Consider the following 71155-nt stretch of genomic DNA (forward strand, 5'->3'; position numbering starts at 1 on the left):
CGCTTAAAAGATTCGTGGTCGTGCCGATTTTGTCTTATAAGACATATATGCGTTGCACCGCGCAGCTCTACGCCCGGCATTGCGCTAGGCCCATGTCGGGATAAAATAATCGATCTGTTGTGTTGCTGCTCCTGCTCCTGCTGCTGCGACTACAAGTCGCACTGTTAACAAACAAGTCTTTTATAACGGTGCGAACCACAGCATCTTCCGTCGCATTATTGGATCACTGGGCAGTGGGCGCGATGGACGCGAAAAACCGAAAGGAAGGTGGAAACGGTGGAGACTAAGCATACGATATATATCGCATTTAATTACTTTAGGACAACTGCCTAACAAGACAATACCAGAACCGTGCCACGCTTGCCCAAACAGTCTTGCCCAATGTAACGTGCAAACGTGGAAGCAGTTTTTCTTCCGTGTGTCTTCGCTTTGTTTGTTCCAGCCTAGGACTTTGGCGTTGGTACCAGGGAAGGTAACCGAAACAAAAAGCATGCGACGTCTTGTTTAACAACTTAATAAAGCGAATGCGTGATTTGGCGTGTGTTTTCCCAAAAAAAAAAAATACGAGCAGCGGAACATCCACACTGACAAAGGCGTTGCAGCAGCACCAAGGGAGAAGAACAATGCTGCAGCTTCTTTGCTGTGTGTGGGTTCACCCGCCTGTTTCAAGGTGTGCGCACAGGGGAAAAAGGTGCATAATATGTGTGACCAGAGTGGGACGGACGGTCAATCCTGGGTACGGGGGCAGTGCTGTGGTGCATTCTTGTGGTGCGATCATTAAAATTGTTCCGTTTGTTTATCTTGCGTTCAGCATTCAATGTTTGGGGTTTTTGGAGGACTGTTTTTACACGGGAGGGACAACCCTGTGGGGACCTGCCGGAGGTTTATCCGATTTAAACGTGGCTTACCAGTCCAGGTCGGCGATACAATTTGAAGATATTTCTCGCGCATTGGCATTACCCGCATCCGGAATCTGGAATCGCACGCCGGCGATCTAGATTTTTATGGTTGCGGTGTGGTTATTTCTGCCAAGAGATTTCAGTATATGGCAAACCATAGGCCGCGGGGGTTTTTTTGTTGTAGTTGTTGCAGGGCCATGTCCATCGTGAGTTATCCCGCTTATCGGGCGCTTGGTATCTTGTGCGCTACATCGGTGCTTCCGAATTCCGATGGTTACTTTCGATTGTTTAAATTAGCAGGAAAATGGAGACAATGACATATTTTTTTTTTGGTTTTGAGAAAGGACAATTTAAACTAGAAGCTATGCGTGTACAATGTCCTTTTAGAATGCAGAGAATGTATTGAAGCTTCACTAATGAATAGATCATTTCGATCGCAGTGGTGCTCTATCGTGGGTGCTTGTGTTTTGTGCATCTAAACGGCAACTAGTTGTGTATTGTGAATCAAAACGGCAAATGTTGAGTAAGCCAATTCAACACAGAGGACAGAGGACAGAGGAAGCAGTGTTCCCTTGGAATTGTTCCTGGTGTTTTACAGAAAGTTTTTGTGTATCTCTGATGCTTTTGTTGAAGAGTTTTCTAAGCTTAAAATTTTATTAAAAATTGTCCTATGTCACTGAAATCCTTTGAAACTCTCTCTGTCATCTCTTCGATATTCAGCTTCTTTTTGACAAACTTCTTACCTAATGAAAACTACCCTGCAGTAGTTATGCAGGGATAGCACAAAAAAGAGAACAATTCCTGCAAAGATAACTATCGTGGATTCACGTCTAATTGCACTATTCCCAATATCCTTGAAATGCTGAGTTTATGACACGTTGTAGTGACCTACTGCACGCTGTATCATCTCTGTCCGTGATCAGTCGATCGGATCGAGTAATCTATTGGAGTTCTTTTCCTCAGACTTTCTGGTAGACATCATAGAACTGAAGGTGGCAATTGATTGTTGTCTTCATTTCTAATGTTTTACTACCCGCGACTCAGTTACACTAACTGACACTTATTATCTCAAGGTTATCGTAGTCTTTATGACATTTATTTTCAAAATTGTACAAAACACACCTAGGTATGCGTGAGGTTTCTAATTCCATACGGTGTTTAATGGTCATTCAAAGTATTGTGACAAAAACAGTTAAGAATGTTATTAATTCCTCAGTCTTAATAGGGATTGCCCTCGGAGTATTGGAATTTGGACAAGAGTTTGAACAAACATAGAATGGAACATCCTTTCCCGAAAAATAAGAGAAGAAGAAGACTATTCAAATTTCTGTATCTTCTCTTATGTGAGGCACTACAACTTCAAGGGAGGTCTAACTGTCCTTGGAATTACTTTTCTCTTTATTTAAGATTGTCAATCCTGCGTACGGAGATACGGATCGTATCGGATTTAATATCAGGTCCTTTCGTGTAGAGACCGGCTATATACATCGCTGAGCCACTCCTCAGACCTATTAGAATTAAACTCCAACACAGAATACTAAGTCACAACGAACACTTTAGCATGGTGATAACTCTGATGAACCTTGTCCAAGAATCTTTTTGATTATTTCTACTACAGAAGTTGTTAATATAGTCATCTTGACCTCAATTTTTGGCAGTATACCACAACACATTAAGGACCATGGCAATTATTATTGTAAAATCTATAAATCTCCGCTCTGGCTATGTAACATCAATGCAATAATCCTTGTTTTCCGGTTGCGTATAGGTTGAAATCCAAAACCCAACGGGGGCTGAGATAATTATGACACATGTGTCACAGTAAATGATACATGCAGTAGTGCACTGCCGTACCATGTCCAACCACAAAATGCCACTAATTTAGTCAAACCATATTCTACTGCTGCTGAGGGGCCGGGGGGGGGAGGTCACCATCGACCACTACCATGCGACCATGGACGTTGGTCAGTAGAATATAGCAAACACACACACACACATAAAATCCAAACAGCCAAAAAGGGCATAGTGGGCATACAAAACCGCAAGCGTTAATCGTATCGGAAAACCGCAAGAACGTAAAATGGTGTAGCCGTCGAGAGTGGCCGAGATATGTGTATGTATATTTTATGGTGAATTTTATTTACACACTCACGGCATCTCGGCAGCAGTGTCGGTTGCGTGGAGTGCAGATATTCGCATGCAGATAGCAATCTCCAGCTCCATTTATCTCCTACACGCTCTGGAACATTTTTTTTTGTTTTGTTTGTTGCCGTTGTTTCTCTCCGTTTCTTCTATTGTTTATGTTCGATTTACACGCCGTTGTTCTGCATTTGTTCTCTGTGTGTTTTTTTATTTGTTTTTTATTTGCTGTGAAGATGAAGATGCCTTTTCGGGATTGTCGATTGTTGCTGACGTGTTTAAGTGAAGGAAATAGAGGCGAAAAAAAAATCCGAAGCAACTTCAACTCGGTTTCGATGCCCGTTTAGTGGCATTTGCAAGTGCTCAAATCGTGGCGGGTAACGGACCGAAACCGGCTCTGTGTGGCTCTGTGTGTAATGCAATAAGTGTGTTTAACACGCGTGCTAAAGTCTCACCACAAAAGCCTAACTAATAACACGCCTGACGGGTAATGCCGGCACTTGATCGAAAGTCGAAACATGATAGTTTTGATCTGTCTCGGCACAGCAAGGCGAGACGCGGCGGACACTCGCCTTCGTGCGAGGGAGCTCCGTTTAAAGTCGAAGATAGCCCGATTTGACAATGTGTGGTTTGACAATTGCTAAGGTGAGAAATGTCGATTAAGGTTAGGAGGGTGTTTTTTTTTGTTGTTTAACCCAGTGCAATGGGCAGCAGACGGATATCAGTTTTCTTTTCATTTTCCACCCCAACCCACACGGACCACGTGTCAATCCGGGCGGATCCCCGGCGGATTGGTTGGGGTTACTGTTTTTAGCACCGTTTGTATTGTTGCTGTTTGCACATACATTGTGCAAGTATCACGGTCAGCCGGTAATCATCGACCGGGAATTCGGGGCACTCTCGGGGCAAACAACAATTCGAACCCCTTTTTGATTTGCTTCGCTTCGGTAAACGGTTTCGACACACGACGTTCCCCTAGTGGAACGATTTGAATATTTGCTGTAAAAACAGCAGCAAACGAGCTGCTCCGGACTACTAGCCCGGAAAAAGGGTGGACGTTTTTGCAAGACGTGAGAACGAAAGGTGCCAAAGGATATTTTGTGGGAGAAGGGAAAAGACACATTTGAAAAATGAAAACAAGAAAAACACCCAGCGCAAGCAGTGGTAGCGGTTGCAGTCACCGGATCCTGGAATATGTCATACAGTCGTTTAAAACGAGGGGTTTTTTTGCTGAATGGAAATAGCATATGCATGACCTTGTTTTGTTTCCATTATTGCTTCCCAACACGACGTCGCGCCTGCCAAACGCCCACCCCCGCATTAACGCATGTTACCGCGGGCTCGCACACGAGGGTTAATGCTGGCGTTTTTTCGTTGTGCCGCGAGGGCCGCTATCAAATCCAAACAGTTGGTTTTTTGTTGATGCGTATGCCTTCCTTCAGCTTGCCTGATTTTCGCCTGACGCTTTTATGCTCTCGAAGTCCGCTTCCTGCTGGCAGTGCCTTTTTGAACTTGAACCGAACGTTCGATAACGGGCGTGAAAGTTCAGGATTTTGGTTGGTTCGGTTGGTGGTGTGATTCCTTTTCTAACTGTCCACAGCAGCGACAGCAACATTAGCCTTGTGCGCGCAAGCAGTGTCGGGGGCCAGTGTCGACGAGTACGAGTACGTCGTTGTAAGTGCCATCCGAACGTCGGTTACGTTACGTACGGGGGGAAAAAAGGGGTTCGTATCATTCGCCAGACCTGGCGCTTTTCGGAGACCGGAGAAAAGTACAAAAGGTTTTAATTAAATACTCATTGGTTATTGTTACAAGTCGACAAGACTACTTTTTAAATCCCCATTTATGCAAATGTAGTTTGTATGACTTTTGTGTCGTGTTTTCTTTCTCCACCCTCACCAAGGGTGGAGAGGGGGAGGAGAAATGGAACGGGGAAATGGTAACAGCATGATGATGGACATCCGTAAGGATCGACTTTTTGGTGGCGACACCGCAACAAAAGAGAACTACGACACCGACAAACAACGTCGTCCTGCTGGTCGGTTAGTGGACCAGTGGACAGTGGTCAGCATTTTTTGAGGGGTGGGGTGGTGAAAGGCGTGAAAATTGTCATTAGGGAGAAAATACGGTGAGGCAAGAATTACACCAGACTGATAGGGGTGATAAAAGTGTAGTGAAAAGATCAAAGCAAATCACGCCTGCAAAAACTGGATTTGGTGGATGGGTGGCATGAAAAATATCAAATGCAGATCATTATTGTTTCCCCTTGTGGATGATTGTTTCGTCTGTTTTTTTTTGTGTGACAAAATGGGTTATTTAAGAGAAGTTAGTTTTAGTTTCGGTTTTTAATTATCGGTGCCGTGAATTGCTTTCAACAAAAGAATACTTCAGGCAGGCAAGATGACATTAACGCGCAACCCTCTAAGTCGATGGTTTCTGGAGGGAAATTCGGAACGTTTCACCAAACTATCGCACCGTAATAAGACCGAACTACCTTCTCCATATGTGATAAGAAAGGATAGTGCGACCGTTGCTGTGTAATAAAATCAAATAAAAGGATCACCGGATAGATAGTGCGCGACAAGGCGTCCTTCGTTCCGCACCGGAACGGAACACACAATATGTGGATGTACAAGTAAAAGTATGTGTGTGTGTGGGTGTGGGTGGGTGTATGTGTGCGAGAATAAATTAAAATCTCTGCTCGAGATCTTATTAAAGATTCAATCTTACTTTTAGTTACACACTGGGAAACCAACAAAGTGTAAAATATTGTTTGGAATTATTATTACTTCCCAGGGACGATTATTTTCTTGAATGCTCTTTGCCTCGACACGCTACATGCAAATGGAAACTTCAGATTTGTGTGTAATAAAAACATGAAACAAAAGGGCACACACCCTTTCCTTTATTAGGTATTCAAATAATTTATATCCTCGCCTTGCCTTGCCTTATGCCTTGCCTTGTCTCGACCAAATCTTGCCACCCCGAAAAACTCGTTGGCGTAGCAAAGGCCCCGAAGACCCAGGCCGACATTTCACGGCGCAAGAAAGTTGCGAAAGGATTATTTCACGATTTTCGGGCTGCTCAAGAAGTTTCACCCAAAAAAAGGAAGAGAACATTTTAAGCACCGAGCGTAGGTTGTGAGAAGGAGTGTAGGAGGTCACCCCTTTAAGCAGGGCGGGGTTTTTGCGGAAAAGTCGGGACTTTTCCGGTCAGAAAGGGTAAAGCAGTGCCGAAAAAGGAAGTTCGTACGCATTCATTGCGCAAAGCATTTGGACGGGAATGGGGCGTGGGAGGAGGAGGAGGAGGAGGGGGAATGGAAAGGATACACACCCCGAGGGTTGGGGGTGTTGGAAATAGAAATAATATTTTCTAACGAAAATTTAACCTGTTGATGTGTTTGGCAGGCCAGCAATAAGAGCAACTATAATACAATCAGGCAAAACGGCAAACGCTGTGTTAGATCGGAAGCTACTTGGGTGGAATTAAGAGCAACAGGCTTACCGACTACCTACGTACGTGCAGGCATAAGACGAATCTCCCGAAGGTGGTTGTTGCTTGCGGGATGTTTTAAGCAAGTCCAAACTCCAGGACTCTTTAGGATTTTGACTAATTTTTCTGTCCTTAATGCTGTGCCGGAGCAGGAACGGAGATTACCCGTTCTCCCCCATCTTGGTTTCTTGTGCCCGGGATGAAATATAAGTTAAAACCGAGTTTTGTGGGATGTTTTCCACCCTTCCTTCTGCTCACCTGTGTGTACTATTTGCTTGGCAAGAATAGAGGACGAATTTCCTTGTTCGATCCACAAATCTTCCGTACGGTTAAAGGTACGGTTCGGTACGGTTCGGTAAATTCCTTACTTGCATTTTGGAACAGTTAAAACGAATGAATTATTAATTGTTGAGCTACAGGTTTTCTGTGTCACTCACACAAAAAACGGGGGAAGCATTCGGGGTTTTGGGGGCTTTGATTCCGCTAGCTTATTTATCATAATGTCCAATGCAAAATGCATTCAAATGTAGCGCAAACGGTAGATGTAATCATACTTCACCGGATGCCGAATGAATGAACCGGAGGGACAGGTTTGAATTCTTTACCATTGCCACATTCATGATGCGATGCAAACAGCGAAACAGCATCTCTTTGTGCGAAAGCAAACAAAACTGCAGCAGCAGGAGGTTTGCTGATCAAATAGTGCTTTTTCCTACATCCCCAATTAGAATTGCTGTCTGCGTGGCACCCTTAATAGAGGCAGACTTCGAGTCGCACTCGTTTTGCGGGATGCAAATTGTACCTTTTCAAGAAATTCTATTTGCTTTGCTGTGCAAACGGTGCGCAGCTACTCGCCAACAAAACCCGGCCACCACAAATGTCTGACCAAAATGTGATATTACGTACAGATATGTGAAACGACTGAGAGGGCTGGGCTGGCACATGATTTGTTTACCCCGAACTGCAGTCTCGGAGGAATTCAATTCAGAAGTTTACTTTTTATCAAACGGCCGATTACGGTTAGTAAATACACAGTTTACAGTACAGAGTTGTCGAGTGCTTTTTAGTCATTTACTGACGCTGAACTGTTTCCATTTTGAAGCGGTGTTGATGGGTGCCTTGACCATTGTTGTACATCGTAGGGTTTAATAAGTGCTTAATATAGAAAAAAACGCTCAGAAATCCACAGTAAAACGATGATGATGGTCGGGTAGTGCGATACAGGAAATATTGATTTTCCTACCGAAGAAATCTTCCGCCGCCGTCAGTTAGACAAGACGCCGCGTCGCTTGGGCCTCGTTCCGTGTGCTTGTGGTGGAGTTTGGCGCAAAAGTATTATATTGAAAACAAAACCAAAAAAAGCAACAAAAAAAAATTATCTTCGTTGGAGGTATTGTGTGTAGGATGCTGGACATGACGGTAAGTTTGGTTGCGATAAAACAAAACCTACCAACCAACAAAAAAAAAAGTAGAAAAAAAACCGAAACACAAAACTGGTGGGGCAGTAAGTAAAACGAAGGGATCGGAAATTTAATCTAACATTATTGGTAAAGAAAGGAAAACAAAAAAAAGCTTAAGAGCCACATTGAGTTTCAAGGCATAAAGTGACACAACACATAGATCGAAAAGAGGAGTAAAAAAATAAAGCACAAAAATCATTGATGCGGGCTTCCCGAGTTTAGTGTGTGGTTTGGTGAGTTATTAAATGACAGGTAGCAATCGAGCTGTATATATTTTTTTTTTCCTCTTCCCTTGTCTCCGGTGTTGTGCTGTGGACAATATTCTTAACAGGCAAAAACTTAGTTATGATTTGCCACCAATAAGCAGTAATAAGAGCGGGCTGCAGATTAATTTTCATTTCGCCTTTTTTTTTGTTTTTCAGTACGAACGACCAATCCCGTGATTGGCTCTTGTGGTAATTTATCGTGACAGTACGAGCGCCGAAAGATGCACGGTGGTCCTTTGGGGAGGGTTTTTTTTCTGGTTGTTCTGGGGAGTTTTGCAAATGAACATAAATGTGGGTATTTATAAATATACTGTTCGTTTTTTTGTTTCTCTCATCGATATTTCCGTACGGTCTAATATTCTTTGGCAGGCAAATTTGAATATCGGTTTTCATTCGGATGAAATTTTAAGAGTGATATTCGATATTCTTCAAACCGTTCGTGATGTTGAGCGAATCCCAGCCGTGGATGCGGTAACCTTGCGCAGGGGGCCTAATGGGTAAGAACTTCCTGCGTTGCAACTCCAAAACAAGGGTGTAGCCGAGTTTTATGATCCTTTCTTCTGCTATCTACTTTCTTTTGGGCCTTTTGGTCTCAATATTCGAGGGACAGATACGGCTGTTGCTTATTAGCAAGATTTAATGTATCGCCATATCATTATTGTGTTAAGAAGAGTGTTGTGTAAGCACTTGAATCGTTTACATTTTTTGAGGGGGGTTTTTTGGTGAATATATCCCATTGACAAAACCCGCACTTTTTGTGCTTATCAATTTCTAGTGTGTTGTGGAGATATCTACCCAGATGGTGCTTAATTATACGGGGCGAAAGACTTTACAGCTCTTAGCTGAATTTTGTAGAAATGTGTTGAAAATTTGAAGACCCGTAGTTAGGTCCACCATGGAGTATTGAGTTCCATTGTGTGGAGTCCTCAATATGACAATTGGATCTTTCTTGGATTTTGAGATGATCGGAAGGAAGTTCTCCGAAGCTCCCATAACGTTGGGTGAAGAGACAATATAAAGTCCAGATATTGTTTCCAAAACCGAATCACACGATAATATTGATGCACCAATATTGAGTCTGGAAAAGTTTAACTTTTTCATACCTCGTCAGAATTCCAGGATGCGTCCTACGATATATATTTTTAACTATTTAAACTTCAAAAATCTAACTTTTGAGTTGAAGAATCAGTGGTAGTTACAGTTAATGAAGATTTAAGCTTCTAAACATTTAAACACTAAAAGAAATACAGAACTCTTAGAAATATAAGTTTATCTTAGTCCCAACTAAGTCGTAGTGGAAGTCATTTGACAATAAACGAGTGCAACGTGACTAATATTTAGTTATGTGAATCCTTCCCTAAGTTGGACAGAATACGAAATTTCATATCCAAAGTTTTAGCTGAAAACAAGAGCATGAAGACCAGTTTTCGAGTGTAATAAAGCTTGGAACCATATGTGCACCATAGCGATGAGTTATTGAACTAATAAACTAGTACGTACGGGCAACCATTACCGGACAACGGCCCCTTCAGACAACTCCCGTGTTTTGAGCAGGATGTTCGGCTAAAAGTAACAAGGGCAGATTAGAAGATTTTAGGAAATAGGTTTCTTTGTGCTGGTTTTGTCGCATCCCCTTCGCCTCCCCCCCATTGCTCAAGGATGCAAAAGCGGATTGTAATAAGAAGAATTTAATTTGCATTTAACCATCGGATGCAGGTGGGCCGAGTCTTCCGAGTCCGATGAGGATTGTCTCTATTGTTCGGAAGGTCAAGAAGGATAAATCGGTGCACGGTTGGTCGGTGTTTTGAAGGGAAGATGAGAAGAGGGTAAGCAAAATCGACTGTAGATAGCAGTAGAAACAAAAAGAACTTAACCATAAGATTTAAGGAGTGAATGGAACATAGTATACAGAGCCAGCAGTATACTAAACCACGGTACGGGCTGGTTTTTACTCGGGTCGGGTTTTTCTGCGCATGGTCGTTGAGAAACGGGCGTGTTTCCGTGCGGGATCGTGTCCATGTATATGCATACCATGGGTCGTCCTTAGCCGTGTCCTAGCCGTGGCCCCACACGCAACCATCCAGCTATATTATGTTCATGCACATCCATAGCCCGGTTCCCCGTGGGTTCCGAAAACGTTTCCCAGTTTCCCAGCGCTCCAACATCGGCGCTGTGGTCTGACAGTACGCAAATTACCGCATTCTCGTGCGGTGGTGGCAGAAGCGAAAAACTGTGTAAAGATTTCACGGCAGCCAAGGCTTCAGTTTTCTTCAACCTTGTTCCCGACACTGATCGCCTTTACGCGAGGCGTGTGCACGCATAGAATCGATAAGCGGCACCGGGACAATTCGGACGCTTCTTCGCCACACATCAGCAGAAGTAGCAGGCGGCGGCAAACATTGGGAAGCAATGTCTCAGCGCCTTCGGTTTGGAAGTCTTCATAAAAACGCCAAACAACAAAAAAAAACGGGCCAAATAAGCCACCCAGAGATAGAGGGTGATAAACGATTGAATTTCGACGGCATCGAACGAAATATTTCCCCCACTTGGTTTCGGTGTTCTGGCGAGCACCAGAAGGGTAGGCCCAGGCAGGAAAAAAACACACACTGATCCTTTATTATTGCGCTTTTATTGCATTCATCGTTTCTCCTGGTTGTGTCAGAGATAATAAAGTGACGTGAGTGTAGGATGATAAAAGCATGAAATATATGTGCCGATATGGAGTAGTTCCTGTAATAACCTGTACGCCGTTTGATTAGCGTTTGAGCACTCCTGGGGGGGGGGGGGGAGGGCTTCGAATCGTCGAGATTATGAAACCGATTCGAACTGATTCGTTCGTTGCACTTCATCATAAATTGGACACGATAACGGACGCGATGATATTTTGGGAAGCAATCGATGTAACGTTTTTGGCACCATCGATAACGTCCTTCCACTGATTGTACGTACCTATGTACGTGCGACAACAACTTATTTTTTCCCCGTAAGCAATTTTCCTCACTAAGCTCTTTGCAAAGCTGGCCCACGGTGTTTGTTGCTTAACGACTTTTAGTTTGTCCTTCATGATGGTTAGCCGGTCACGGATCACGGCGGCAAGAGTTCGCCAATACTGCCACAATTGGATAGATCCACAAGTAAGCGACTTTTACGCTGGCAGCATGTTAATCAGACGGCTTTGGCCATAACTTCTTTCCTTTTTTCTTCCTACGAACCAAACAACTCTCGTCAACAACTTGTCAATCGGATGTTGAGTTCAGCGCTGGGTTCTGTAAAAGGGAAATGGTGCGTGGTTTTTTGGTTGCCCGGAAAACTCGATTCTTATGAATAGGAAGTAAAAACGGCTTATCATGCTTCTGTGTGTTTTGTGTGTGTGTGTGTGTTTAATTTTTTACTTGCATGGAATTTCAAAGGATTTTTGGAGCAGTTTTGCGCAACAAACCGGGAAGGGTGTACCTCTGGACGGTCGGAACACACGGGTCTGAGAAGATATCAATTTCTAGAATCTGTCCGATCGGTTAGATTCATTTCTCGGGCAAACGGAAGCGGGAAAGGCTTCGTCATTGTATAGACAATTAAATTTGAACAGAGATTTCGGTTCGAAATTGAATTACATTGCATTCCGGACCACGGGGGTTTTGTTGGAGATGGTGAGGGATAGGCCAATTTTAAAATGCTTCGTTCGTTTCTATTCCTGCTGCTGCTGCTGCGGTGATATAAAAGACACAACCATTACCTCTATCCGTATGAAGTGAAATGATAAAAATGGCTTTGATAAGGCATGTATGTGCAATAAAAAATAATAAATAGTCATCGTTTCCTTTTGTTGTTGCTTGTGTGGCCGTGCCGTACACAAGCAGGTCGTCCCCGAGAACTTGCCAGGATTTAGGGATGGTTTTGCGTAACGGGTTTTCGGGGGGGGGGGTAAAAGATGCGGTGGCCGGCCGTGAAAGGATAATGTGAAAAGGATAAGTTCCATCATTACGGTGGTGACATACGAAAAGCGATATTAAATTTATATCTGGGCAGGGAGTAGTAGTTGGTAAGGAAAAATCAACCCATCAAAAAGTAAAAGAAGAAAAAAAAACATCCAAAACCACCCGAGGAATCCATCGAAAGAAAATATCACATAGAAAATATGAATATTGCAACATTTTCAAGTCGATGGTTGATAAATATCGCGACACACAATAACACAAAAAAAACAAGTAAAACCGTATCGAGGGACATCCACAAGACCGTGACAAAAACCGGTAGGTGATTGGAAAAAGAAAAACGATTGGGAAAATCGTTCGCGCGCGCACCCTTTTCTATTATTTTTCAACTCAACCAAAGAATGACATTTCACATTTTTTGGCTTTTATAGCCTTCGGTGCCCGGTTTTCGCTTTATGGAAAAGTCGGGCAATATTGACAAAAGGCCATACTTTTGAAATAACATTTATCACACGGCGCTCAATGATGTTGCAAATGTAGCAGGATATCAAATACAGATATCCTGTTACAGTTTTGATCATCATGCATGCGACTGTTACCATGTTTCGGTGCGGTAATATTGTGTGCAACTGTTCCGTACACCCGGGAGGTTTTTTTTTTGTTGCCCGTTGTAACTTTGTTATCTTATTTTACGCAAAAGCTGATGATAGCTTGGGGAATGATTAGATTAGTGAGAAATTTTCCCTGATAGATCATAATTAGATTTACGCTTAAAATACTGTCCTGGGAGTTGCCAGCAAATCACGGGGAAGAATGAAATGACTTTTCAGTTTTGTATTAAACGGTTATGCAGATTCAATGGAACGCACATTTTTACATAATGTAGCTGTAAATATAAGGAATTATAAATATATTTACTTATTAGAAAGAATAATAAGGATCTTTAAATTTAGGTATCAAACAGTATAATCTGAGGACGGACACATGAATAAATATTCTTTACAAAACAATGAAGGTTCAAAATAATGAAGTTGTTTCCAACGGTTTTGAATGTATGTTTGAGTGTTTTGCTTAACTTCTATTAATTCTCCAACACATCAAATAAAAGGTATATTTAAAACAATAAAAAAAACTTGTCGTAATTAATACCGAAATGATCCGAAATTCTTCTCCCAAAACACCCGAAGAGTTGTGGTTTCTAATCTAATCTGTAAATAATCCTTTAAAGCAAGGGATAAGAGTCTGATTGTGTGGCAAAATAAATCTAATGTAGGGTAGGCCAGTGTGTGATATTATAGACGTTCATGGTCGTTAGAATTTGGAATTTGGTTTAGTGATCGTGATGTACCTCTCCGTACGACATTTGAAGTAAGGATTACGTGGGAAAACAATTCTAATCGCCTTTCCCATGTCTAATTCAACCACGAACAATCTAGTGCCTTGTTCTTCAAAACAAGGCTTCTCTGCCTTGGTGTCGGACACATCGATAGCACCATCTCGATCTGGATATAACTCGTCTCCTCTTTTCATATATACGCAAAGAGACGATACTGGGTCGTACGGGGTATCATTCTCATCACATGACCACGTTACCAGAGTCACAATATTGTCTTTAAATCATCTTAAAAACACCTTAATTTAATCATTCAACTCTTACACGATGAAAAATCGTTCTGAGTATCTTCTTTTCGAATATTTTTGACAGGTTTAGGTCAGCTTTAGCCAGAGTCCATGTCTCAGATATTCAGCTCCGATCATCACGTCAAATGCAATTTTGAATGGAGAGACGTTCTCAAACTATAAAATGATCGACTGACTGTCAACACCTTTACACTTCCTTTGACATTAATGTGCTTTTCCTCAGTAAATAATTCTGAACTAGGGGATTTAGATAGGCGATGTTTTAGACGGGTTTAAAAGCGTGATCGCCTATCTGTACATCATCCTTGCGTAATTTGCGACAATCAATTTGCGTAATCTGCGACAAATGTTCTCAATTGCAGTAAATACTGCAGATTATTTATATGTAAATTTAGTTTTTGACATTGTAAATATCCTAAATTAAACATAAGACACCTATAAAGAGTAGCACAGAGTTGAGCTTGATAAATAGTATGAGATATACAATTTGTTACAAGAAACTGTGGATAGTAGAATAGTTTTTGATCAATAGTGAGCGAAATCATATAAACATAATTAAACAATATGCTTGAAAGCCACACCTTCGATGATCGGAGTTCAGATTTATCTCAAAACAGCAACAAAAAAAGAAAGTTACAAAAAATGTATGTCAATCTGATGCAGTTCAGGTTGTGATGGAACAATTTCTACTTCAAGCAAAAAAAAAAGACAGCAAAATTTGATCGATCGTTACAGCATAAACGATCGATCGATTGGTTGAAGCATTCCCATTCACGACGCTTCGTTGTGAGGTAATTACGGATACTTTTGTAATTTTGACATTTTGCGAAGTGAAATTGTTTGCTGCGGCACACACCGTATGATAATAATGGGAGGGTTGTATATAGATATGCATGTATATATACACATACAGAAGTTTAATGAACAGCATATTGACTGGAGATAAGGAACAAATAGAGATCTCGCACCCGCTAGTGCGATCGCCCCCTCCCGGTGTGGGGGGGAGGTAGGGAAACAAACCCGTTTCGTTGGTGCCATTTTGTAACGTTTTTGGTAAGTGGAAAAACAAAGCCAAATGGAACAAAAATTTGATTCGAATAATAATGCAAAATAAACATTTAATATGCATACATTTGATGCAAATAACAATCAATTCGCTTTGGCAGTGTGTGGTAAAAAGCTGGCTAAAACATTCCATTCGAATCGAGGGGCGTGTCTACGGTGCGAACAGCATAATAGCATAAAAACCAGCATAGCCCATGCTCGGGTACATACCACTTCATTCGTATTTGCTTCGCCGTCACTTCGTGCAGCTGTCGTACTCATTTCCACTGCTAGGCGGTGATGCCGATACGCGGGTTTGTTGCTTGCTCGCTTCCACTAATGGGGCTGGGCGGTTTTGTACGCGTGGTACGACCACGTTCGATCGCTCTTTCGCTCGTGCGCTCTCGCTCTCGCTCAACCGAAGCGCCGCACTCCGTACGACTGGGTGTGCGCGCGTGTGTGTGCGTGCGAAGCATTCGGCAAAGGAAATGCTCTGTACATATGTAATGTAAGCGAAATACAGATGAGAAGTTGAAGTTGAATTGAAATGAAAATACAGTTGAAATGAAAATACAACCCACCTATTTTTGTTTCATTTCAATGTTGTACGATTAAGTGATTCGTTCTTTAATATATATTTTTAAACTGTTATTTATTATTCGTGTGACTGCGGCGACGGGGATTCGTGTGTATCTCTCGGTCGTGCTCAGTGCCCCAGCAACATAGCAATCCGATTTAGACACTCGTAACGAGAGCGCGTTTTGCCGTTTGTTGTGTGATTCTCGGGAAATAAAATCTTGTGTCTGCAGATGGAAATCTGCGGCTGCCGGCTCCGCTGGTCGGTGTAATTTTTGCTGCTGCTGCTGGTGCTGCTGCCCCGGCTATCCGTACGCGTACAAGTCCGAAGAATTGGAGAAGAGGCAGAGAGTGAAAAAGAAAATCCAACATCCAAACGGGAATCGGCAAGATCCGTCCGCCTTGCATAAGTGGCCAACGGGCAAAGCAATTCGCCTTGGCGGGTGCCGTCGATCACTTGTACCACGTACACGTTCGTTCGTTTGTGCGTTCGTTTAGGTCGTGCGTTAGTTGGTTTGGTTGGGACAAGGATTACTGTCGTGTGGCCGCGCGTTGATTAGTTACCGTGTGTGAATCGGTGCTTCGGTTGCAGGTACTTTCCTGTGTGCGACGGTATCTTGAACTTGTGGCGGCTAGGTGTCACTGCTATTTTGCTAAACGAACGGAGCCCAATTCTCGGTGCATCTTTTCGGTGCTTTTGCGATGTTAGTCATTGCCCGACTGCTTGGTGTGATAGAATTGCAGCATAATTCCGCGTGTGTGCACGCGACGTAAGGCGACCAGTCGGTAAAATGATGCTCCAAAATTCCGTGTATTATTGGGTGTATTTCTGACGCTTTTTGATAACAGTGCTGTTTGGTGATTGCAAGTGAGATTTTTGGTTTCGGAAGCGAAAGAAAAAAAGAATTAAAAAGTGTTGGTGTTTGTGCGTGCGTGCGTGTGTGCGTGCGTGATCGTTTGTGTGATAGTTGTGTACGATCGTTGCGCGATCGATCGAACGAGTAGTGTGATGGATTCCGCAATGGATACTGCGTCAACGGCAAGTGATCACAGTATCGCTTCGTCGAACGATTCCCGCGGACGGCACATTTCGTCCCCGATACAGCACAACCACAATGGCAGCAGCAGCCATCAGCATCCGCTAGACAAAACGCGTACACCGACACCCGTGAGCCCGGTGCACAACAGTCACAGTGGTGGCAGCAATAATGGGCCGCTGAGCAACCATCACAGTGGCCGCCAACTTTCGTCTAGTCCGCTGAGCGTCAGTGCCCAGGCCCAGATGATGGGTCACATGGCGCACCCGTTGAGCCCGCCGCACGTTTCCACGCCGTCCAGCATGGCCGGCATGGTCGGGATGCCACCGCGGATGGCCCAAAATCTGTCCCATCTGCCACCGCACGGGCTCGGTCTGCTGAACTCGTTCATGCATCACGCTAGTCCACTAGATCTGATGGCCGCGGCGCACCATCATGTGCCGCCGCGATCGTACAACAGTCCACCGCCGATATCCAGTTCTGATCCCACGGCGAACGAGTGCAAGCTTGTCGACTACCGGGGCCAGAAGGTAGCTGCCTTCATGATACAGGGTGAAACGATGCTATGTCTTCCGCAGGCGTTCGAGCTGTTTCTGAAACATCTCGTCGGCGGTCTGCACACCGTCTATACCAAGCTGAAACGGTTGGACATTGTGCCGCTCGTCTGCAACGTGGAGCAGGTACGAATACTGCGCGGTCTCGGCGCTATCCAGCCCGGTGTCAACCGCTGCAAGCTGCTGTCCTGCAAGGACTTTGACGTCCTGTACCGGGACTGCACCACGGCAAGGTGAGTGTTAACGCTGGCCCCACAACGCTAGTCCGTCTCACTATATTATGCACACGTACATGTATAAGCTACATGTGATAAGCGTATAGATAGCATGTCATAAGTATACGTTTAGTGGTCGATTTCAGTTGTTGTTGTGTTTTTTTTTTGAGTAGACAGACAGAAGTTTAGTGATCGCAAAATAGCAGCTAGCAGTGAATATTCGCTTTCGTGAAGCAATAGATTTACGTTGTTGAAAGTGTCAAAAAAATCCCAAAATAAAAGATGATCTCAAATAATAATAGCCATCTGCATGAAGTTCAAGTATGAGTCAATGTCGTAGATGTTTGCAAAAGTTTGATGTTTATAATTTTACTTTTTTTTATTGTGCATGTTAGACGTGAAGCTTCAAGGATTTTTTTTTCGGGTGGGAGAAATGTTTAGAACTATTAGAGAAAATCGCCTTCAATCATTATACAATTTGGTGATGTATTCATTCGGGATCGTTAATAAGTTGTGGGATTTTGGCTTAATCGAAGCTTTAGTGGGATGGACTGAGAGCCTTGTGCTTAGACGTTCCGGCAAAACTTTAGAAGTTCGAATCACTTTTGAAAATAGTTTCAAAAGCAAGGACTTGGATACGTTCCACAAATAAAATGTCTAATAAAGACATCAACACATATTCGACACTTAATTCCTGGTGAGTTATTCCAAAAAAGATGATGAAGAAGTTTACTCGAATATTTCTCATTGAAATCCTGGAGGATATTCGAGTTTTCTGAATGCTATTTCTCATATATCAAAAAGAGAAAAACGCGTCAATTGTCTCCTAAATTTGTGTATTATAAATCTCAAAAGCTTAATATGAATACCTCTATGAATCGCTTATTTCCCTTACCAAACTTTCTACAGTTCCAATTTTGCTATTCAATTTTAATAACGATTTGAATATTGAATAAAAAAATCTACAACAATATTGAGTTCAAGAAAAAAAACTAGAAACCCTTTTTAAGAGGAACAAATTAGATGAAAAAAATGCAACATTCAACGTTTTCAATTACATATCCTCGATGGCATCTGCCAAGCATGGAATATAGAAAGAACCAAACAAAAAAAAAAAAACAAAAAAACGAATTCGTAACTATTACTCCACGGAAGGTGAAACTCATTCAAGCGCAAAATCTTCTATCTTTTAATCCCTTGTTTGTGCACCGTAGGAAACCATCGGAACCAGTTGCTTCCCACCAGGGGAATCGCACCGCTTTGGTGGGCTCAGAGGCCGGGGTTGCGTGCGGCCGATGCAAAAAAGGGGGAAACATTTTGTTGCCCGCTGCACACCGTTTTCGGGAAACGGATTGAAAAACCTCAAAATAGTTTTGCGGTCTCGGCGGTGAGAGATCCGATGGTGAGAAGTGAGACTATAAACAGTGGCATGTTATTGCTGTTGTTGTTGTTGCTTTCTGTAATCATTCTTGTGACTGCAACAAACTCTTACATTCAACACAATCAACTAAAATCATCTTTCACCGACGGGTTTTTCATAAGCTTGGTTGTGGAGTTTTCACTAAAGGGTTAGCTTTTTTTAAAGTTTTACTCTCTGCTAGCTGATCTCGTTTTATCGGACATGTCAGTATCGAATCAGTTGTCCGGTGGTAAACCGTTGAAATCGTTGGTAATTGTGACGAAAATGACGACAACGTAAGGATCACCATCAACGCCTCTAGCGGATCGGAATTGTTGGTAACAGGAGGGAAGCAAACCGATTGATCACAATTGATCACATTCAGCAGGAGAAAATGAAAACAGAGTCGTGATCGATGCCGTGTATCGATGGCCGAGGAAAATAGGGAAAAGAAGCCGTGTTCCCTTTGGCTAGCTAGTAGCTCCCATTCTTTGTCCCGGGCTTGGCTTCGAGTGGCTTCGACTGTAGTAATTTTATTAAATCCTATCTTACAGCGGTAACTGATATCGAAATGTAAAGGTACAACCGTTGGTACCGGTCGGTAATACGATGGCTAGGCAGGAAATGGAGTTTTATTGCTGCTGTGATGTGTGGTGGCAAATAAGCTAAACGTGTGTGTGGAGCTGCCTGGCTTCGCGAGAAATGGGAGATCTCGTGCAGGAAGGAGCAGTGAACCGGAGCTGCAGCTGAAGGGTGATGGCCGTGGCGGGCAAGTGCTGTAGTAACGTACGAATCTTGCAAAGTTGCAAGATGCGATGCTAGACGTCTTTGGTAGAGAGTTCCATACCTCTCTCCTAGCATACATTGTGTAATTATCCTTAACCTGCGCTAAGAAACACAGAAGATATGATTGATGGATTTTCGTTTGAATCGACACGGTAATGAACGATCAGGGAAGAGGCTCGGGTTGAGCCGGTGGAGCGGGAGCTCACCATTCCTAAATTACGACTACTGTCAGTCGTAAATCCTGGACACAAAACCGGGCAGGAGGTGAGTGGGTGGGAACCATACACAGTAAACTTGTGTTCTCGAGCAATAACAGTGCTGATTGAAATCTTCGCTTCAAATTTAGGCATTAGTTCCAGTTAATTTAAAAGGTTCGGATTGTAATTAAACCGAGTCACTACCGTACATCGGCGCTCGCGAAGGGCACACCAAGCGCGGCCAAAGAAATGGTAATCAGTGATTTTGAGCACACCAGAGATGCTGCCACCACAGACACACACACACGGTCCCCTCACCAAGAAGGTTGTTTTTTTTTGTGTTTTTGTTTTGTTTTGTTTTGCCGCACACACACACCTATTCTGCCGCGCTTTCGCGATCCTGGCCTTTTGCTGGCTGCATCGGAATGCCTTATTTTAATGATCCTAAGTTCGACGAATCGTAATGGATATTTGTGGCGTCGATGGATAGTTAATTGCCGCCTTGTCGTTAAGGAACGGTGCCGCGTCTTTGTGCGTAAAGTGTGATACATTGTGTTTTTTTTTTCTCTTCTCCGTTTTTTTTGGGGGATACCGAGATTTGAATACCGTGACCGTTACGGGGTTGAAGAAAGTAGAGGGGGCGAATAGGTTAAACGGGGAAGTGATCTGTGCGTTTGTGTGTGTCTGTTTAAAAAATGCTCAATGTTGTTTCATTGAGGAAAACACGGTGCATAAACCATGGCAAGCAAATAAATCAACACAAAGCATAATATTTTGTTTACAACGGTGAGGTGTAAAGTGTCTTAAAAATAAACGCTAGAGTTGAATGAAGGTTGTACAAGTGCTTATTAGCACGTCTATATAGCTTGTTTGCAGTGGAATGTCGATAATTCGGGTATTTAATTATCCCGGATAATCGGAAATCGGAACAGTTCCCAAAGGTTATTTGACATACACTGAAGATTTTCTGAGCTACAACCTCCCACAGAAGGAAAGCTTCTTTAAGATGAAAATTTATGGACAGTTCCTGAAGGAAAAATTAATTAATTAATTCAAAATTAATTTTGAATATATTATATATTTCCTTAAGATAACAAGCCTCCTGTAAGATGTAATCCTCCAAGCTGCATATGATATTTATAGACCAATACGCTGTCGGAATTCCATTGATGATTTTCATTGAGAACTCGCCTTGTCCGCGTTAAAAGAGCACAACTGAAGACTATTGGCCAACAAATATTATTTAGATTCGGAAAATCATTACAGTTCTCTAAGCTGGAAGCTCCTCTAAGTTGATAGTTCCCTTCCAATTTACATGGAAACTTCACTATATTCACTGCAAAACCGATAACAGCAACAAATGAGGAATTCAAAGGTGTATTCCCTCAAGTCTAAAAGCAATTTACAGATTTGTTTTGCTGCAATAAACCTCAAGTAAAAAAAAACTCTAGCTATCATAATTTAAACACTAATATTTATTATCAAAATGAGCTTATAACTATTATCCGTGTTTCCCGATTATCCGGTCTAGTACCATATCTAAATTGTCTGTAGTACCATATTTTACAGCTCTTTATAATGCACACAATATCTATAATATTTATGCAAAACAAAATGATTTAGTTGAAAATTAAAATCAGATAATAAAAATGGTAAAAACCATGCGGTAATCACTATAAAGAATGGTACTTAAAATTAATCAAGTACCCTGCACACGGGCTTTTGTCGAAACAGTTTGCTTAACATGCAGCCAGATCTAGTCGATGACCGTGAACCTTATCGTAGACCGAGTCCTATTAGAATACGGTCGCTGCCGTTGGTAATGAACCACAGCCAACATGATAAGGTGCTATTTCGTATCCGCAATATGTTTCTGGTGTTTCGCTCTGCTCAATTGGCATCCATTTGGTCTATTTGATGCAGATGTTGGCATGCCAGACATGATTGGTGTATGTGAGTGTATGTTTCCATTTATTATATTATCTCAATTAATCTTGGACGTAATTTCAGCAGCATATTTAAGTCGGGAAAGGTTATGAAAATGGTTCCTTAACAAGGGTTTGGCACGAAGCAGCAAACCTGTAACATATCTGCACAGCAAGAAAAAAACATGTTAGCTCCATGTACCAACGAAGAAGAAATTTAACGCTAATTGTTCTGTTGTGTGCAAAATGTGAATTTTACCCCCGTTTTTTTTCCCGTACGTACGATATATATATTTAATGCCTTTTCTTCATGCTAACACCTTCCGCCCGTCGTTACACGTTGCGCTTGACGTGTTCCATTTTCAATTCGTTGCATAATTGGTCAAATAATGTATTCCTAAAATCCGGACTTTTGAGTGGTGTGGACGCGTCCGTTTGAAATATAGAACTATTACGCAGGGAATGGAAACCCATGTACTATTACACACCGAACCACAGCACAAGTGGAAGACATTTTTATTTATGATGCACTGAGATATTCCCATTCGGATTGGAGCAAGGGTAGAGGGAAAAGGTTGAAATTTATTTCAATTGATATGAATTAAATTACTTGTAATAAGTCAAAAACTTGGCATACGTAGACATGTGGCGCATGTAATATTTTTTGGAACGCAGGTCAACAATATCTTTGCATGCGAAATAGAAAATCTTTCAACGACTTTAACTTCATTACAACAATATTTATTATTAATTATTACGGCATTTAGCCGTATAGTCTGCCTCAAAATGCTGAAAAGTACAATAATCACAAGGCATTTCCTCCTTGTACTTTGCCTTATCCCGGGCATACTCGGTTCATTACAACAATAAATAAAAAATATAAGTTTCCCAAAACAAATATAAAAAAGGAAGAAATGTCTCCAAAACGATTACAATTCGCTAACCCCGTGCCTACATGCTTAGCAATTGTCGCGTTTGCGAACGCGACAATCGTAGCACAGTTTTCCCAAAAAAATTTGCGACTTTCGGCGCGACTTCAAGGTTGTTTAAGTTTTCTCGTGCAAGGTTTGTTTATGTTTTCAATCTGGCCGGTAGCGGGAAATTAATTTCAAATTAAATTAAATTAATTTAAACAAAGAAAATTATAATAAATAGTAAATTTATTGTTTTGATGAAGTTGATGAGAAAGGCAAGTTTTTTAAGCCCAGTGACGATGTTTTAAAACAAAGGACCATCAAGAAAGCTCGTGGCAGGATGCTGCTGACTCCTGTGATACAAATAACGGCTGTTGCTAACAGTACCGCAGATTTGTCCGTTTTGTTTTCTTATGTGTTTAACGCTAGAAAATCTTGTTATATTTTTTCCGGTAGCCAGAAAGAATTGTAACAAGATAAATAGGTGAACGAAGATGTGTTTGCCCACCGCGTCATACACCGGGCAAAATAGAATTGGGATAGGCAGCTTCGAGTAGCATAAAGGTAAAAATCATCGAATACGGGTAATCAAACGTGTATGGCTTTTTTCTCATTTCATGACCGTCGCCGTACCCTCAATATACAGGTATTCATAACCACGATTCCAACACAGCTTCCAAACTACCATCAATATACAGGTATTCGTAACCACGATTCCAACACAGCTTCCAAAAGGAATGGAACACTGTGCTGTGGACTATCTAATATTTTTTAACTCTATTTTTTTTTACTCGAATATTTTTTCTAATTAATTAATTTAATTAATTATTAATTTATTATTAAATAATTTATCTTGTTCAAGCAAGTTCAACATACAAGTAATAAATTCATAAACAATGCAGCCATGCATTTGTACACAATATGGGATTTTTGTTTTGAATACATAGCACTCGATTTGTTAATTTAATTTACAATATTTAATAACACTCAAAATATTTAATTTTTTAATTTGTATTAGTTTACCTTGGTATTGCCATGTTTACCTTGTTATTACAGAAAACTGTCATGGCGTCAAGTCGCGCTTCGAATCGCGATTTTTCGCTGAAAATACACGTATAGCGACTTTTCACAATTTTTTTTATATGGAGTTTCGCAAAATTTTTCTGAATCGCGTTCGCAAACGCGACAATTGCTAAGCGTTTAGAGCTGGGGTAACAGACAATAAACAATTGAGGCCCAAAACAATAAACAATAGCAGTATAACACATTAAGTGATACGTGATGTTTGATTGTGTGTTTAGCTAGTGGAACTCTCAGAGAATTCATGTCCTGATTTGAAGTGTTGCACCCTCCACCACAATCGTAATGAGGGACATATAGGAAAAGATAGTTTTACCCGGAATCGGTCCGATTTCCCCGCAGAGTGCGCGGGAAAGCATTAGAAGCTAATTCTATTACGCTACGGAAGGGTGACGATGATATTGGCCAAGCAAACGAACCGAAAATATGCTGCCGTTAAGCAAAGGGGCAGGCAGGCGAAGAAAGCATTTTGCCCGAAAAAAAGGGGGGAAGAAGGAAAAAATCACGGTCTCGTGCCGTGAATGGTACGGACCTGACAAAGAATCGTTTAACATTAACGGAGCAGTCATCATTGTTGTTGTCGTCGTCGTTCGCATCCCTCCGGAGGTTCGCTTTTCCGGTTGTGTTTTATTGCGAATTGACTGTTGAACAACAACAGTTTGTCCATAACCTGTTTCTGTGTCGTTTTGTCTGGTACCCCCCTTTTTTTGCTGGTTTTTTTCACTCTCTCTCTTCCCGGGTGACGACCAAAAAGGGCACCAGAAGGTGTTACATGATAGCGGGGGATGAAGGAAAAAAAAAGAAAGGGATGAAAGCAGTAGAAAGGACACGGGGGGAAAGCTGCCGAAAACGAGAAGCAAAAAGGACGTCACGAAGGAGGACGCAAATGCTGGGCGCGGAAGAATCCATTTGTGTGTGTGTAATCGGATCTCGGCAGATAAGAAGAAATATCGCGGTAGAGGCTACTGAGTTCTGGCGCTTCACTGCTATGCAACCGCAAATTGTGGCCGCAAAACCAGTACCGGGGTGTGGGGTGAGGGTTTAGCCAGGTTTTGCGGTTTTTACACCTTATGCAACTTCCACTGCCTAATGCAGTGTGGAATGGCGGGATTTTGGAGGTGTCCGATGGTAGTTAAAACATTGCCTGTTCGTTTTTAGGTTTGGGGCCTGGGACCTGCTATACATATATATGCATTTATGATTCTAATATTTGGCTACCAAACATGCCAGACATAAGGTGCGTGCGTGCACGTAACAGCTCGTATTCATCGTTTGTTTTATTGTAGTGTTGTCGTACTCGATCGTCTATAATTTGATCGAGTCTGAGACTGAGAGTGTGGCGGTGTGTTGCGTGCTATCATGCTACACTATTGAATACTATTGAGCTGTTCCTACTTACTAACAATAATGATATACATATATGTGTGTGTGATTGTGTTTCGTTTGTGATTGTATCTCAGTGTGATTGTTTTAGGAATGTTTTTTTTTGTTCTTTTGTTTTGTTTTTGTGTTTCTCTTTCTCTCTCTCTCTCTCTTTCCAATTGTTTTTTTTATAAAAAAAAACAATTCCCACCTTCGTATCTAGTTTGTCTGTTTTTTCTAACCTGCACTCAATGAATGGATGATTTCTCTCTTTTTTTTAATTTCAGATGCTTGTCGATAAAGCCACCTGAGAGGTATGCCTTCCAAAAAAAAAACAAAAATGTGCCATTTAATTAATTATAGTTTGTAGCCGAGTTACAAAACAAAAGCTAGCCCAGACGAGAATGGTTTCGTATAGTAAAATTTGCCAAATAAAAATAGTAATATTATCACACTGATCGTTTAAGAATTTGCGACGGTTTTTTTTTCGGTTTTTTGGTGGAACAGGTGCTCTTTTATTCTTTCTTCTATTTGATGAATTTTACGAGGCGTACCACCAATGCTCATTGCTATCATTAATTGGTACAAAGGAAAGAAGAGGATAAGGCACGCGACGCAATGTGAATAAAAGAGTTTACACCTTAATACTCGTCTTTCGAAAGAGTTGGAAGCTTGTTCGTAAATGAATCATCCATTCCGTGGCGAGCGGTTTGACCTCGTCCCAGGATATCCATCTGGTGGCTTCCAAAACATCGTACAATCTTGAGGCAAATCATCGAAACGTACGACGGAAGCTGTCATTATTTGAATATGGAAGGAACGTGTTTTAATTCTTATACACACCCCAGCCTACCCCAAACCCGAATGAAAGTTACCGGCAAATATCCGGTATTCCGAACGAACTTCGGCATTCGGAACGGAAGTCGAAGGATTTGTGCCACAAAAAAAAGAAAAAGAAAACAGTCCGCAAACACATACGAGGGGTAGGATCTAATGGAAAATTTATGGTTGAAAATTAATTTGTAGAAAATATAATTATTATTTTACTTTACCTCTATTATAAATCACAGAGGTATTGCTTGCCTGCCCGGTATCTTGGGGGTATTGCAATACGATAAGTTACAAATGGTTTCTTACGTACCGCGCGGTTTAATGCTGCCTATGGATGAGACGTTTCTTCCAGTTTTCAAACCACCAGAAGAAGCCGGAGAATCCGGCACCGGGGCAATCGCATACTAAAAATAAAGATAATAAAATGCATAAATCAATTTTCAACCTACAATTACAAGTACTTGCTATATTCCCCTTGCCATCGCGCTTCCCCCGTCCCAGCCTTTTCACAACCAAGTTTCCATCTGGTTTGTTTTCCTCCCCCCCTCCCGGCCTTGCCTTGTCCATTCTTTTGTTTTGTGTTTCGAAATCATAAATCGTCAGTAGTGGTATTTTAGCAAAGTTGTTAATGCACGTTTCACGAATGCTCACGCAGGATACGCAACAGTATAGGAGCGTCTTTTCCCGTTTTTTTTTAAATTGAAACTTATCATCCTCGACATTTGGGCAGCAAACAGTAAACTCCCGTATTAAATTGTTTTGGGAACGTACTCGTAATCCTTAAATACGAAGGTGAAACAATTTCCAGAACAGATAGGTATAGGAACAGCTATTGGTTTTAAGGACGACCATTTTTCTTGCTCATTGTTATCACACAACCTATAGGCTTTGTACGAAAGAGCAAGAGTTTTGCTTTGCTGTACAGCAATTACTTTAGGAAAGCAGTTTTTTTCGGTTTTTTTTGCAACAACAGGCTAGCGTATTTTGTTTTGCGTATTACACAACATACTTTCAAACTGAGTTCTAATATTATACTAACCATCTCCCAGTCTTAACTCCAGTAACTCTCTGCTATCGCACAGTTCCAGGCCCGGCAGACCGCCGAAGCGAGGCCCTGTAGGACTTTCCATGCCAACGTCGCACATGCAGCATCATCCCCAGCTGAAGAAGCATAGGCTAGACAATGGAGAGTTTGTGTACGAGAATGGACACCTCAGTGGTAAGATAGAGCATTTTATCTTGACATTTTTCTGCATACTAACTACTAAAGATTTCAATATATCTTTTTTGGTGTAAGCTGTTTACAAAAATTAAAAAGTATATTTCACTGACAATTGATCTATTTTTTAAATTTCATACGTCTTTAGTAAAGTCGAATACGATATTTCATTATCAAGACATGATCCTTTTACTTTTATTCTTTTTTTTTGCTTCCGTTCTTGGGTATATTTTATCCTTGTTTTGTCCTTTTATTGTGTTCTTGCTAGTTGAACATTTGAATCTAACAACAATTATTGAATCAAAACTAATCTTCTTTAACATAAAGCATTTAGTAAGACAATTTATGCTTTATATTTTAACTGGAAACATTCTGTATTGATTAAAAATTGATAATGCCGGGACATAAGATAGACAATAAGTAATATATCAACAATTTGAACCATTTCGATATTACTGAGATGAAATTTAATTTAAATATCTAAATCATTTTAAAGACGTAAGAGTTCATATAATTTTTCTTCTAAATTCATACGAATTGCACATAAGAGCAATGAAACTTAATCATATCCTCAGAATCGACCAATCAATAGTGAAGGAAAATCAATTTTTTTCTTGCAGATTGACTAAAAGAGGTAATAAAAAAAAGTTTCAGTACATTCAGGACGGTCGTTACTTATTTTTGTTGCTGCAAAAATTATAACCTACGCAAAATCGCCGAATCACAATAAACCTATTTAAAATGGTTGAAAATGGTGTTTCGTTTTTCGGCTTTAGATGTAGACAACATAACTTGTATCTGGTACGATGGTATTTTGCTAATAACCATCCATTATTCGCTGGAGTTTCATCAGTCGATTATAATAAGGTTGCCATAGCATTAACTGGTCGGAGTAATCTTAGACAGACGGCCAGTCAACTATATCACGTGACATATGCGCGGTGCTTGCTAAACGCCTCTCAAAAACCCTGCAATACGCATATTTTATTCATGCTTGGCATACTTATAATTTGCATAATCAAAAAATGTGTCTATGTATCGCATTTTTGTGCACCGTTTCTTGCAACTTTGCAACAGCAACCACAACCACAAGACGAAAAAAAAACCAGAGAGAGTGAGCAACAACAAAAAAAATTGTGAACGAATCGCTAATAATTGTTCAGACCGCTATATATGTTGGCGCTTGGCGAGCGTGCAACATATCACCTATTATTTTAGCCGATGAAAAATATTTATGTTAATAGATTTACGCTTTGCTACGGCGGTCCGAGACAGACGCATTCCAGCCGAGACTCATACGGATCGGATACTCCACTCGATGGCCGATCCTTAGCTAAGGGAGTGGAAGAAAACAACCAGCGACTCGACAAAACATTAGCAAGCTCGGAGCTCGGAGAGACAGAGAGACTTTATAGCATAGAGCGCACCATCACACAATGTGCACAACGACGAGCGATAACGGCAACAACAGAAATCCTTCGATTGCAGATGCAGCAGGAGAAAAGGAATACATAATAATAAATAACAGCTGGAAACGTTTAAAATGATTATACATGAAAAGCTCCATCATCAAAAATTCGAAGCGCGAGGAGACATGACCAAAAAGGGGGGAAAGGGGTGTGCTCGTGTGTCCGCGCTTGAAGAAGATCGGCGGAGCGAATGATGGACAACAAGGGTCGATCGATAAGTGAAAGAATTTGGCCGATTCGCGAACAATTTTGTTGGGGAATAGTTTGAAATCGAAATATCCATTTCTCAGGTTTATTCGAGTGCGCGTGATTGATGAGTAGATTCAAACGACAAATGGCATTTTGACAGTAAAGTTTCATCAGAAATCTTTCGTTTTGTTGTATAATTCGTATCTGCCATAGATTTGCCCCGGTTGGATAAATCACCGCTGCTCGCGAATGGCTATAATGCACCACCGACGCACCTGAACCATATACCGTTCATGCAGATGAACCCACACCCGTCGGCCGGTGGCCATCCGCTGATGAGTCCCGGCGTCAACCCGCACGGCATGCAGCGACCGGACGGATCGATCATCAAAGGGCAAAACATCCCGGGCATGGAGGCGATTGCAAGGTGTGTTGTGTCGTGTATATCCTCGAAAGCCCATGAACCCAGTCAGTTGCTCATTCGCAGGTCGCATCACACGGGCATTTGGGAAAATTGCAGAGCTGCCTACGAGGATATTGTGAAGCATCTGGAAAGGTGAGTACAAAGCGCATAGCAAGAGTTCTTGTGGAGAAGGGTTGGAATTAGCCGTAAAGGAAAAGGGCAGGTTAAAGGGGGCGTCAGAAGTTTGGAGAGACGGTAATTGAAGCGGGGATCAATTCGCGCTGGATCGCGTGGTTGAAAATAAACAATGTTAATGTTTTCACTCCAATGCCAGTTGTCTTTCGTGTACAAATCGATCGTGGAATGAGTTGAAGATGAAGATAGAGCAAGAAGGAGATAGTTGGTGTAGTTTTAATTTATGTTTCTACATATGTGGTTTGTCTTTTTCTTGTTCAATTTCATAAAACAACAAAAAAAACTCTCTCGTCTTCGTTCGCTTCGTTGCGGTTCGTGTGGATGTGGTGTGGCGTTTAGACTACGGGAAGAACGGGGCGATGACAGGACACCAAACGTTGACCACAAACCGCGAGATCTGAGCTCACAGGGTAGCGGTAAGTGAGAACTTTCCTGCAGAAGATCACCACGAAGGTGACGAATGTCTAGGAGTTATAGCAACTTCACCTCTACTTCACAGGTCCTCCACTGACAGACTCCCCGAATGGTCAGAGTCCGGCACTGAACCTCTCCAAGTCAGGCATCGGCGATCATGGTGGCGCTAGCGGTGGTGGAGGAGTTGGTGGCGGAGGTGGCGGCGGTGGTGGTGGTGGCGGTGGTGGTGGCAGTAGCAGCAGACCCCAAAGTGAACGAAGCAACCCGATCTCACCGGAACCGTCCGTCCACGAAGAGGATGAGAATATGAGTGAGGCGAACATATCCGATACGGAAGAACCGAACGATAAGGATGAAGGTAGGTCGCAATCGTACCGTAGCCGTGGCCGGGTGTGTTCCACGAATTTTAACGCACTTTCCCCCCACCATGTGTACGCGCAAATGCTCGTGCTCGTCGACCTTGCAATTCAACACACGCACAGACATTAGCGACTGTGAGCGGGATCTGCATTCGCCGGTGCCTGCGGTACTGCCGATACCGGCCGAGATCGAGGCACACCGGCAGCAAGCGCTGAATTATTCCAGCTTGGCGGCTAGCGTTGCTGTTGGCGCTGTACCAACCGGTCAGGACCCGAACATATCATCGACCGAGACGCTACTGCGGAACATCCAAGGGCTGCTAAAGGTGGCTGCCGATAATGCCAGACAGCAGGAGCGACAGACGTCCTACGAAAAAGGTAATTTTTGTCAAAATTCGAATTAAACGCACACACAGACACACGAGCACACGAGCTCCAGGAACTGAGACTGAGACCTGCCAATAACGAATGCGACAAGTGATCCATCCATCTTTACTCATCTCGATCGATTGGTTCGAGTCCGAAAACCCAGAGCGGAGCACTGGGAACGGAGGACGAACCTTGGAAGATTGAAGATAAATCTGAACAGAGCGCTTTAGTGCGTTTCTGGACAAATGGATTCCACTGTTCTGTTACTGCCGTGTTCCGGCGAATTCCCGACGTTTTTTTTTTTTTGGGAGTAGACCTTTGGGGTGTTGTGGAGTCTTAATATTCAAAATAATACTACCACAGACGGGGATCCGTCCGTATGTGTGTTTGCGCTTTTTTGCCCTTCTTCGATCCAATCGATCAACAATTCATGCGCCGTTCCCTTAATATGAATGTATATAAACGATTTCACTTTATAGGTCCATAATTAAAGATAATTGTTATCGATTTTGCGCCTTTGCGTAGTGTTTTTTTTCCTGGTCTGAGGGAGGCTCGTTTATTTAGGGTGAGGGTCTAAGGATCTTTTGTCGTGGTTTTTTTTTTGGCTTGATCGAGTACGCTCCCGGGGTAAGGAAAAATTCTCTACTCACTCAAAATACGGGAGATCGACTGCCTTCACATGTTTGATTTCAATTCCACTTTCTGTGTTTATTATACTCTCCGTGTTTGTGTGGGTTTTCTTTCTTTCTTTCCTTTCTGTATCATCTCCTGATACGGGATAGATGATGAATTCCTTTTGCGAGAGTTGTGTGCGGTGTGAGCATAAGTGGTCGTTCTTTTTTTGTTTTTTGGAAATACATCAATTTATTATTTTTATTCCTTTTTTTTCGTTCCTGAGGTTGAAATCTTGGAATCCTGCAAAATGCATTTCGCGCTCGTTTAATTCTCGGGAACGGAGGAGGTGAGGGATGGAATGGAAAACAGAGAAGCCAATTCTGATTCACTAATAATGATCTTTGTCAGTTGTTTTATCGTAAAAAGCAATGTTTATGCGAATTAACCTATCATTTTCTCCTTGCAGCAGCGTACATTTTTCGATTATGCTTTGCGGTTAATTTTCAACCCCAAAAAAAAAAATATAACTTTTGAGGAGGTTTATTTTTTCGGTTTTTAGTTCTCTCCCTGTCCGATGATCGATATGATTCCGATTAGTAAGAATTTGATTTAGAAAACATATTCCATCCAGGAATGGTGAGACACAGGCACCAAGGAAACGATGGACCAATCGATCAGATCGATCAACTGTGGCCTTGTTCTGGGTTGAGGAAAATGTTACCAAGCTCAAGCTTCGCTTCTCAACCATTGCCAGGAGACAGTTATGATGAGTTTTAATTATAATTAAATATTTTGGGTGTATATTCTCTACCTTATCTTTACATGCTTATCGGTGTGATGGTTCCCTGCAGCCGAGCTAAAGATGGACGTGATCAGAGAGCGCGAGGTGAAGGATTCGTTCGAGCGTCAGTTGGCCGATGAAAAGCGATTACGAGGTAGGACATACAGCCCGTGAAATCGCGGGAATGCATAAATGGTGTGTCCTGGGGTATGGCGCGTACGTTCGGTGTTGATGCTTATGATCCCGTTTGCATTTACCGACTGCAGTCTCCGCAGCGGCCGATTATTTCGGTTTTGCGTTGCGATTTTTTTTTGTTGTTAAAGTGGCTTTAATTGTTTCGCCGAAATTTGGGAAACTTTGTGGATGCGAACTTTCGATTTTTGGTTCTTTGTTTTTTTTTTGTTGTTTGGAATTGAGCTGAAGGGTTGTTTCCTTATCTCTGTTTTGATGTTGTTTTTTTTGGTGTGTTTTCTGAAATGATTGATGAAATTCGTCAACGATTTAGTATCATAAATCACACAATTTAGTCTTTCTGGCTTTTGGGAAAAAAAGATTTATTCAAATTGATGTAACGTTTACTTGGTTCCTTGCTTGGGGAAAAGATAATATTTTAACCATGGTTTTTTTTTTGGGTGACTTCTTCCTTCCAGCACTGTACCAAAAGCGATTCAAAAAGGAGCGTCGGCTGCGCATCCAGATACAGGAGCGGCTAGACGGTGAACGGAAGCGGCGCGTACAGCTAGAGGACATCATCAAGGCATCCGGTGCACCGGCCGAAGCGTTGCGAATCATTGCGGGTAAGGTGAAGGCCCGCATTTGGAAATTGAAACGGGGATTATGCTTGAGCACACGCTGTTGCAATTGACCCTCATTTCCACACTGTTTTTTTTTTCTTTTTTGTTGGTTCTTTCCTTTGGTGACATGTGATACCGCGGTGTGTGATGTATGGATGTTCTCTTCTCCCTTTTTTTTGTTGGTTTGATGATTTGTTTTGATGCACAGAAAACATAAGTAGCGATCAACAGCAGCGCGAGAAGGAGTCCCGCGATACGGAACGCGAGAAGGACCGGGACAAGGACCGGGAACGGGACCGCCGGGAACAACGTGATAAAGGACAGGAACGTGAACGAGAGCATCTACTTCAGCAAACCGTATCGTCGGCGGCTTCATCATCATCCGAACGTAATCGGGTCGACCGGAGCACTATCGAGGAATCGTTGCGTGCCGATAGACATCGGGTCGAGGCGGAACGTGAACGGCGCGCATCCTCATCCGAACGCTACTCGAAGGAGGAAAGTCCCGCACCGAACCTTTCGTCATCGTCACGCCCGAGCCAGGAAGTGTCACCATCCCAGCCACCGCTCAGCGAAGGTAAATCGTGGAACTATTCCGGCCTCGACATCATGGCAACGGGGGCCTTCTGGCAGAATTATTCCGGTGAGTAATGGGTGTTGGGGTGTGCGGGAGGAGGGTTAGAAACGATCTGGTAAAAAACGGTTTTGAATTATATGCCGACAAAACCGTTACCGATGGGGGGCGACATTCGATATGCAAATGGTTCATGCATTCATAAAATTTCGCTCAAATTGCATTATCAGCGCTATTGAAAATCGTCCAACCGTGCAATTGGTGTTTGCGAAGCAAAAGGCTCACACTGCTTTACGAGCGGCAACTAAAGCAAATAGCAAAAGTGGCCCTTAAGATGAAAACACACACCCAGAGAGAGAGAGAACAGAAGGGACTGAACCAAAAACAAAAAACGAGAAACGAAGTACCGAAGACTCTTTCGTCCTCTCGTTCTTCCTCTCTATATCTCTCTGCTTCGATACAAATGATGACAATAATGATGTCAATCGTAACGCCCGTAACGAAGTTAGATCCATTTTCATAATCATTTTGCAATTTTACATCAATCTATTTATTTTATTTCTTTTACATTTCCTCTCGCCCTGCACAAAAGGGGGAACAGAAACACAGAAGAAGAAAAAAAAACTCCATCTTTGCGTACTAATCGGTTTTTGTTTTTTTTTGGAGGAAGCGAAATTGTGTACATCCACTTTCACCGCTTCGTTTCGCTTTTGGGGCATCTCACGGGGCTTCTTCCGCTTGGTTCCGGTAAAGTTACACTGGAAAAGTAGCGCGCATTATGCCTTTCAGCTCCCGGCGAAAAATGTGGCCGTTTTACGGCCATTCCTACCATCAGGTCAGGTTAGCATAACCGAGTGTAGCACTTTTCTGTCGATGAAAAATTTAAATATATATTAAAAGTAAAACAAAAGCAAATTGGTCCGGGTTCGCTGTTTTGTTGAATTGCTGTCTCTCTTTCTTTCTCCGCAGGTTAACTGTTGTACATGCAAAACCATAAATGTTTTTTTGTTGTTACTACTTTCTGCTGATAACTCCACAATTTTGGTAATGCGTCTTTGTGACTTTTCTTTTGTTGTTTCGCAAAACGCTAAGGTACTTCATGGCGCGCTGTAGCTTTCTTTTCCTTCTTTGCTCGTGTACTTGTCATGTACGCACATTCTCCTGGTTTCATTATGCGTGTGTATTTATATATATTTTTTCTTTCCTCTTGTCTACTTCCCGTTGAATGTATTTGTATTAAATGTTTTTCATAAACATAATCCAATTTATTCATTTTTTTTGTTCTTTCGACTTCTTCTTCTACTTGTTCTTTGTACACTTTATGCTCCCTTTGCTCATTCATTCGGTGTGCGTGTGCGCGCGTGTGTGTGTGAATCAGCAGAAACCCGCGTTATGTTATTATATTCAGATAATGGTTATGGTTGACGATGACGGAACAAACTGCGGCATGGGGCAAGGGATCAAAATCCTTGGTAAAGAGGGTGTGGGAGGAAGGGCGGGCAATTGGCAAGAGAGAAGGGAAAAATGGTTCGCTTTCGGCAGGAAAATAATTTCTGTGTACCATGGTACACAGAAAAATCGAGGGGACGGTTTTTTTTTCTTACTTTTGCACAAAACCGGTGTTGAGCCGAGGAAGTGAAAAGCTGGCTGTGAGTACGCAGCAAATTCATGCATTTCTAAGTACAACCGTTCTCTAATGCCGATGGTGATGGTGTATCCTTTTTTATTTTCCGTGGATAAGTTACCAAAAAAAAATATCCGTAAAATCACATGCAGCGCCTGCCGCAAGGCTTAGAGAGGCCCCAGAGTGCCAGAGTGCGGAAAACAACCGTGAAGTAAGAAAGAAAAAATCCCAAGATATGATATCTATGACTGTACAGCTTCAGCTACGGTAAGGTGAAATGGTGAAAGAAAAGTAAACTTCTTTTTACGTTTTTTTTTTTCACTCGATGCCAAACAAACCGACCTTTGCTGGGCTGATCTCTTTGGGCCCAGGGTGTTGACGGTGTTGAGAAGTAGCTGCCGTACAAAGCACTTTTGGTTGGTGGGACTATATGGATATGGGGGCAAGTGAGACATCATTGGGAAGACGAAAGAAAAAAAAAACCGTTGATTCAATTTCACGCTACGCTACGGAGATGATCCATTTAGTTCGGGTGCAATTCCGCGAGAGTCAGCGAAAATGGTTTTGATACACACTTTTAGCCCTGTTGATTGTACAGGTGTCCCCGAAACTTTTGCCTTTGTCGTGAATATTCCCTTTTCTTTGTGGGTGGGGAGGTATTTCCTTATTGTGGGAGAGCAATTGTTGAAGAATTCTTTATTATCCAACACAGTACATGCGCTAGTGTATCTTTTTCGTTGCCTCGAGTGACGAAAGTGGCACAATTCCCGGGCTTTACGGTTTATGTTTTCCTGTTTCTTTTTGTTGGCATTTTTAATTTCTTAATACTTAGCCACGGGATATGGGCTTTTGTTTTTTGTTTTGTTTTGTTTGAAGGTACTGTGTGTCATACATTTTTGTGTGACCATGGTTTAGGGGAAGGTGCGTTGAAGTTGCGCTAGGGGAGCTATCATCTGGTACAGTGCCCCGGAGTAGCTTAGTTCGGGATTTACAACAGGATTTTCTGCACAGTGTCGTAATGCTTGGGCCACCCTTCTTCGGTGACATTCACCAAACCCAACCCGGGGCAAATCAGTTTAATTCTCCAGGCGATAATCGTAGCAGAAGCGTTTTAGGAAATGAAGCGATACATTCCTTCATACTGCTGCACTGGGAACCTTCAAGGCATTGTGGTCTTTTGTTTGTTTGTTAAAGAAATGACTGCGGTTTATGGAATGGAGCAACAAAAAACGAATGGGCTCCCCCCCAAAAGATGCAAAAGCCAAAAAACTAATTTCATAAAAAAATATCGTTTGGCTGCTTTTGAGGTGTTAAGGGTGCGTGTTTGCATATTCGTTTTCCTCGGAAATCGCGAAATGGCATGACTTTTATTTTTCTGTCAAGGCTTTGATTTGATGTGTAAAAATACATATGGGAGTGTGTATGTGGTTGTTTGTAATAATTTTCTTAATTCTTCACTCCCGCTTCTTACAGAATCCCTCGCCCAAGAGCTGGAACTCGAGCGGAAGGCACGCCAGCAGGCAACGGAAGGCGATGTGAAAGGGCCGCTACAGGATCGTTCGAATTATTACAAAAACTCCGTACTATATACCAGTGCCACATAGTTCAAATTAATGCTAATCTTTATCAACCCCACATTTGCAACACCACTATCGTACTGGTAAACACCGCGTAACACATGTGCAATTATATTAAATCAGCAAGATCTTCAAGCATCTCACCATCATAAACCAGCCGTGATATGACAAAATTCATTATCGGACACCACTAGAGAGAGAGAGAGAGAGAGAGGCACCCAGCAGAACCCGAAACGTGGCGAAGGAAAGCAGCAGTTAGTTGCAGCAGCAGGTTGCAGCACCATGTCACAACTAAACGTGTATACATTATATGCAGGTGCATGCCATGGGAGCACCAAAAGGGCGATCAACAAAAAAAAAAAGAAAAGAGCAGCAATCGAGTGATAGACAGTGTATTAAATAATTAACGAACGATTCACATTCTCTATAACGCAAGAAAAAAAAACTTGATAAGCTTTCGCGCAGACAAGAAACGCCTGACATGATCGAGCGTTATTTTTTTTCCTCTTCCGAATCGAATAAAGTCACAGCTTAGAATGTGAGGCTATGACTTTCTTGGTAAGGTGAATCAGTAGATGAAACACACACATAACATTCAAGCTACTTCATGCGATCTCAAACTCGACTGCATGTTGCACTTGCTCTTGACACACAGGGTTGACACAGGCTCGCTCACTAATAACATTTTCTAATAACGCACACTAACGACACAACATTACCGACATTGGCGACGTAGTATAAGTTCGTCCGGAGAAGAATAAAAAAAAAATGGTAGTTAAAACACCCTCTCATTACAGGATCGTCTCATACGGTGTAAGTGTAACATAATGTAGGGAGTTATATGCGCAGTGCCGGTTTTTATAGCAAACAAATTAGAACTATCGGAAAGGAAAGCAAAGAATTCCGAATTTACGAACGTAAAGTCATTAAACAAACAATCACCCTTAAAAGTAAATAAAAGAAAGAAAAAAATGCTTTGTACAAGAACTATTGGACATAAAAAAACACACACCACACACAAACTTATTAAAGTATTTCACTAATTTTCGCATCAACATCATGTATTTCTGACTTGTGGTCTGACTAGAAAACACCCCGACTGGTAGTGGACAACGTTTTGCATTAGGCAACCTAAAACATCGATTCCAAACATCCAGGTCGATTTGACAAAAAAAACTTGGAACGATGAAGGTGACAAACATAAGAAAAAACAAAAAAACAAAAATGGAAGGTAAACGAAAGTGATTAACCGTCTGTATTTGTGTTAAACTTTAAGGAACAAATCGAGAAGTAAAACAAAAAAACCTGTGTGTGTGTGTAGCTCACATTCGAGTTGTATAAAAAAAGCAACAAACAAACAAACAAACAAAAAAAAAAACGCTGTAATTGTTCTGCAAAACGGCAAGATTTTTCTTGGTTTTACTGTTTCTGCATTTAACCATCTTCCCCGGGCGGGGGGCGGGTGCTAGGTGAAGCTGGAGCCGTTTTTGTTTTGTGTTTTTAAACGACGATTTTAATTATTTATTATCTCGATAGTTTTATTTATGGGTTCTAATGCCATCGATTCCTTTGATTGGTTTTGCGTGACCTGCTGGCGTAAAATGACTGTTAGATTGTTGGCAAACGAATGATTTTGCTTCTAAATTATTAGACAAGCTTATTGTTAAGAGGTCTGGACTACATAACTGTATATCAATACACAAACATATGAACTGTGCTATGTGCTACAAAAAAACACAAAATAAACCTTATATTAACTAGCATCGGAAGGTGTGTGTTTAATGCTTAATGTGTTATTTATCATTATCGAGCTTCAAACAACTATGTATATTACTTACAGGTTGCAGAACTAGAACTCATGTCCCATTAGGAGGAATAAAAGCAAAGGGAAGTTTTTTGGTTGAAGAGCCTGAACCTGTAGCAGATTACGTACACAGCCTTGGACCAAGTGATTTGGATTTTATGGCTTGTACATCGCAGTATGATTTACGAACTGATCAGTTGTTTGATCGATAGTTTTGTAGAGCCTTTCGTTATGGTATATTAAACAGCTTCTGGCGGGCATCATCCCCAGAGTACTGTCAGGCTGTCTACACATGAATCCGCGGACGCCGCGGTCCGCGGAAAACACGTATAACTTGTATACCAGTTGGGTCCACTCGGCTGTCAAATTCCGCGGTGGGCTGTCAAACCTACTGCCGCGCCTGCTGTTCCGCAGTTTTGTTGATGTTCAACAAAACTGTGTTTCCGCGGTGCCGCGGTAGGTTTGACAGCCCACCGCGGAATTTGACAGCCAAGCGGACCCAACTGGTATACAAGTTATACGTGTTTTCCGCGGACCGCGGCGTCCGCGGATTCATGTGTAGACAGCCTCAGATTTCAATATAAGCGAACCTTTGGGTACATCCGAAGACTCCCTGCTGCGCCATGCTGTAACACTTGGTAAGGGTGACTGCTGTATGAGGCTCATGGCGCTACTTCTGCAGCTGATCGAGCTAATGATACCTTCCCAACTGTCGCAACGTTTATCCCGCATAATGCCGTATTTTCCCGGGTATTAGATTAGTTATAATCCACCCTAACGGTTTAAATCTTTGAGGTAATCTAAGATATGCTGGATGTCGACGCTGACACTGTCGATTCGCCTTATGACTTTCTAGTTCTGAAGTAAGGTGATGATCATTATTTCTCTAAGGTAATTGTCTATGCTCAATGACTCTTTTCTTGTATTAAAATATAAGACAACATTCTCGTTCCGTAAGTCGATTCTATGCTGAGATAATAAGGGTTGCAAAGGGCGACATTTAACAGCGCCACCTGGTGGCTGGGATCTGATGCTACCAGTGGTACTCCTGTTCGTAATGCTACAATTTTCTACGAGGACACAATTCACTGCGATTCACTGCACAACTCACAATTCACAACTCTCACTGTTTATCTTTTCACTTCACTTCACTTCATTAAATGGTTTAGAAAAATAATCCTAATACACAATAAATATGGTAAAGACTCACCCTGTTGCAGCGGGATTTTGTCAATTCTTTTTCAGGTGTAGATTTTCTCGCATGTTAGTGATATTACGAAACGGGAGTTATTTGTTGGCTTTATCGTATTGTAATGGTTTTTTTTACATTTTGAATGTGCAATTTGCTTTTAAAGTTACGCAAAACAAAAAGAAACCAATAAACGCAACTTCATTTCTGGTCACCTTGAAGTCAACTGTCAACCTTCGATCTAAAATGACAGCTGCTACGAATGAGCCTCCCCTTCAGCCGACTTGTAAACGTCACAATGTTTGTTGAATGGTGTAAACAAAGCTGCCATGCAAGTAAGAATCTTGAAATAACACTTTTTTCTAAACAGCTTGCACTTCGCCGGTCTTTAAAAAGCAGCTATTTTTCCTTTCGAAATAGCTTGCTGAATCCTAGAGCGGTTAATTTAGTTGTGGAGTAAGTTCATCGCACCAGAAACATTCGCGAACGTAGGAAGTTTAACGTACGACGATGAAGGAAAAGACGACGGTGCGACATTGGTTGCGGATATTTTACGCATTGTTGTGTGTAAATAGCGTTTTCGCATTCCCAGAGCAGGGAAAATGGGACCTAGTGTTAACAAAGGTATGTATTTTGCTTTTCAAAAAACAGTGCAATTTGATTGTAATCTTTGCTGGGGAAGATAATGAGCAGGAAAAGGGTTGCCGTAATGGGACGGCACTGCGGTACACTGTGGTGACGAACACAAAATGACACATTTTCACTGTTTCTTATCATTTCAGCGGAACACGTATATTCCAATACCGAAATCACTTTACGATGGGTTTAGCATCTACGTGCAGGGTAAGTTTGCTGTTGCGGCAAATGGGCATATGGTGTTTTTTATGTGTGCTATCTTTCATGTGCCCCTCTTAATGTGATCAAAGTAACTTGTGAACCGGCACCATCCCAACCAAATAACAATGCGGAAGTCCGTGTAAACATATCCTGGAGCCTACGAGAGTTGAAATGTTGGCAAGAATATGTCAGCTATGTGAGTCACGCATGTTTGTCGTGTGTTGGTTACTGTGTATTTTCAATCATATTTTTGTATACTTTCAGTCCTACCTACTGCAAGACGAGCGTTTTCCAACGAGAAATAATGTGACGCAGATTGATTCCACCGTATACCCGAACGTATGCAGCAACGATCGACACATCGTAATTCCCGAAACAAAATTAGCTGAGGCCAACAATCCAGCTCCGGCACCATCTAGACGCAGCGTTGGAGCAGTAAGGCTTTGGAAGCTTCAATCGAGAAATAGAACCCAACCATGACAAACGGTTCGTTTTTATGTCTTTGCAGCCAAGCAGTGAACAACAACCCGTATTTACGGTGTCCAAGGATGGACTTTACATCTTTATTCTACGCATCGAACCAGGGGATAAGGAAAGCTTGCGTTCGAATGGAGAGTTGGACATGTTCGGCGAGTACACGGCGAGTGTCCATGTGGAAATAAGACGTCCAAGCGGTTACTTATCGGCAGTGGATTGGCCATTGCTACCGGTCAGTATAAAACGCTAGGGCCATTCAATAGTTCATTACAATTTTCATTTTCTTACAGTTCTACGGAGCCATGTGTTTGGTGTATGTTTTACTGGGTATCGTTTGGTTGACGGTGTCTTTCCTACAATGGAGAGATTTGCTTCGCATACAGTTCTGGATTGGAGGTGTGATTCTGTTAGGCATGCTAGAAAAGGCCATGTTTTACGGTGAATACCAAAGCATCAATTCCACCGGAGTTTCCGTGAAAGGCATGGTGCTTCTAGCGGAATGGGTGTCATGCGGAAAACGAACATTGGCCCGTATGCTTGTCATCATAGTGTCCTTGGGCTTTGGAATAGTGAAGTAGGCACAAGCAATATTGTCCTCAATAGCAGTGGTGGCAATATCTTACTATCCTTTTTTAATTTCCAGGCCCCGATTAGGACCCATGTTACATCGTGTGGTAGGAACGGGTGTGCTGTACCTAGTACTGGCGTGCGTAGAAAGCTTCCTCCGTATCATGCACACGAAAAATGATCCCAGTAACCAAATACTTGTGGCCAGTATACCGCTCGCTGTACTAGATTCGGCCATCTGTTGGTGGATTTTCACTTCGCTCGTTCAAACCACACGCACTTTGCGTTTACGCCGGTAAGCCACAACTGCAGCACGAAATTTGACTCTCATATTTTAATATTATATATTCTACTTTACAGAAATATGGTGAAGCTCTCTTTGTATAGACATTTCACCAACACACTCATATTTGCCGTACTAGCTTCCGTAGTATTTATGCTGTACTCCATAAAGGTGCACCGTTTTGCGGATTGTTTAACGGATTGGAAAGAGCTGTGGGTCGATGACGCGTTTTGGCATGTACTGTTTTCCACCCTGCTGCTCGTAATTATGATTCTTTGGCGACCCACTAACAATAACCAGCGTTACGCATTCACTCCACTTCTGGATAATCCTGAAGACGAAGATGACGGTAATGTTGGAGTAGTAATACTCTGGTCCCGAATCGGTGCTTATATATGCTTTCTTTCTCTTGTATTATTATAGAGGAAGAAGAACAATTCGTGTCCGATGCATATGGTGTAAAAATGCGAGGAGCACGAAGCAATTCGCCGAAACCGAACGCTAAAAGTCCCACCACGGATGAGGAAAATTTGAAATGGGTTGAAGATAACATCCCGGCCGCTATCGCTGACGCGGCACTTCCCGTGTTGGATTCGGACGAGGAAATAATCAACACCAAGTTTGAGGTCTCCAAAATGCAATGAAATGACACACGTGCTGCATGAAACATCCTATGTTATATAGTATATAGTAATATAAGCTTGCCAGGTAATAATGAAACATTGATCGATAATTGACCTTGATGGTTTGGGTTCAGCTCGCTTACAACTAGGACTACATACATGTATGGACGAGGATATCTAATCAGCATTACACAGACGGCCACTCTGCTTGAGTTCTTTGGTGTGTACTCAATGGGTGGAATGTACGGTGATACTACTTCGAACGGCACTAGTCAAAACATACGTTTAACAGCAACGGACACACAACATTGTATGAAGACGAAACGGAATCTTGACCGGATAATACAATTTACGGGACCGCATTGGGAAACGGGGTATGAAAATTGGATTAATTGTGATGTGAGTACTACTATTCCTCTCAAGTAGATTGTTTTGTGTAATGGATCATGTTTTTGCATTAACCTCAACAGAAGTCTGATTTGTTATGAGTTTTGCTCGTTTTAAGACCAATTTCTTGGCTTAATTTTTAGGTTTGGTGTTTTAGTATTTTTTTTAATTATTGGTAATTCAGTCCTGCTTCTTAGACCAAATCGATTCCGTGCGCGCGCGTATGTGTGTGTCGTTTTGTTTGCAGACTGAAAACAAAAACTGCAGACAAAACAGACCTTTGGCACAGTATGTATCTCTTGAGATTGTTTCCTAGCTGCGCGTTTCCTTTGCGCGTATGCATTTCTTTTCCGGCGAATCCGGAAACCTCGTACTGTCTTTAGGTGTTAGTGAGATAACACATAAAGTAAGATAGTTTAATAAAAATACGTACCTTAATTCAAGCTTAACTGTGTGGTAAGAAACTTACGTATAATATCTATCCGAAACATACCGTTAAAACCTGAGGAAGAGATGAAGTGACACAAAAAAAGAAGATGAGTTTAATGATCTGATGAGGTTTAAAATGTAGATTAAATGTTTTGTTTGTTTTCTTTCTGTGATATGTTGGGTTAAGTAAATAACGAACACAATCCTATTTTATCGCTCTAATGCAATGAATTGCTTTATATTATTAAAACAGAATATAAGTATAACATGCTCAGTTCGTGCCTTCCTCCAAAAAGGGTAAAGATATAACCTTTAGTTGGTGCCATAAACAGATATTTTCAAATGTAATAAGACAACGTGAGTTGGATTGTAATTTTTTATTTTATTTTCATCAGTACTTCTGAACCATTTCTGGAACCGTTATGGCCACGATTAGGACGTCGTTTGTGAAAGTGCGAAAGCTGGCGGTCATCGAGTTTTCTTTCAGATCAAAGATGTCTTCCAGGTCTGCTTACCGTAGACGAATTTGTAATTGGGAGACGATAGTAAAAAAGGTACGTCAATGTGCTTATATAAAAGACATAAACGGACGTGAATTGTCCGGTCTTTAACTTTGTATGTATCGTGTCTTAATTATTATCAAAGATAGTATCAGGAATTTACATTTGAATTTTACCTTCGGTCTATAAAGAGCTTTTCATACAAATTAGTAACGTGTTGTTGACTACTATTTTTGGTTCTTTGTGAATATTTTTCATCACTGTTTGTGTGCTACCTAATTGCCACTCTCATAAATATATTTGGCGATTCCCATCGAGCACCATCCGATGGCTTTTTTCTCGATATTAGTTTCAAGTCTTTTATGCGATAAATCCTGAATGTACAGTTTTGTGAGCCTATTTGTTTTGCTTGAACAAGTAATTAACATAGTATGTTGTTTGGTTTACATACCGAAACAAAAAAATAATTATAAATAAGTTCCTGTAATTCCGGTACATTGAAAGGAAATCATTGTTCATACGAAATGCAATTTATTTAGCACTTTGTTAGTTTTTTGTGCGCAGAAAGGTCGGCTTTTAATTATGTTCAGTTACCGTTCCGCTATCCATAGACTAGCACCGTAGAGGAGACTGTAGAGAACAGCTACACATAAAGAGAAGTTTTGATTCATTTCCAATTTGGAAACTCTGTTGCTAGCTGGAAAAAAAATGCGAAAAACATTCTGGTAAGACATGGTTCGTTGGTGCAGGTTACGTTTAATTTATACCATGGACTCTATCCGCTCGTGTAGTTTCCAATAGTCCAGTTTTGCGTGATTCCAGAATATGAGACTTTTGTGGCTTGTCAGCTTCCATACTTTCCTCGTTGCTTTTCCAGTAAACGTTTGAGATGGATGCCAGGCACTGGACATGAAAGAAGCACAACAGTTAAACATTTTATGAATTTATTTTTCCTCTTAAAAGCTCACTAATTTTCAATAGACATACCTTTAGTTTTAGATCTCCTCGACGAAAATGTTTAGGTTTGATGCGAAATTCCAACCCTAGTATAGAGGTTTGTAGATGGCCAGGTGCGAGGGAAACTATTGTTGGATACTGCCGAACATAAGACGGATCGGCTAATTCACTGTTAATGTACCACTTGAGCTGAACGGGGGGATTTGATCGGCCCGAGGTACAATTAACTCTTACTTGATCACCTATTTGATATCGTAAACTTGTTCCTGATATTACAGGATCCGAATCCGGTAGTACTGTGAAGAAAGAGAACGATTAGAAATTGTGAGTGACTCAACGATCGAGAACATTGGGCAAACTAATTTAACTCACCGACCACCATCATCTCACTGTTATTGGCGACCGTCTGAAAGGAAGGTCCTTCTGCTGATGCTTCACAGCGATATTTGCCGCTAGAGAATAAGTTTAGAGACTCTAACATAACGTGACTGTTGGTGGAATTATGGATCTAGAATCAAGAAGGGAAAAATCGATTTACTTAATACGATTAAGATGGTAGCTGAAGGACAGACAACTTTTCGCAACACGTACATTCACCGTAATACCTTCGACTGGAAAGGTCTGCTGTGGAGGATCATCTCGAGGCACGTAACGATAAAACTCGCTACCATCCTTGTACCATTTAACAGAATACAGCGCTTCGCCGTCCATATCGTAGAGGCACTCTAGCTTAACAGTCTGTCCCAGGATTGCGTGCTTGGGAACTCGTATCTCCGTTAGTTTGATGGCTAATGCACAGTCTGGAACAAGAGAATACTCCGAATATGTAAGGGAACCGGTTTCTACCTCTTTCCTAAGTTACATAGCTGACTGAGCTGACTTGAGTTAACCGATATGTACGTGCCATAATGGCTCTAGTTACCGAAGAGTTTGAGGTTAAAACTTTCGGCTTAAACGAAAGTTTTTTTTTTGGAAACTTGTGAGCCTACATGCCACGTTCTAGCCCAGGGCAGGGTACATTGTATCGTAAAAATAAGAAAATTCGTATGAACAGCGTATGATATGTAACGTGGGTTGGCCGGATAAAGCCAAGAGAATTAATAAGTCTTAATTTTCCATTCGTTTCAATCTCCGCCGGTAGAGGCGTAAAAATCCATGTGAAATGCCCAGATTCGTCTATTTCTGATACTAAGTGAGCTTCCACGGATAATGGTTCAGTCATTATGCAGTCTTTTTTCGCATGTTATCATCGATTACCTTATTGCAATAAATGTGAATTGTATGACAAGATTTTTGAATAAAAACTGCAAAAAAAATCTAGTATCGTAAAAAATCTAATAAAATTAACGATCGTATAGTTACGTTACGCACTGTATTGTATGGGCGCAAGGAAAGAGATGAAGGATATTTTCCGCATCATCCATTCTGCTTACTCTAGCGATCACTCTCTTGCGCTTGATAGTAGCGGGATACTATCCTGTTGCGATCTTTCATAACTTGCGAAAAAAGATCAGGCTGAGGTGAAGAGAGGATGAGAGGATTAGTAGTACCGCATTTCATGGGAGCGCTCTTGTTATCCGAAATGAAAAATCGAGCCATTTCTGGGAGGTTTTTTTCGCACTTGATGGGGATTTAAACGAATGGTAGGAGGGATAATGATATTTAATGAAGAAAGACGTGACAATTAACGTAGAATAAATTGCAGAGGTTTTCACAATACACTCCACACAGCGAGCTCGCTGTCCTGAATCTCACAAAAGAATTGGTAAATCGAGCCAATTATCTAACAACATATACTATAGACTAAGGGCTAAAACCTCTGCTTCATTGCGATATGTGAACAATCATTTTGGGCTCTATAATTTAAGGAGGTTTTGGTCTACCATATCTGGATTTGCCTGAGTTTTCGGGTGTAAAACATCGCGATCGTTTAGGATCTCCTGAACACAACACTAAAACTTGTCGTAAGGACTAACTGGTAACATTCAAAAATAGCTCTGTTTTTGTAAATTAAGAATTGTTAAACAGAAAACCCCATTCAGGGTGCCTTCATAGCCCCCTTGAAGAGGAGTTTATGAGTCATTCGGTACCACGCAACTCTTCCTCTCATCAAAGATGACCTGAGAAGTCAGCAATTCTTCCTTTTCGATTAACACAACGCGTATCTCACCTTGAACTATTGAAACCAGAAATAAGATCCACAGAATCAACATTTCATGTTTTCTGGTGCTTGTTGCAGTGAAACACATCGGGAATGCGATATTGAGCCAACGATGGACACCTAATTGTTGCTCGTACGTCCTTAAAGAGACACACACCGGTCACATTATCACATTATCCTGCGGCGATCAATTCGTTGCCTTCGAACACGACACTGACGATCCATAGTTAGTTCACCGTTTGGTAGACACAAATTGAAGCAGCACAGTTTCTCAACTTCTTGTTTATCATTTCACTCAACACTTGACACGGGGTTTTGGTTCTGCAATCCTCAATATTGTTCTTCGTTGCGATATGTAATTTATTCTTTTCTTCTTGTTCACAGATAACTTTCACTAAGCTTTGCTCACACCACACAAAGAGAGACGTAGAGGAAGAGCTCGTCGCTAATGTGTCGAAGTCTATTTGATATTGACCGGTAATTAAAAATTGAAACTCGTAACGAACTTCCGCCCTGAGAACGGCACAAAACCTACATCCGATACAAACGACCGTACTAGGCAGAGTCAGTTGGCACGCAACAACTCGCACTCGATGCCGCGCGCTGGCAACAACTTCGGGCTGCAAGTGAGCAGCACTAGCGCTCGCTCGCTCTCATTTCGTGGTCGGTCCCCCGTAGAACGCGTCATCAAACTCCCACGCCAGAAGCGAGCCAGCTGGAACTGCATGGCATGTGTGCGACTGAAAGGGCGTTGGTACGTTTTGCTATCTGTGCTCTCGTGAACCGAAGTGTGTAGCACACAGCACATGCATGCATGCACGCATGCATTGGCCCTACAGCCCTTTTTGGTCCGATTACTGCATCGTGCGAGGGTTCCGTACTGTTCGTAGCAAAGGCCCTTAACATACTCTTCTAGCTCTAGCATTTTTTTTCAGACCTTCTCTCGATCTGCCTTCAAATGGTCAACCCTACACCGGACATCATGTGGTTGTGTATCACAAAATAAGCAAAATATGATAAGTAATTTTATGGTTTAGCAAGTTATGCGACCACTAAATTATGTATTTTTTTATGTCACAAGCCCGGTTGCAGTTTTGATCGGGTTGAAAGTTGAGCATGCGTCAACACGAGATGCCACACGAATGGCAGTAAAGTTGATTTTGTACGGTTTCCATAGTGGCGACCACTGTTGGTGGGTATTGGAGACAACATTCCAACCGCTTCAAATCGGTCCAGCGGCTCATTACACACGTTGCGGGAAGATATTTCTTTTATTTTTAAAACAAATTATCAAGACGTCTAAAATTTGGGAGTTAACAATGTAGTTTAGACATACGAAAAGCCCCCCGCCCAATATGTGTCGTTGATGTCGTTTGTCCCTTGGCGTTGGTGGAATGATGTTACGCTTCAAACATTACGGTTTGAGAAGCGATAACTAATCGATTAGACACGCATTATGCGATCATGTGTGAGAGAGTGGTTCAGTTTCGTGACTTAAGGAAATTGGAGTTGACGTTCTATTTTTGTAAAGCATTGTGACTCATATTTCTTTTATAGGGGACCTAATAATATAGAGATTTCATCACCAAATCGCTGTCGTTTCGATCAAACTGTAAAACACCGGGAGTCTGGATTTTAAAATCCTGGTAAGCCATTTGCCTCCACAATCGTCGAGTTGCGAGTAATTCACAATAAAGGAAAAAGGTTTCACCAAAATAAGCTCTTCTGCTTGGTCACTTGATGATAAGGAAGTTTGAAGTTTGTACCAAAACGTAAACCGTTAGACTTCAACAACTTCAACGCAAGAAACGCAGTACAGCGAGTCCTCGTCGGTGGACTTGAGTGCCTGTATGTATGTGGAGTGTTGCGATAATTAATTATTCACGTTCCTATATGTTCAAAGCAGCCGATTTGCAATTCGTTACGTTTTGTTGCCATTTCCATGGAGGGTTTCGTGCGTGTGTGATGTTTCCCTAACCAAGGTTCCCCACGTACCGCGTATGTCTGCACGAACATTCGCTTGTCAAGAAAAGCAAAGCAAACAATTGTGAGCGTCGTGTAAACAGAAATATTTTCAATTACCCAACCCGCTTCCTGTACTGGCGGGGGTCTCGGTTGGTCGGTCGGTTCCTAACGAAAAAAAAACCCCTGGCCGCTTAGGTTAGGTTCTATTTCTACGGAGGCACAAACATAACATAAAGGAAAGGAAAAATATGTATGGCCTATTGCTAACTTGAACAATTTGCAGACCAATCAGTAAATCAATAAACTCCCGAGATGAGACGTACGTAACAAATACATTATGATGGTTCAAACACGGTTCCAAGAGAGACGCCTGGAAACTGGGTATGATGTGTGGTATGATTCTATGTAGCGTCTGCATGCATGTTCGGAGAACTCCCTAAGAACGGAGTTCCGTAAACTCACCCATCTTACGGTAGAAGCCCTTTAGCTCCACTCCAAAAGTTAAAGTAAGTGGCGAAGGTTCTTAACCAAGAAACGGGAAACAAAGCAAAGTTTTTCAAAATTGGTTCTACAAAAAAAACGGTTGCTCGGCGACTCGGGAGAGGGTTTTGGGTTGTTAAAACCCCACCCGAACCGTTTATGTGTGTACAATGTAAAACCTCATTTGCATGGTTGTTACTGTTGTTTTCTGTTGTTGTACACATGTTTGCCTTACCGTTCAAAAACACAATTTTGTAGCCACTTTAATCGAAAGCGATTAGCGATTTGTTGGAAAGCGATCTGTTCTGCTAATGAGTGTGTTGCAGATGGAGTCTTTGAAACTCGGCAAGATTGACAATGCAGCACAGCAATGCAGCAAAAGCTGGCAATACCCACGCACATACAGATAGAAGACAAAACACCAATTTATCACCGATGCGTTGAGAAGCGGTTTGAAAAAGGGCAGAGGCATCAACTTGTTGCTGGAACCAAGAACTCTGTCCGTTACAATTGAAAGAAGTGCTCCTTTGCAGTATGTAATGTTTCACTTTCTTTCCGGGAGTTGACGCGCGTAGGATTTGCTCTCACACGATCACACGATCGTAATGGGAAGCTGGCTTTTCAATTTAATACCCGCACCCGAAGAACCTTAAAAAACCCTTGTGGGAGTAGAGGATTTTTTTGTGTGTGTGCGCCGTTGATGTCATTGTCATTTGTTCTCGTAAAGTGTGATGGAAAGTCATCGTGCACAGCAGAAGCGAACGATCGCGTCAACAGAACGGAAGATGCAACCCATTCTTGAGAGGTCATAAAGAAATCCAACCAACAAAAAAAAAAACCCATCCACTTCTCGTCCATTCGTTCGGGCAATAATCGATGATGATTGAGCTGTGTGTACCGGGGTTTTTGTGAGATCATCTTTCCTGATTCTGCACCCTTCGTTAAGCCTTCGCATTGCGTCGCGTATAGAGAGTGGGAGGTTTTTCACTGTCTTAAAGAGTGTCACCCGATTTGTTGGCCCGGTTTTGTTGCTTTAGACAAAGAAAATGAGTTAACAACACTTGAAGCTTGAAATGATCTTTTTTTTCCTTTTGCTTCTTTAACACGAATTTTTTTGAGTGTGTTTTATATTCCTACCCAAAAACTGGAGTAGCGCTTCGAGTGCAGGGCCGTGCGTGTGTCTGCACCATCTCGACAGTAAATGGAACAGCGTCAGTGAAATGCATTAGCATTATGGTGCGAATGATCGTTTTTAATGGTTTCGTTCCCTTTCCCTCCAATGTTAAGTACTTTTCAGCACTTTTGAAAGGATGTGGCTAAAACTGGTGACTGGTCCTTTTCCACGCGTAACACCCAAGTTCCAAGGGCGGGAACAATGGAGTCGTAGCTGCTTATCATACGAAAATGTGGCTGGCAAAAGAATTAATAAAACACGCATCAGAAGTAGTAGTAAAAAGTCTTCTCACTTCTCACAAGCCTCAAGAACGACGCACTATCGGGTACGATCGGTGATCAATGTATCAACACGTGTTTGTTTTGCGAATAGAGAAAGCGGTAGCAAATGAAATTGAAAACCAAAAATTCAGTCCAAGGTTTTATTGAGTGAAGAGAAGAGAACAAAAAACGCCCTCCACCAGACTGTCGCTAATGTTGATCGAGCGCTTCTAATTGAAAACATATGGCAATAGGAATTGGTGTTTCGTGAAGGGCGAGAATTCTTTACATCGAAAAGTTGTTACTAAAAACGCAATGCTCCATCCCGACACATGACGCATTTATAGAGTTAAATGTCATGGTCGTAGGACGCGATCGTGCATTCGGAGCTGGGAAACCGGGCGTGAGTAGTTGTTGCCGCTAGGGGTTTCATGAACTGGAACTAACAAATTTTGTATCAATTTTAGAAGCAACACTTCCAACAGTTCCATTCTATGGGAAGGGGATTTGAACGCGTGTCGATACATGCGATCACGAGCAGAAGTCGATCACGGAAATTGCTACCAAACTACTAAGAACCTTTTCTACCCCCCCCAAAAAAAAAACCCGTTCTACATATAATGTGAGGTTTTTGTGGTTCGTCAATGAAGGAAGAGGACGTCATTAATCACAGCAGGGTGCGTTCGTCCGTGCGTACACGTTCGTGATTTACGGCATGAGCCGTAGTACGTACGATTGGCCGCGCCGTAAACAGAATACACGCTATTGCTTTACGTAAACATCGGGTGAAAACAAGCAGCAAAATCTCTAAACAATATTTATGTTCTAAGGAAAAAGGTTAAGAATTGGGAAGACTGCGGCCGGGTTCAGCACATTCGCATATCGGATGGGAACTCTCAGTACTACGTACGATCGAATATGCGGTTTCGATTTGCAAATGGATTTTTTGTTAATGTGTCACGCAAGGTTTAAAATTAAATTGACCACTAGCAGGACTGTTTTATAGCAGATAATGAAACAGTGGAAATTTGTTACAAAAGCCAAACCGTGCCTGTTAAATGGCTTCTTTATGGTCAGTAAATGCAGCCAAACGAATGTAGGCTAACATGGTCGCGTTCGACAAAAGTGTTTAATTTCCCGAGTTTCCCGAGAATTAGGAGTTTGTTTGTGCGGAGTAACATAATCCACGACCCTGCACGCTGTCATATGTTTGAGTGCTAGGGCCATATCAAGGCCATGTTTGGACCTGGCGGAGGGGTGTCAGAAAGTGCAATTCAGACAATTCGATAGCCTGCGTGCAATAGACGTGTCTTGCTGCATTTCACCAAGGGGCTTTGTTTTTTTTTGTTGTACACGGAACTAGCCCAGGATCTTGTCCGTGTATGACTCATTGGAAGGGTATTCTGGAATTGAGTTCCCGTGTCTAATAGCGGAGGGTAAGTTGTGCGATTACTCACCACATTGGTGTGGCACTGGCGAAGGTGCGAACAGCTGTCATTAGGACGAAATACAAACAATGCATGTGTCTTGTTGGGGGCAGAGTATTGAAGGGAGGAAAAAAAAGCCCGAAAAGCCGATGACCATACCGGTCCGGTTGTAGGTTTTATGCTGGTGATATAATATATGCAGAGACTCTGTGTTGACTGGCGCACTGAATAGTGATGATTCACGGTCGATAATTGTACTTTTCGTTGTGTTATTAGTTACGAAATAAAACACAAAATCCATTACATGCGCAAGGAACACATCAGTAACAGACAGTAGGAAGAAACCGCGAGAAATCCTTCGTTTTAGCCCGCGGGTAACGTATATCGGATTAAAATAATATTGCTTTAGGCGTTGGTCGTAAGGACATGGACATCAGGAGCCTGATGGCACGTTGGCACCTTTATCCTGGGAGTTGAACGAACGAAAGCTGTTTGAGAAGATAAGGAAAAAAACTCTTATGTCCTACAGTAGCACGTATTTCTATGTGTAATACAGTCCGTAGCATAACTATACGTCAATTTTCCAAAAGGAAAATAGACGAGAGTGTTGAAAAGATAGAAGAAATTGACATTCTTCATTCTCCAAGTTATAGAAAAAAGTTTTTCTTTTGATCTTTATGGTCTATTTTAAAATTCAGTTATTTATTTATTTGAGGCGAATGTCAGTCAACAGGCCCAAAGCCTCTATAAAATAAATAAAAAAAAAGTTATTTATTTGAACAGTTTAGACGCACTATAAATATTTTTAATATATTTTTCAACAATTTTTAAATTTATTTTTAAGTTCTGAGCAAGTATTGACTATCCGGTTACTTGGTAAAAATAAGTCTAGTAAGCCAGAAATAGCCGGCGTGACTTAAGAGATCGTTCAGCCAAGAAGATCTCTATCTTCTATCAGAGAGAGAGAGAGAGAGAGAGAGAGAGAGAAACAGAGAGAGAGAGAGAGAGAGAGAGAAAGAGAGAGAAATCCTTACAGGCGTGTCCTGTGAAATATAAAGAAACATGGAACTTTCCTTTATTTTTCAGAAATTTTCTAAAATCTCTTTCTTCTACATAACCTCAAAGTTTTTCGTTTCATCTCAAAGAAAGTAACCAGCAATTGGTTTACGTTACGCACTGTAGAACAATGTTCGTACTGCTGCAGACACAAAACAAAAGCGCACAGTGCCAAGTGTCCCTTCTTTTGTCTCCGGTCACGTACAGCAGCAATACACTAACTAGGTGAAAAAGAGTTGTCTCCATCCAGCATTACGTGACGTGCTGCTGTTGGTAGTGGCCGTACAGTCGGTTCATTGTTTCATTACAGCCCCCGGACCGAACATCTTTCACCGGCGCGCAAAAGGGTGTCCGTTTTTGGGGCGATGTTTTGCAAACGTTGTGTTTGTTTTGTGCACGGAAGATTTGTGCAAAAGTGTGCAAAGTAATCTCATCGAGCTGGTTGATTTGATTGCGGAAGTTTATTAACAAACCACATGCACCTAGCTCCCATTTGAAGGAGCACCTAAGAATGTACGGAATAACTCATACAAGTGTATGATTCCATGTGACGAATACGGTAGTTAGATTAATTGCTTTTTTTTGTTTGTTAATTAAAATTAAACGCAAAAACAACGTTCCATAGCGCCAAGAAATTTGTTTGCATTCAAAACATTTAACCACAGGTTTAACGTTCCGAACACACCATCGTCGAGATGCGTTGGGGGATTTTTCGGACATTGGCTAATTGGTATCAATTAATGTTTTGTCTGTGCTTAATTGTTTAATTGTGCTCTGGAAAGGGGGAAAGAATTTTTGGCGAACTGAAAGAAACAATTGTGCTGCAGAAAAGAAATTCTGAGTACTTTTGACATGACTGACGCATAGAACTTATCTTCTCTCCATCGTGAGGATGGATTGACATTGACGAATGCTTTGTTGTTTGGAGTTAAACACGCTGTTTAAAAAGAGAAATCAAGCACAAAACGTAAACTCCCGTTTGCAAAATAAAAGAAAACAACACTCCAATTTGTTGAGCATTGAAAGGATTTAACGGGCTTTTTTTTGGTAATATACATCGTTCCGCTGCGCGTAATTACAATTCTGATGATTATTTTTATTCGCTTCATTGTCGAAATGGTCGATAATGGAGAAATAATGGATTAATCAGTGACCCGCAGCGAACATTTTTGGACAGTACTGACGTCACCTTTTTTTCGCTTTTTTTTTTGCTCGGCAAAAATGCATTATTATTCGTGCTATAAGTTCGTGTGCGCCGTTACACGCGTTATCATAAATCACACTAGCTTTCCGATCGCTTTGAACCGTCCATAATAACACAGCCACATATACACACCCCCTTTTTTGTGAGGTCTTGTTGGGGATGTGAACTCTGTGAAGGATACAGTACACTTTAACAGCCCTTTATCTACTGGTGGATGTGAAAACAGAGGAAAAAGGGGGTGGGAGAGAAGTTCGATTTTTTTTTTATATTTCGCTACCACGGTTCCGTTGTATCTCGCATACCAAAAAATGCAGAAAACTCTTCATTCGCCCACTCTTCACCATTGCGTGATACGTTTGCTATTTGCCGTTTTACGCATACGGAGCGCAAAGAAAGCGCGCGTTCGTAGAGGCAATATATTTAATCCTTCGTTGAACTGGAAAAATCGATTCCGATGCATACTTGCAGCTTGTGTGTGTGTGTTTTTTTTGCTGCTGCTGTTGCATCCGCGATATAGTGTTTTTGGGGTGGCCGAGTGGTGCAATGTTGCAATGGTGCAATAAAAAAAAAATAGTAGAAATACGATCCATCCATCCATCGGACGAAAAACGCGCTTCAATGCGGTTTTATACTACAGCGTCCGTCCGTTTAAGCATCGACCGCAAGTTGTTAACCTTGTTCCGATGATGATTACAGAACATTGGGTTTTATTTTTCCACCAAAACAAAAAAAAAGGAGTGATGACTCATATGGGAGTTTTACATCGTTAACTTCACTGCAGTGCGAGATGTACTGAGAGCTGATTTTAGTTTTTTTAAAAGCTAATCAAGTGTTCGTTACGGTGTTATGACGTTTTTTGAAACCTTTGCCTGTGATGATCAATGTCCGACCCCGTTGCTCGGTTTTATAGTTGATTTATTTACCCCCCAAAAAAAAAAAGATCCACACATTTGAATGTTTTGCCACACCCCTTCGGACGGTCGGTCGGTGACGAGTGTATCGGGATGTCTTAATTTACGCTCCGTACCTTTTCCCGCAGTTGCATCAAGCGTAACATCGAAGCAATTGGGTCGGAATGGGCGTTTAACAGTAGACTCATAAATGTCATGTTGCATCTTGATTGACTTCTTGTGACTATTTTGACTTCCTGGCGTTTGGAAGGTAAGGTTTTGTCTAGGAGTGCCGTCAAGCCACTAGACAAACCCATGCGATCGACTTTTATTTATGATGATGAACGCTTTTGATTGAACTGCCATGTTGGGATTGTTGGGATCTGAATTCAACTGTCCTGTCCTGGTGTAGATGAGTGTTACGCTTTTTTTTGGTTTGTTTGAGGTTCTTGTCCGTTCGAGCAAGCTGCAAATAATGTCGTTAATGGGTGAGAAGCTGTGACAGAAACGATTGGAGAACGAACGAGTTAATTGATTGATAGAGTATTTGATCGCAACTGTACGAAATTAACGATGGAACGAACGGACACGCACACACACACCCCCGTAAAGACTTGGTCCCTATATTCCCACATCCACCCACATCTGGGTATATGCTGCGATGATGTTGCGCTTAGTTCCGATCCCGACCGACAGAGTGTGTGTCGGCAAAAGGGTTTTTCATTTATGCTTGCGTTTCCACAAAAGCGCATGCGCTCCCGACGAAGGGATTTCTCTCTCAATTCTCCTGAAATGGATTTCGTTTTCAAACCGGATTCAGTGCGTACACGGAGGCTGGCTTGAAGAGTTATTAAATTCGAAGAAAAGATTAAATTGTTGGACAATTTAAGTGTATTTTAACTAAGTTTACGAAGTGAAGTTAATAAATCGAAAGTGTTCAACTTTTGTTGAAATAAATTGTTTTAGAATTAGGTTTGTCGCAGAGGTCAGCTGTATGGAGCTTGAGTTAGTTAGTAGAAACGAAATCGTAGCTGTAAACAAAGCATCGTTCGGGTAGCATAAACGAGCATAGCACGAACAAATCGGTTGCGTTGGAATTCGCAGTCCCATTAGATACCATGCGTTCAAAGCAAAGCCATCGAATGGAATAGTGCTCGTTGTTTTCGCCTCGCCTCGTCAGGACCTAGAACAATGTGGAAGTGAATCAATCCATTTAGCCGTGCATTTAGTAACAAGCAAACAAAACAAAAAGAAAGTTAATTGAAGTGATACATTTTATCGAACGAAAACAAAAAAGAAAAGAAACCTAACCCAGGTGAACGTTACTCCATATACTTAGGTGACGAAACATCAGAATAAACAAGGGAATGAAAATGGATAGTGAAAAGTGTTTGCAGTGCTGATCGCACACCAAACGAATGCGTGTGTTATTTCCGATAAATTTCCGCCCGCACATGAACGAGTGGCATTTGAAGTGATTGTCAATAATCGATTACTACCGAAAAGGTGGATAAGAGCTGTGCGGTGTCACGCTGGCTGACTAGTCGCAACGGGGAAAGGTGCAAACGAATCCACGTGAAGTGAACGAACGACGAAGAAAACAACAGAAAAACGTAACATCGAGAAACAAAGAGCAAACGAAGATAGCGTGTTTATGTGAAGCGAGAGAGAGAGAGAGATAGAAAAAGAAAGAGAGAGAGAGAGTGGATCTGTGGTTGCGTTTGTGGATGACGCTGGAATAGTGAAGTTAGTGGTCAATTAAAAAATGATAGCATGGGCTCCTGCTATGATCAATACGGCCGATGAAACGATATGAGCACGTATGCGTACAGTACAGGTTGTTGGGAAATACGCAAACAATGTACGAGATGTGGTGTTGGATAGTAATTCTACAATTTCTCCTGGCGGAAGGTAAGTCGGCAAACAAACAAATAGCGCTTCCGGCACGTGTTTGTGTATTTTTTTTTGGGTTTTACATTTACTTTACATTCTGTTCTGTATTGTTTCATAAGCGATATTTGCTTCCATCACACAAGGATTAAATTTTGTCGATTATTTGTAATTATTTATTCGTGAGGATAAAAAGATCTAAAAGTAAGCGGATTATAATCCAACTTTTGTTTGGTAATAACAAAGATACATCAACCGTGTTGAATGAGTTGGATTTAAATTTCGGAATCGAAATCTTTAAAACTGAATCGGAAAGATTAATAGTCTGAGAATTGGTTAATATCTGGAGTTTCCAAGGAATTCGTAAATCTTCCAAGGTTTCCTCCATTTCTTTTAGCAAGCTCATACTTGGTGTAAATATTAATGATTTTATCATCGAATTTCATAATTTATTATCAAAAACTGCATAAAATTAATACGTTTTGAAGATTCACAAATCTTTGGAAATTCGAGGATCTTCAGAGCTTCATGAGATTTTATAAATATGCCTTTCAGGACTCTCTTTGTTGTTAGACTGATGACTCTTCATTGATGATTCAGAACTTATGTCCACTTGATTTTCAACTTCAGAATTTAAGTTTGACTTTTGCTTAACTTTTTCTTTGAATGAATAATTGCAAGACATTAGCTCACTCATCTCAACTTACTACGAAAAACACACAGCTAAGAGTAAGCATATTTATAAGTTCAAAAACAGATTAGTTTAAAACTTCTCCAAATAAGGATATTGTATAAGTTTTATGAAAGTCCTCAAAATGTTCTTCGAACTTCGATCGATTTTCTTTCGATTTGAGGCTCTGTAACGAACGTCACATATCAAAAGCACCGTACGTAACACGATCGATTCGTAAAATTAATTTCATAATTTAACCTTTGTCGTCTGTCCGGGTCAGAACTCACCTCAGGTATAATGCTCACGGAGGTGCGGGTGCCCAAGCACACCATCAAGGGCCACTCGGTAAGATTGGAGTGTCATTATGACATGGAAGGCGAAGCGCTCTACTCGGTGAAGTGGTACAAGGATGGGTGCGAATTTTATCGATATGTGCCAAGAGACGATCCGCCCGGGACGGTATTCCCCCAGCCGGGCATCATAGTGGATGTGAGTAGAAGCGGTATCAATGCCACCTCCCTCTTTTTCTTTACCGTTGATCCTTTCTTGGGGTCTTCTTGCGCTTGTACGAAGGGTGAACGGTGTAACTAAGAACTGGTCCCTTGTTCCTATCCGTGTTTCGTCTATCCGTCTAGCTACAAAATTCGACCAGCGAGCAGGTGGTGCTGGATCCGATAGATCTATCATCCAGCGGAAAGTATCGATGCGAGGTGTCTGCCGAGGCGCCTTCCTTCCAAACGGTATCCGACCATGGGGATATGCTGGTAGTTGGTAAGTAAAACCCAACCCCGAAACCTTATGCTGATTCGTGTATATGTGTGTGTGTGTGTGAGGACGTTCGTAATGACGTTTGTGTTCGCACCCGGGGATGCTTTACCGCGCTTCCAGTGCTTCCTGAGGAGGATCCGTACATTACGGGTGGGAAGCCACGGTACCAGATCGGTGATATCGTGCGCGTAAACTGCACATCTGGCCGATCGAAACCGGCGGTCCATCTGACGTGGTACATCAATGGGGAGGCGGCCGATGGGTTGCTGGTGAAGCGGTTCGAACCCATCGTGTCCGGACCGGACAAGCTGGAAACTTCCATACTCGGCCTGGAATTCCGTGTGAAGCCAAAACATTTCAAGCGAGGTGATATGAAGCTCAAGGTAAGCGTTTCTCGCGGTTCTACGAGCTGCAAAAGAAAAATGTCTAAAACATGCAAATTTCTCCCTTTTGGTTTTCGCAGTGCCTCGCCACCATTTCAACCGTATACTGGAAAAGTAACGAGGAGAGCGTCGAGGGCGAAAAGATACAGAAGGCACCAATGCTGGAGTCTCGGCGGGCCGTTTCAAGCGACACGCGAGCAGACCGAGTTCAAGGTAAGTAGTACAAGAAAGGAATACACGGGTGCGCGGTGCGCGTTGTTCCTTGTTCTTTATGGTCCACAACAAAAGCAAAAAAATTCGCACTGTCTCGTGTCCCGCGGACGGGGCCAGATGGGGGCGGTAAGGTAAAAACCAATGAACACACGAACGTGATGGAGTCCTTTTTGTTTTTTTCTTCTCTCTTCTTTCTCTCCCACCATCCCCCCGACTTGGATACCGTTTCAGCGGCGAGCGGTGATGCATTGGCGAATAAATATTCATCGGGGTTGAATTTTACATTGCGCTGGTTGCTCACCGTACTGTCCGCGAGCCGGTTGGCCTGTTCGTGGTTGGCCTAAATGCATGGCGCGCCCCGGTAATGGCGAGCACCACGAGTCGGCGAGCACAATCCCAACAATTCGCTCTCTTCAAAACTATAACAATTTTATTATCATTCACTGTAATACATTCCGTCCCGAAACGGGTCGACTATTTTCGACCCCGACGTCAACCCTTCCTACCACGTCGTGTAAGGGTGAAGCAGAGAGAGCATTCGCCCCCTTCCCTTAAAAACGAAACGAAAAAAAAATACGTCGAAGGAAACCGAAATGTCCATAGTCGATGGTTTTTGCACCGAGAACGGGTGTTCCGTACGGGGTGTTGTTTTTTTCTTTCTTCTGTATGTCCGACCGTACCCAAGCCCAAGTGGTGCAATTTTCGGATATACACAGAAATTAAGCTCGTCGCAAGGCAGTCGATTCATGTAACGGGAAAAGATGAACTACATCACGCCATTGTTCGATTCGTGAAGGACCCGCAAGAAAGCAAATCGGCTGCGAACAAGGTAATTTGAGCCCATTTACAGAACGGAACCGCTGCAGAATGCGCGAACACTCGTCGGTTCAACCAGCTTATATTAGACGGCACACGCTATATTAGCGACTGAAAGTGAGAGAAAGAAAGAGCGGAAAACATACATCTGTCGGCCGTACTAGAAGAACAGGCTTTGACGAGCAGTGACTAATATCAGCAGTGTTTTGCCTATGGACATATCGAATGGATGAAACACGAATCATATCACTATGACACAATGAAGTAATATCTTGATGTGCTTTTTCACTGTACTCCCAAAAAAACAAAACAAACCAAAAAAAAACATACTAAAATTTGACGAAATGGTAAACGAAAAGGATAAAATCATGCAAACATATCACCAGTGAATATTGAAGCAAACGAAACAATATCGAAAACAACCAAAAAAAAAAACAAACTCTTTTTCACTCCGTTTATTCGTGGATAAGTGTGTCGCAAAATCGATTCGATCTCTCCCTCCCTGTAAAAAGTGGTGTAAATATTGTAAAAGATTTCGCTCCAAACCGAGTGTCGAGTTTGGATCGAATCGGAATGTTGTCCCAAAATTGTTGCTCTGTTTGTTTTTTCCTTTTATTTAAAAGCAGTCCCGAAAACCATTACAACAATATGAGGAGTTTAGATAACATAAAACAAAAAGGATAATCTGAATTTTTTACATACAAAACACACAAACATAAATACACTCAACATAACATTAAAAACACACACACACACATCATACAAAGAAAGCTAGCCAACAGTACTCGACCGTACAGTCGAATATTCTTCTAGAAAATTGTTACTTAACGCATACGAAAAAAACAAAATGGTACGTATGAACAACGAGAGTGGAACGATGGCCGTGACTGATGAATAAAATAATTTTATCCATTACGATAACAAATACTCATAATGTTGGTGGTTGGAGATTTTTCTTTATACAGTCCGAAATCGGATCCGAACTGACACTTGTGGAGGTAAGTCGATAAATCGTTTCTTTAATTCCTGTTAAATGTCTAATAATTGTTTGATTCTGGGTTTTACTATAAGGATTTTTTTATTACAATTAACAAAGATTAAATAAGATCTCTTGTCAAATTACCATGGAGAGGTCCAAGGACTCTTGGAAATTCTAGAAAATTGGAAAACCCTTTCTGGGTTCTTTTTAACTTAAACTGCAATGTGTTTAAGTTGGAGTAGAATTCTATCCCTACCTTATGGAACTTGTTCAAAATAAAATTGATTTTGTGCAAAGCTTTCTTGTGCATTAATTCTTCAAAGCAGATTTCCAAAAGCTCGAGAAAGGTGGAAAGATTCCACGTTTAGCGCTACGTATTCTACTTCAACTACAAGAGAAAACAGAAAAGGTTTTAAGTTTTAAGATATTCAACTTCAGGCTCAATGTAGGGTCACAGAAATCGACCTATTGAGAAAGCTATTCGGAATGCTATAGGGTTTCAGAGTCCGATAGTAGAATCGGGCATGTCTCTAGATTCGATTCAAGTTGTGCTATACCATGGTATACTTTATACCATGGTAAAGTTAATATCTTTCCCAATTTCTGGATCTCGCTCAAAAGGGAGACGATTCTTTTCAAAACATACTTAACAGACACACAGAAAGTTTGGAAAATTTCTGCTTCCAAAAGATACCAGAAAGCGCCTTTAGCTGCCCGACATATTCTAGTTTTATTTCAAAAGAAACCAGAGATCAAGTTCCAAGATCAAGATCAAACCCGCTTCAAGTAAATCCCTGGAACTAAAATCTCTCTGAAATAGTATTGTTGGGTCTTTCGCTAAACAATTGGAAAATAAATCTTGTATCTAGTTTGTTTTTTTCAACTATAAAGATAAGAAAAATGCCATACAGGAATATTATACTATCATGATAGTTAATCAAGATCAGGTCCGCCCATACACCGGCACAAAAGAAAAACAAAAATCAGATAAAACACAGAAGGATAATATTTCCCCCTCGTGCTGTGAGGTATCGGCAAACCAAAGACAAAAAAAAAACAGACAAACACTGGCTTCCTGCTGATAGTGTCGGCGAACACACATCGGCGAATTAATAAATGTCGCAGTTGATGCTGCGTGTAATTGATGCCAAACTAATGGTGTAACGGTAGAAGATTCATTCGTTCCCCTCCACACCACCGGCGGGCGGCCTGGTTGCGTGTCCAAGAATCCTTTTAGGGTCCGGCTGGGAATTATCAATCAATTACTTTATTTGCCAAATAAATGTCAAATATCTTTCAGATCGTTACACCACCATTTCCATCACCAACCACGTTGAGAACACGGGCCGGGGGTGGTTTTGTTCGCCGTGACATTTGTTCTATTCTCACAGGTGCACGTGCGGACGTCGTGTGACATGCGTGTGCGTGTATTCCTGGGATGCTGTTTCGCAAGTGACAATGTGGGACAGCAATGAGGGTGAAGAAGCTTTTTTTTCCTTCACACTTTACCCCATCATGGACACACATAAAGAAGTACACACACGCACGCACGCACGCACGGAGAGAAGTTCTACCCAACACGTTTCGCTCCGTACACGCAAAAAGCTCCGGGTGTTGGAATGTTGTCCAGCGACAGCGAACTGTTGGCAGCATGACATGGGACTCGTGGCAAAAGGGACAACGGAACAACAATAAACAAAAAAAACAGAGGCAGCAAATAATGTCATTTTATTTATGTGGTGACTTTGCGGCAAAAGGCAGCAGAAAGTCACACTCTCGATGGTTGGTTGGACCTTAACATATAGTTGGCCCCCTGAGAAGGGGCAGACCCCCCACTCCCTCCCCAAAGGCAGAAAGAAGAGTGGAGCAGCGGACGAAAGTGCTCTAGGCGTTTGTTCTCCTGTGTCCCATTACGTCTTCCTATAGTTGGTGTGTATGTATGTGTATGTGTGTGTGTCTCTTAGTCCTTGGACGTACCGTTGTTTCTTCATTGTGTCCCTCCGATAGCAATATCCAAGATTTATGGTTTCTGTAATCATACCCGCAGAAGTGAAAGTACAAACGACCTGGGTACGTGTCTGGTTTTCCGGATGTTTACGCCGCATTTGATGACGCTCCGAATTCTTTGACTCAGCGTTGACTTACCCTCCGGGGCTGCACCATTATTTCTGCACCGTCGGGGCCGGGGGGGGGTTTGGTAGGTTTTCCATTCCATGTTGCTTCCGCCATTGGGTAGATCGGTAGCCGAAGCAATCGGAAAAGTTGTGTCATTTTTCATGCAGTTAGCAAAATGCTTATACGGTTTGTTTTTCAACGTTGTCCTCCTCCTTCGGTGTTGTTAGTTCTTTCCCATCCCTCCCCCAAAAAAAAGCGAAGGGAACGGTCCCATTGCAGTACGGGTGATCCTCTCCCTCCCATGTCGTCCTCCCAAAAAAACCGATCGTTCATCATTGTGCAACTGTATACAAGTGCGATGATCGATGTGATTGCAAAGGGATCGGAAAATTGTTATTTGATTTACTGGCACGAAATAACTTCGTTCCGATTTTCACACCAAAAATGGGGGAACGATGACGACAAAACAAAGTAGAAAGACTTCGCTTCAAACCGTGTCCTTCTACTGATGGTTACATTCTAAGCTTCACTTAAACTGTTCCATTCCCCTTGGTTGTGATAAAGCGTAAAACGCAAGCGGACTATAGCGTCAAAAAAAAAGGACATGATACTTTCGAGTTAATTCGAGATGGAGACTTGAGCCCGCACTGGTCGGTAAAATGGCATTGTGAAATGGTTAAAGTTGGACGATTCTCGGCTCAAAAGTGCAAAACCATTACAATAGAACGGAAACTGTTGGTGTCCAGGCAGTTCCGGGCTTTATTCTTTCCCGTGCTTCCGGTCTGCTCTGCCGCCTTTTTTTCTTCCTCGTCCCATTCTGCCGGTCGACAGATAAGTTTCCTCAATGTTATTAAAGTCATTACTCTGCACTGCTGCCACCATTCCTCGTCACCGCGCTCGGTGCTTCGCTTTCAGGCCAAACCGTTTCGGATGTTTAGTTTCGTTCCTTTGTTTGACACTAAGAGTTTTCAACAGCGTATGCGAAACGAAACGAGGGCACAACACACACCGGCACTAGCACTAGCAAAAGGCAAAGTTATAAAAAGTTTATATATTTTATTATTATATAATTCATCTGTTGAAAGCATTTTTATCACGTTTGTCTTTTCTCTCCACTGCTGGCGGAGTTTTGCTGCTGTGTCGCTCTCGACGGTATCGTTCCGGTACCACGGACCACGGTACGGAGGACTTTTGCTCTCTGCTGTCTAGGTTTTATTTTTTTTTTGGTTCTCGAGGGAAAATGAACACGTCAGATAAATAAAGGGCAACCGGAGGCGCAACAAAAAAAAATCCTTTTCGCACGCTTCCACAACTAAAGAGCATGGGACACATAAACACACACACACACGCGGCCCAGTGCAACGGGACGTGGCTTGGAAGTGTAAAGAGTGTCCTACGGCCACTCGTGCCAACCGTACGAGAGAAGGCTTGAAGGTGTTGTCTGCGTGACCATGCTTCTCACGTCATAATACTGCGTCGTCGTAGAATCGTCGTTTTCTTCCTCCGCTTTGGTGTTTTAAATTTTTTTTCCCGGTGTATGTCCACCATCCTTACGAATGTTGACATTCGAGCTGTACGGATTCGGCTGTATGCTCCTTGTTTTGTGATTTTGTTTGTCCTTTTTTTTTGTTGGCTGGCCCCTTATTTGACGCTTCTTACCTCAACCCACGACAATAGGGATAACTGCGTCACTGCGGATTTTTGTTTAGCCGTGCTGTGTGGTACGCTGACGCAAAGGTTACCTTTTTAATAACCGTCACTCAAGTCAATAGACAAACATTTTTAACAAGGTCAAAATACTCCCACTAGACTTCCGGGTGGGCAGGGTGGGGGAGACAGAAGACAGGGAAAATCGTCAAGTGATCCCTCACCATTGTACCTTAAACTTCCCTTAAAGAAGGGAAACCAGCATGGAGATAAGTTTACAAGTGGGTCATTGAGTATTTTTCAGGATACGGGAATATTCTACCATATGTTGATGCAAATGCGCGAAAGTTTGCTTTCTTTTTATATGTATTACTTAAAATCACTTCAAAACATTCTTCAAGGATTTCTATTGTTTTGGCAAGTTGTTGGAATATTTGTTTTGTAATAACACCGGACAAAACAGACAAGACTTGGGTGTAAGATTTTTATTGGAAACATAAATAGACGACCCGAGACGAGTTTTAAATGCGGGAGATTTTTGGGGAGATCCCACGGAAGATCTTCCAGTCAGTTTACGATGACAGGTTGAGACAATGTCCAATCGTTTTCCGTGCCCTCGCACTAACCTAGAGTTCTAACATCCTCTCAAAGGGCCGTGCTCGAAATTCATGACCACTTTGGAGCATGGTGTGAGCGAAGATTGCAAACCAAAAACCTAAGCATAATCAAGAGCATTCGTTTCCCAATTGGTGTGTCTGTGTGTGTTCCAGGGTGAGGTTTTAAAACATTTATTTTTAATATCTTCCCAAGGGATGATAGTTGGTGTGTCTGTAATGAGCCATTTCCGCCATATGCGAGGGGAAAATTAAATTTTCTCTGTATGAAAATTAAATTTAATTAAACAGAGGCTCCAAAAACTGGCATGATGGTGACAGTTCTGCCAGGCTTTAGCGGTGGAAACTTTCGGACCAAAAAAGTCGAGTGAATGTCCTTTAGCTACGGCAATCTGTAGCTGAATCGTAGCTTGTTTTAACATGCTGCCGACACTAAAACCATAAATGATAAGGCGCTCAAAATCGCTATCAGTTAAATGTTGAGAAAAAGTCAAATACCCTACCACGAAGATTGTGTAGTCTTCTGTAACTTTGCGGAACTAATACTGATCTCACTGGTTTGGGGGGGGGGGCGAAGAACGTATTTCGCTCCCCCCTCATGATAGAACACGAGGCGGCAAAAAATAGTAAAATGGGAAGTTTTGCAGAAATACTCAGTCAGCGGCTGGAAAATCTTGTAATGCTTCGCAATAAATAAATGCAAACAAATGATAATGAACGCAGTCTTTCGTCCATCCGTCCCGTTCGTTATTTAGCAACTGTTGGACATGGGCAGCGTCGTGAAGGTCTCGCCACCGTAATACACCGTTGGGGCTGTGGGCAAATGGACGGACTGAGATACGCTGCGCTCTATAAAGATAACGATGGTAAATTTGTGGGACATTGAAGCATAAATTTTCATATCTTCCCGGGGCGCAGTCACAGTCGTCGTTGGGCGGACGACGTCGTCGTCGTCGTTTGGCTATTGTGTTTTTATAGAGCAATTTTTGCTTGCGGGAGAGAACCAAATAATAAAAAAAAAACATTGAAAACAAAAATAAGGAATGAAAATTAAGGTTGTTCTATTGTCCTTAAACTAGCCTGCCTTTTGCTCATTTCCATTTTGCTATTATTTTCTTCTGCCCGCGAAAAAAAAGGTAAGATGCGCCCGTGTGAGAACGTTGAGAAGCGGCAAACAAAGTAGAAAGCATAGAAAGAGGTCAGAAATTACTTTACGGGAATTTGTTTTTTTTTTTTCCTTGTTGTTTGCTGTTTGCTTTCTTGCAGATCGGTGCATTAATCATAATTGAATGTAATCATGTTGTCAATCTACTGCAGGAATTCTATAACCATTATTGCCGTTGCGGAGTGGATGCTTTTAATAATGCTGTGGAAGTTTTTTGGAAGGTGCAGATTGAACATTAATTTTGACGACGATAAATTGTGACATAAATTTCACTACCTGATTGTCGTAAAACGTTGTGTAGTCACAGAATAATGCCGATCGTTACTGAATTGGTTTTTGAGACATGGTTTTACATTTAATTTTTTGGCCAAAGGAACAAACTGAAACGTTACTCAGAACGAATGTATGCATCATCGTGATTAGCTGTAACGTTTACAACAATTAAAAGATTCTATTTTGACCAACTGGCAGTTGGGAGGCTTCTCGTAACCTTTCCACCCCTGAACTTGGGACTCGAGTGTCCATAGATACGTTGGGCACTTGCAAAGTTTCCCCGGGACGGTTCGGTTTTCCGTGCTGTTCCGTGCTACAAACACACGGAACAGCGGAAAGCAAAAGTTTATACGAACAAGCTTCTTAGTATGCTTTCTCCTTCTTACGGCTTACGGAAGGCAGCAAAACAATATGTAAGAAGTGATCGTTTTGTTTTAGTCGTTTGATAAATATGCCGACGGTAGCGTGCGTATTGCGGTGACGGCCATTGCTCCAGACACATTCGGAATTGGTTTCGTTGTCTTGTTTCACAGGCAAAAGTTTCAAGGTTAATGATGATGACGGTTTCCATAAGAGGTAAGACATAATTCTTTAATATGTGCGTAGGTAAAATAAAGCACAAGAAATGAACTATAATTTGTGTACACTTAACACATTTTATCAGCGTAAAAGTGGGATTCAACAAGCAGTTAAATTGTCGAGGAATGTTGTTTGTGGAAATTAGTGTGTAAGTGAGCAAATGGCCACATTTAAATTGGGGTTTGTGTTTCGCTTACTAACTAGTTCAATCTAAATAGTGATACCTCATATATCGTACGACCGCATTTCATGCCTGTCGCTTTCGTGGTCTTGTTTGTTGTGTAAAATATTGAAGCGTTTTCCCGGTAGGAAGCTAACTGTGTGAAATTTGTCTTGAAATTGCTGCCAGCAAACGCTTTGGAATTAAAATTTATGGCGCGCCGTAGTAGCGTGGTCGTGTACTTCTGTAGGAGCGTTGTGCGCGAGAACGGGAAGGGTTCTGTATGAATTTAGCTCTGCTTTTGTGTGCAGCCCTCGCGCCAGGACCTGGACCTGGGATAGCGAATGGCCATTGTCTGAATTGAGAGCAGCCACAACAATGGTCAAGAACATTGTGCGCTGTATCTCTGTAGCTATTCTGCAAGTACAAGCAGACAAACAGTAAGCTTTCAGCTGCCCATTGCCAAGTGTTTTCCAGCTCAACGAAAGTTAAAGTGTTGCCGAGGTGGTCTGATTGCATGAAACATTAAAACGTAAAAGCAGCTCCAGGCCGGCTGGCGTTGAGTGCACGGAAGCGACGTGGACAGCCTCGATGAGTGTTGGCGACGGCCGACGGAATGGACGGCACGGTATGGACAAATGTAATAACGGGGCGTCTTAGTGGTTTCGACTACTCGGTTCAGTGCTGACCATTTATTCAGCAAACCGCATATTCAGAACGTCGACGAAACACACGGCAGAACATCGAGAAGAAATTGCACCATATTTTAAGTCGAGTGAATTTTTGGTAAATCTCATGCTCATTTCTAGCAATCTAGGGGTTAGGTGTGAAATGACCATTCTACCGTTGCTCGAAAACAGGTGGCTCAGAAAAGGGAAAGAAATATGGTGGGATATTCGCGTAATATTGAGGACGGCGGTAATAATGATGGTCACTTTGGGATGGTCATCTTCAACAACTGTTAGGTGAGTGGTCATTTGGCCCGGGTATGGTAAACCGATCGCGAATGAAATAGAACGTTCCAAACGGTTTGCCAATTCCGTAATGCACCTTAATGTAGTCTGTTTGATCGTTTGGGGTTTCGTAGAATGAAGATGAAGGGCAAATTAATTCTACCAGATCCGCAGTAAATGAATCATTCTAGCTTTCTTAGCCTCACTTGGAATTGATGCTGACTCTTGAATGTCAACCTCAATGTGTGTTGGAAAGAGTTTTAAGGATATAAAACAGGACAGACAGTTATACAACGATTAACTCTGGGGATTTTCAGTTTTTGGTCGCATTGCCGCCTCATCCACTTGAGCTCCGTTTCACTTTGTCGTGTTAGATTTTGATGATGTCCCTTCTGTGTATGGGAGTGGGTGCAAGAAATAAACCTCCAGTGGATCAGACACCAAATCCATTTCGTGTCTTGCAACGGAGGCGCAAAAAAACACCTCCATAAATTCGCTGAATAAAAGACGTAGCTTGGGAAATACTGCCTTTCTACGAAGAGCTAAACAGTGAGGCTTTTCGAAGAAATTTGTGGTTGGTAGAAAAAAAAATTCTTCGAAAATGGTGTAGATTGTAACGAGCGCGGTTAAGTAACGATAATGGATGGAAGCATTTCGTAATCGATCTTCACGACCTGCTTACATACTTAACACTGCCTTGACCTTGAAGGCTTTTTTGGCATTTCCAAAATTGGATTTTTTTGGGTAAAATGATTTGAATAGTAATAATTATAGGTTATTTCAAATATGTGTTAAAGAAAAAGTTTTTGCTACTTTGCCACAGAATGGATATTTAGAATTACCCAGTTTTTGTTTGTGTCCTCAAATTGTGTACAAACAAATTTTTTTAAAGCACCAACCACCAACACAATTTTTTAAATCATTTGTAATAAATACTCAATAAACAACGCAATTGCTTTTGAAGTCCACCAAGCGTTTTCTTGGAAAGCAGTGCGTAGAACATTCGATTAGTAGGCCTTAGTAATTAGTACCAGGAATTATCATCAGTTGCCCATTGATTTTGCCATCGAAAGGGAATCCTTTTGATGAATTAATGAACCGAAAAAAGTTATTTGGAAAGAGCTACAGATATGCGATACTTCAGAGCGAAAGGTTTCAATTATCGGAAAAATGCTGTAAACAAATCGAAGAAAAAAGTAATATTAACATGGAATTCTAAATATTCGCCGTCAAACATGGCTAGTTCCTGAGAGTTTTAGTACGAAGAGATAAGCTAACATTTTCATTTGGCTGATGGTAGCTATTAGTATTGGAAATATCTCGCTTTTTAGAGGAATATTACAATAATAGCTACTAATTGATAGCATTCTCGGGAATGTGAGTGATGAGCCTTTAGTTTACTGATGTAAGGACTAAGGCTAGTAATTCCTCACATGAAAGGCATAAGCTAGCAGTTCTTTGAGATCTCTCAATAAGGCATGAAAAATGTAGAATTTTAGTTCATCATTTTACTGCTTGTGCGACACATTAGGAAAGTGTTAACCCATAGCTTCACAAAAACCAACGTAGCAACTTGTACAAAACAGACCGATTGCCATTGTTAACCAACAGCGAGCAACAAAATCGTTTCACAGCTCGTTCAAAATTTGGCCTCCTTCAACCCTTGTGCACCCCATTCAACTTCCTTCCATTCGCCCATCTAGCTGTCGGCAAAAATTCTTTCCCAAACAGATTGCTACAGCATTGCTACATTGGATAATTTGGCAATGCCGGCAATCACCGAATATTCACCACAGTCATAAATTTGCACGGATTCACCTTCTACCTTCAGACCGCGCGCGCGCCCGGTACAAACGAATCCCATTTGCTGAGGGGAAAATCGGTTCGGTTTTGTGCAGCACTCAACCGCCCTCCAAAATGCCAGGAAAATTATCGAGTCGATTGGGTACCCGAATCCCGACAACAAAGCGTTCAATTGAGCGTTAATTTTATGTGGATGTTGGAAAATCGTTGCATTTTGCCCCCAAAACACATACTTTTCTATATGTAGAAAATCGCACATGTACATACAATTTCCCTCCCCCACAAAAACGCACAGGTTTTTGGGTGGTTTTCGGGTTTTTCGGATTGTGGTTTGGCACGGTTTATCAAACGTGAGAAACTTTTCGCGTGGAAAAACTAAAAGAATGATCTTATTAAAAGTGCGCTCCGCGAATGATTTCGATTCGGAAAGTTTGCGTATGACGTGGTTGCGTCTGCAAACGGCTCTTAAACGGTTCAAAACGCCATATGTGCCAGCGTACCGTGGATGAAGAACTGTGGGAAGTACGTTGCATCGTTTGTCGTTGGGTGTTTTGAGCTGACAATGATACGGCGCGAAGAAATGGATGACAATGGCCGGGCTGTACGTTTGTTTGTTCCCCTGTCTTTTATAGTATGATATACTTATTACGTGTCCTAAACAGTTTTCCACTGTTTTCCCACACTGTGTTGCCATAAAAGGAGTGAAAGGACCTGACGTTGTTGAGCATAATATTGAAGGTGTTATGTTGCGTACGTGATCCTCGTTTGCGTGGTGCCGTGATTCAAAACGTTTCGTCTTGCCCCGTTTCATACATCGTGCTGTTGGTATGCATCGTGCTCTGTCCCAAGAAATAGTTTCACACATCTGGAATTCCGAATTCTTGACAATTTTATCCAATCCCTGTATTGTGTGCATTGTGTCCGGGGGTGTGTGTGTTGTATGTAAAAAAAAGAACTAAAGGGTATGTGTCAAATGCGCTCGGTTTTACTTTATTGCATGTTAGCACGAATGAACCGTTATTATGAATCCCATCCACAAGGAGGCAACTCTAGGATTGCATGATGCGTGCCGTGTTTTCCACGCCACCACACGCCGAACGGTGTAAATAGAGGGTAAGGAATG

At 41.8% G+C, this 71155-nt stretch overlaps 4 protein-coding genes across 12 annotated transcripts; 3 read left to right on the top strand and 1 right to left on the bottom strand.

Annotated features, from left to right (window-relative positions):
* The first annotated feature begins 14903 nt into the window (after positions 1 to 14903).
* LOC125762822 (dachshund homolog 2) lies at positions 14904 to 38100 on the top strand. Of its 9 annotated transcripts, none has more exons than XM_049425337.1 (12): positions 14904 to 17273; positions 25206 to 25232; positions 26799 to 26968; positions 28840 to 29053; positions 29114 to 29182; positions 29564 to 29640; positions 29724 to 29996; positions 30121 to 30375; positions 31833 to 31916; positions 32413 to 32559; positions 32765 to 33199; positions 36228 to 38100. In XM_049425337.1, exons 1-12 carry the CDS (start codon positions 16459 to 16461, stop codon positions 36356 to 36358), a joined length of 2697 nt encoding a protein of 898 aa, XP_049281294.1. In that variant the 5' UTR covers positions 14904 to 16458; the 3' UTR covers positions 36359 to 38100. The 9 variants fall into 9 exon arrangements, with proteins under 9 accessions (XP_049281294.1, XP_049281295.1, XP_049281299.1 ...); XM_049425338.1 differs by having other exon boundaries at positions 26811 to 26968; XM_049425342.1 differs by having other exon boundaries at positions 14905 to 17273; positions 26838 to 26968.
* A 1491-nt stretch (positions 38101 to 39591) lies between these two features.
* On the top strand, positions 39592 to 42947 carry LOC125762825 (transmembrane protein 87A). The gene is made up of 10 exons (XM_049425347.1): positions 39592 to 39659; positions 39745 to 39948; positions 40107 to 40167; positions 40251 to 40357; positions 40426 to 40596; positions 40670 to 40870; positions 40929 to 41212; positions 41282 to 41500; positions 41566 to 41837; positions 41912 to 42947. Exons 2-10 carry the CDS (start codon positions 39835 to 39837, stop codon positions 42130 to 42132), a joined length of 1650 nt encoding a protein of 549 aa, XP_049281304.1. The 5' UTR covers positions 39592 to 39659; positions 39745 to 39834; the 3' UTR covers positions 42133 to 42947.
* Positions 42948 to 43935: 988 nt separating this feature from the next.
* On the bottom strand, positions 43936 to 47283 carry LOC125762836 (uncharacterized). Its single transcript, XM_049425360.1, has 6 exons — positions 46555 to 47283; positions 44976 to 45184; positions 44757 to 44892; positions 44415 to 44680; positions 44195 to 44330; positions 43936 to 44124 (listed from the first exon to the last, which is right to left on the bottom strand). Exons 1-6 carry the CDS (start codon positions 46631 to 46633, stop codon positions 44018 to 44020), a joined length of 933 nt encoding a protein of 310 aa, XP_049281317.1. The 5' UTR covers positions 46634 to 47283; the 3' UTR covers positions 43936 to 44017.
* Positions 47284 to 56083: 8800 nt separating this feature from the next.
* Positions 56084 to 60681, top strand: LOC125762835 (uncharacterized). Its single transcript, XM_049425359.1, has 6 exons — positions 56084 to 56912; positions 57845 to 58053; positions 58200 to 58335; positions 58453 to 58715; positions 58796 to 58928; positions 59160 to 60681. Exons 1-6 carry the CDS (start codon positions 56804 to 56806, stop codon positions 59270 to 59272), a joined length of 963 nt encoding a protein of 320 aa, XP_049281316.1. The 5' UTR covers positions 56084 to 56803; the 3' UTR covers positions 59273 to 60681.
* Positions 60682 to 71155: the final 10474 nt, after the last annotated feature.

The sequence above is a fragment of the Anopheles funestus genome, chromosome 2RL (genome assembly GCF_943734845.2).
Source record: "Anopheles funestus chromosome 2RL, idAnoFuneDA-416_04, whole genome shotgun sequence".
Classification (NCBI taxonomy): domain Eukaryota; kingdom Metazoa; phylum Arthropoda; class Insecta; order Diptera; family Culicidae; genus Anopheles; species Anopheles funestus.

Excerpts from the sequence above, each read along its gene's own strand:
- LOC125762835 (XM_049425359.1), top strand. The coding sequence starts at position 56,804 with ATGAAACGATATGAGCACGTATGCGTACAGTACAGGTTGTTGGGAAAT. Across the intron at positions 56,913-57,844 it reads ACAATTTCTCCTGGCGGAAG|AACTCACCTCAGGTATAATG; the intron begins GTAAGTCGGCAA and ends TGTCCGGGTCAG. Across the intron at positions 58,054-58,199 it reads AGCCGGGCATCATAGTGGAT|CTACAAAATTCGACCAGCGA; the intron begins GTGAGTAGAAGC and ends CTATCCGTCTAG.
- LOC125762836 (XM_049425360.1), bottom strand. The coding sequence starts at position 46,633 with ATGTGTTTCACTGCAACAAGCACCAGAAAACATGAAATGTTGATTCTG. Across the intron at positions 45,185-46,554 it reads TCTGGTTTCAATAGTTCAAG|ACTGTGCATTAGCCATCAAA; the intron begins GTGAGATACGCG and ends CTCTTGTTCCAG. Across the intron at positions 44,331-44,414 it reads GAGGAGATCTAAAACTAAAG|TGCCTGGCATCCATCTCAAA; the intron begins GTATGTCTATTG and ends TTTCATGTCCAG.
- LOC125762825 (XM_049425347.1), top strand. The coding sequence starts at position 39,835 with ATGAAGGAAAAGACGACGGTGCGACATTGGTTGCGGATATTTTACGCA. Across the intron at positions 41,213-41,281 it reads TTGGGCTTTGGAATAGTGAA|GCCCCGATTAGGACCCATGT; the intron begins GTAGGCACAAGC and ends TTTAATTTCCAG. Across the intron at positions 41,501-41,565 it reads CGCACTTTGCGTTTACGCCG|AAATATGGTGAAGCTCTCTT; the intron begins GTAAGCCACAAC and ends TCTACTTTACAG.
- LOC125762822 (XM_049425337.1), top strand. The coding sequence starts at position 16,459 with ATGGATTCCGCAATGGATACTGCGTCAACGGCAAGTGATCACAGTATC. Across the intron at positions 29,183-29,563 it reads ATTGTGAAGCATCTGGAAAG|ACTACGGGAAGAACGGGGCG; the intron begins GTGAGTACAAAG and ends TGTGGCGTTTAG. Across the intron at positions 29,997-30,120 it reads ACCGAACGATAAGGATGAAG|ACATTAGCGACTGTGAGCGG; the intron begins GTAGGTCGCAAT and ends ACACACGCACAG.